This window comes from Eurypyga helias, unplaced genomic scaffold, assembly GCF_000690775.1.
Source record: "Eurypyga helias isolate BGI_N326 unplaced genomic scaffold, ASM69077v1 scaffold12994, whole genome shotgun sequence".
Taxonomy (NCBI): Eukaryota; Metazoa; Chordata; class Aves; order Eurypygiformes; family Eurypygidae; genus Eurypyga; species Eurypyga helias.
This window is the reverse complement of record NW_010246874.1, coordinates 1-62,401: the sequence shown is the minus strand read 5'-3', so window position 1 is coordinate 62,401 and position 62,401 is coordinate 1. Positions and strand designations below refer to the sequence as shown.

General features: G+C 43.1%; 2 protein-coding genes across 2 annotated transcripts; both read right to left on the bottom strand.

The window, feature by feature from the left end:
* Positions 1 to 2,401: 2,401 nt before the first annotated feature.
* On the bottom strand, positions 2,402 to 3,505 carry GPR68 (G protein-coupled receptor 68). The gene has a single exon (XM_010150563.1). The coding sequence runs from the start codon at positions 3,503 to 3,505 to the stop codon at positions 2,402 to 2,404; it is 1,104 nt and encodes a 367-aa protein (XP_010148865.1).
* A 29,255-nt stretch (positions 3,506 to 32,760) lies between these two features.
* On the bottom strand, positions 32,761 to 61,281 carry CCDC88C (coiled-coil domain containing 88C; the record flags this gene model as incomplete). The annotated part of the gene is given in 18 exon segments (XM_010150562.1): positions 32,761 to 33,765; positions 36,221 to 36,522; positions 37,271 to 37,339; positions 38,136 to 38,204; positions 38,613 to 38,795; positions 42,655 to 42,896; positions 43,732 to 43,821; positions 45,198 to 45,343; positions 45,569 to 45,755; positions 47,263 to 47,406; positions 52,327 to 52,604; positions 53,709 to 53,870; positions 54,238 to 54,426; positions 55,000 to 55,141; positions 56,059 to 56,186; positions 58,520 to 59,353; positions 59,386 to 59,625; positions 61,072 to 61,281. Coding segments are annotated over 18 exon segments (4,620 nt in total), but the record flags the coding sequence as incomplete, so codon positions are not given.
* Positions 61,282 to 62,401: the final 1,120 nt, after the last annotated feature.

Sequence of the window (62,401 nt, the reverse complement as noted above, 5' to 3'; positions counted from 1 at the left end):
CCTTCCACTTTGTGAATCTGTGAAAATCCCCTCTCCTGTGCAGCCCCAAGTGCTGTATTTGATTCGATAGCAACGTGTAACATATGTCTAGTAACCATAGGACCCTCGACTATGTTCTGAGATGGAAAGAAAAGCTCTGAGTGCAAGTTACCGTCCTCCCGCATGGGTTACAGATCTGCAGCCCGAGCCTAGCAGTTGCAATACAGAAAGCATTGAGAAAATACTGACTTCAGTGAAAAAAGGGGGGAAAAAAATGCAAAGGAGAAAAAGTTCCCCTTCTCTGGGGGGTTAGCAGGTTAAATGTTGAGAACCGTAGCAGAGCTCTGGACAATTCCACAAGCTTCCATCTGACTTTGCACAGCAACTGACCGAAAGCTGACCACAGCGAAGGACCCTCTGGGGCAGCCTTAATCCCCCGGAGGACAGTTTGCTGTAATACGGCACGCTCTGCGTCCCAGCGGCCTCATTTAAGCAACGTGGCTGGCGGCAAAGAAGCGCGGCAGAAACGGGACAACCAACATGGCGCCCCAGAACAAGCCACGTGCGTGCTAACAGCCTGCCAGGTCACGGGAGCCCAAGCGGGTGGCTCGGCGGCAACCAGCCTGCCAGCAGGGCGTGAGGGCAGCCAGCGGTCCCCGCCGCACCAGCCGGTGGGTACGGAGAGAGGCCAAAGGCTCAGAGGGAGTAAAGCTAAACAGCGCTGACGGTCAAAAGAAAAAATGCAGTGTAAGGTAATCCAGCTTGGCGAGTGGTCTGATTATAAAGAAATGTAAAACATTAAACAAACCAAACGTTAACCTAAGCAAACCTAATCCCCTTCTGGGAGTGGGGACAGGAATCCTTTCTGCCAGAGGAGGGAGGCGAGGATCTGTAGTCGCACAAATGGGAACTGTGGGCCAAAGCCATAAGAGAGTTATTTCAAACGCAGACTGAACAAGTGTAGGACAAATAATATAAAAGCATTCTTTATTAAACACATCCCCTAATTATTTCTGATATTGCACTCCCAAGGGGGTTTCCAGAATTCTGCCCTTCAGAAACGGGTGACAAGCAAGGCCGTTACAGAGCCGTGCTTCAGACACCAGGACTGTGTAGAGAATCTCCGCGAGGAGAATCTTCTGACACTGAAAAAACAAACCAAAATCGATGATAATGCTCCAAGTTACCAGCTTCAGGATGCAGAGGGAGAGGGGTTTTGAGGACAGTTTGAAACCAGAGAAGCAAAAGGACGAGGCAATGTTCCTGGTGTGGTACAAGAAGGTATGATGAGCAGATCACAAAGAAGAACCGTACGGGACTCATTAGTATGCTCGAGAAGAAAACCCAAACTAGAGAGGAGATGTGGTAGAAACCACTCGATATCTCTAACTGCTGTCATCTCCACTTACTCCCGTATTTGGTTTTCTGTCTAAACCAGGAAACGGAGGTTATTTGTACAGCGCATTTCTGATCCTGCAGGACTTACTGCACAATGACCTCAACTATAGTGTCTGAGGGAGAAAGCAGATGAAACATTTTCCCTGACAAATGCACTGACATTCGGCTGCCGCTGTGGTCTGTGCTGCACAAGACACACCCACTGTGAAGGGCACAGCCCAACCCTTAGAGAGGTTTGGTAGAATTCAGACGTAATTTTGCCTTGGGACACAGCGACTCAGAGAGGCGCGGGGGGTTCACAGCACCTCGCGTGCTACCAACCTCCTGTTCTTGACCAGCTCAAGAGAGCAAATGATTTACGCCCATCAGGGCCACGAGATCTCATACCTCTGGAAGGCAATGAGGTTGTGATGAGGTGCAACAGTCTGAGATGCAACAGTCAGTCAACAGACCAAAGGTCTCGGCAGGTGCCGCGCTCCTCGTGCACGTTCTCCCCGAACATCTCATGTTACTGGATTGGTTGCTTTAGGAGGTTGGTTCTGGCACGGTCTCTGCAGGCCTTGAAACTAGGTGAAGGAGAAGTTTTTTCAGAGTTAGGGGAATGTTACACAAATGCCCTTTTTTTTTTCTGTTTAAATCTACATATGAGAGTGTTTAATTTGTTCTGTCTCCAACCCTTTCAACAGAGCAGGACAGCTGGTGGAGAATTATTTTCTTTAGATGCTACAGGGGCAGACAGGGAGCAGTTAAAGACAGCTTCGACAGAACCACACGCCACGAGCACTAGCTTATTCCAGTCCATGCAGTCAGCATGACAACAGGTTTGAGGGGTACCACAGTGACAACAGACACGTGACCGTAACCAAACTGACTTAGCACGTGCTTTCCTCGCTACCGCCAAGGTGCCAGCGCCTCCAGAAATGACCTCATTGTACGGCACTGCTCATCAGCCCTCGGGAGGCACCGCTGTTGTCATACGCGGATGAATTGGGTGGATACACAAACACGGCCACAGCTGCAGGGTTTAGATGAATGTCCTCTTTTGACGAATGCTGTGGGCTCCTGCATTAGTTGTGGAGTAGTCCTTCATTTCTGTACCATCATGTGATCCTTGTAACAACCCTGGCTGTTGCTCATGCTGTGGCCCGTAAGGAGTTTCTGGAGCACCCAGTGGATAGGATTCCTTTGTCTCAGTCCTCAGACACCCTAAACATGTTAAACAAGAGTCTCGCATCTTGGCAAAGTTCTGGTGAGTGCTTTCACTGGAAAAACAGTACAATACTGGATCAGCAACACAGTTAAAAGTAGTCAGCAGGAGAGAAACATGGTAAATATTAAATATTTTCTCAGCGAATGAGCAGCTGTTCTCCAACAAACTGCGAACCACAAGCAGGATGTGGTACGGTCCAAAGCAAACTAAAAAAATTAGGACAGTGCTTGAAACCAGTCGTTTAATTTGGATTTTCTTCTTCATTTGAGTGCCGTGACTCTTGTGCACGACTCGTAAAATCCCACAGTAAGAAAAGGCCAGCAGAAAGAAGGGGAAAAGGAAGCCAGCAGAGAAGCGGTAGTAATTGACGTTGTGCTCCCATTTTTTGATGGGGTAGTGCTCGAAGCACACCACATGGCTCTCGGCATCCATACTGATCTCCCCGTGCGTAAAGACAAAGCAGCATGTCATTATTTCTTTGGTCCAGATAACGACACTCACGATCGCGGCAGCCTTCATTGTCCGAAACCGTTGAAACCGGAAAGGGTGCACGACTGCGAGATAGCGGTCGATGGAAATGCAGCAGAGGAAGCCCACGCTGATGTAGATATTCTCGTACAAGAGGATGCCACAGATTTTGCACAGCAGCTCGTTGTAGGTCCAGTTGTCATGCTGCAAAACATACTGAAGCCAGAAAGGCAAAGAAAATATGTAGAGCAGGTCTGCGACAGTCAAATTGCAAAGGTAGATACCCAATTCATTTTTAGCCTTGATCTGTAAATACCCATAGTACAGGGACAGGCAGTTAGCCGGCAATCCTAATACAAACACAAACACGTATACCACGGGAGATAACGTCTGGTGGATATCGTGATTAATAGTGCAGTTCTCAGTTGCATTCTCTGTCAAGTTCCCCATCTTCTACCTCTCCCTGTGCATCGCTCATCAGGGTCCCGAATGAATAGATGTAAAACGTAATTTCATCCAGATTCCTGTATTGCTTATGTCTTCCACAGACCTTCAGGCTGAAGTGATCACTTGCTGCAGGGTGTTAATGACCTGAAGGTAAAACACAGGAAAATCTTCAGGAGGGATACAATTGTCAAGTATACAGTACGGTTTTCAGTAAGCTGCCTTTGCCTAGCCCTAGGTTTTCCTAGAACCTTTGACAGAAAATAAAGCCTGTCTGGGAAATCAGGATTCATATGAGTACGTCCTAGTACTTACCAGGAAATTTTGTGTCCAAGAATCCCAAAGCCCATCACAAGCATTTGTCACTCTAGCTCTGCAAGTATATAAAAGGTGAAGAAATAAAATCTCTGTTTTGCAGATGAGGCACAAAAGCAGTGATCTGTTTTGTCCACGATGGAAAAAATGTCTCCGGCAAACCAGCACTCCACTCAGACTTCCTTAGAGGATGCAGGGTGCACAAACCAGTTGATTTTTAATTTCCATGTCTTAAATTTCCCTGTAGATACAAGATGCCCTGGAATATGCATTTCAACCCATCAGGGTGAAAAAACAATGACATTTGTAGCAGTCTCTCTTACAGTTACTTGTAAACACAGTCCTGAAAGCAAGCTGTCTCTCTCTGTCAAGGACACTGTAAAAATCTGGTACAGTGTATCCCTGTGGTCTCAATCCTACAGGATATGCTCTTACAGATTCCTTGTTTGCCATCGCCTCAAAACAACCATTCGCTGTTACTGTCTATACCTTTGTATCTTCCCTTTTCATCTGCACTGAATATGAACATCATTGTTTTCACCCAAAGAATCTTCTATAATCCAAGCACATATCTATGCAACCTATTCCTATACTATTCCTATTTGAGATGCCTACAAAAATAATTTCTGACCGCGGGTTAGCACTCAGTTCAACTAGGACAAGCCATCGGCCTTGAGCCAGCTCAGAGTCATTAAACCCTAGACTAAACGATGTATGGCATTCGGCATTTTATCACCTCATGTGGTACCTCCACACTGGCACAAATGCCCAGGCCTGGAAAACAGCAGGACAAACTGTGCCCAGTCTGAAAAGGCTGCATGTTTTGCCTGATGACGCAGAACAGTGAGACTGTAAAGACTTTCAGTCTTTTCCCAGAAAATGTGTGGTTGTAGTGTGTATTTTTGTGTACTCACCCTACGGCTTCAGGTAATATGGATTCAAAAAGAGACAGCACTATCCAGGGCCTACAAGGAAGCTGGGATGGGAATGTTTACAAGGGCCTGTAGTGACAGGACAAGGGGTAACGGGTTTAAATTGAAAGTGGGGAGGTTTAGATTAGATATCAGGAAGAAGTTTTTCTCGGAGAGGGTGGTGAGGCACTGGAACAGGTTGCCCAGAGAAGCTGTGGATGCCCCATCCCTGGAAGTGTTCAAGGCCAGGCTGGATGAGGCTTTGAGCAACCTGGTCTAGTGGAAGGTGGCCCTGCCCATGGCAGGGGGGTTGGAACTTGATGGGTTTTAAGGTCCCTTCCAACCCCAACCATTCTGTGATTCTGTGATCCAAAGACAAAAATCAGGCCTTGTTGCTTTTTCCTGTTTATTAACCTGATTTGTATTTTTGTTATCATCTTCTGTCCTAAGAACATACAATTTTTCCGAGGCAACTTTTACAGAAACATGACCATGCTACAATTAAATTACTGCAGCTGCAGCATTTGAGGATGTTCCTGTCAAACTATTTTTCTTAATAATGTTTCATTAAATAGTGGTGGGCCTCACTCCTGTAGAAATTGGAAAGAAAATCACTTTCTTTGGGCCAGAAAAGAATTGCCTGGCTGAAATAAGTGACCAAACCTGCAAAGACTTTCAGTGTTTAGCTTCAACCAGCAGAGCGGTCCCACAGAAATCACAGCAAACTTAAGGACTCGTGTAAATATTTAAGAGTTAGAATGTGGTTTTCATTCCTTTGCTTTTCCTCTTTTTCTTGCCAACAGACAGAAGGTCAGCCCCGTTTTTGGTGGAAGTATTCATGGGGCAGGGGGAGGGTCTTGGATACCTTCAGTCATGAAACAACAGGCCAACATAAGCTCATCTCTCTTAAATCTTCTAACTTCATTGTCCAGCACAATTTGTGTGGAAGGCTGGTCACGGCTAGCATGATGACAGCCCTGTCCTCCCCCTCTCACTCTCACACAGCTCCTTTGGGGGTTAACAGACTCACCCCTCCCCCCCCACCGTGGGTGGTACAGTGGGTGAATCAAGCACAACGGGAGAAATTCCACCCAGTCACAGACACCCAGGGTTGGGTTTGACGTTTGCTCCAAGGGACTGCCGTAACCTTCCCACAGAGTAACGACGATCAGGTTAGCAGCGCAGGCATGTACAGCAGGACTCAGTCACTGAAGTGATGGACACTTTTCCCAAAGGACTGTTTCTTACGGCCCATCAGCTCTCCTCCAACACTACCCGGTTCCTCAGTGGCTCATAGCCATCATGCAGCTCGTCTGTCTGCAGGAGACCTGGCTCCACACCCGCCAAGACAGAGCACTGGAACTTTGCTGAAGCAAGTTTGATAACCTTCTTACCCCACCCCACCACTTCCAATCCACAGCTCCAGGCCAAGTACAACTCTATTTGAGTTCATACTTGAAACCATTTCATTTCTGTAAAATAATTTGGTGACTTTTACACATAAAGAGAGTGCTTGCACAGGATGACTGCCACACCTACTTACAGTCTAAAATGCCTAAAAATCTGGAATCTTATCATCTAATCTAGCAACTGAAGGTGTCCAGTCATGTCCAGCTCCTGCTGATGAGGCCAAATAGTAATTCAAAAGCTGTTGACAGTTTTGAAAAGTCAGAACGTCAGAACTCTGCATGTCTAGCAGAGTTCAAGAGCGCTGTCCCGTTCAGTGTTACGCAGTGAGTCAGTGTGGATCACAGTACGAGAAAAAGCAGACGTACTCCACAGTTGCACTGGGTTTTGAAAAGGTTTCTTTTCCTCTGACAACTCAAAATGTTTTTATTTAATTATGTTTACGTCACGGAGAGCACGATTGTAAAAATTATTGCTGTTCAGCTTACAAGTCTTGCTAGAGTGCAGAATGCGAAGAGGACAGCAAAAATCTTACTGATATGACATTACACTGATATAATATACACTTACGGTTACAGCGACGTTTCCTGGTCCTGGAGGAAGTGCTGGAGTGGGCCGTTTCAGGGGTCAGGAAGAGGCTGGTTGCTGGAGTGGGCCATTTCAGGGCTGGCTGTTACGAATCTCTTTGCCCACAAACCCTCCGTGCTGTCCAAGACAGGGATGAAAAACGAAGGTCTAGATTCTTGCTTGTGTAAGAGCTGTCTGACACCGCTGTTCTGGTCAGCAGCAGCAGCGATCCAGGAAAACCTTCCCGCGCTTCAGCCTCCTCAGCGCATGGGCTCTGCAATACCTTTGTGCCCTCTGGCCCCTCGTGCCTGGCTAGTGACAGGCTCGGTAGCCACATGGGAAATGTGAAGGTAGTTCACCATCCCCCAGCACCATGTGTACTAAGTAGAGCTCTGCACCAGCCAGGAAGTGGAACTACGCCTTCTCAACAGAGTACTGGCAGTGTCAAACAGATGGGTGTGGAAGAGCCCACCCTCTTATTAAGAACATAACACAATACCTTCCAAGCTGTCCGGAAAAGTGGAAACCAAAGGAAAGGAAATGCAGGGCATGGGAGAGAAAAGCTCTCCATTACTGACTGACCTGGTCTGGATAGGAGGGGAGAAAAAGGAAAATACTTGCTGTATGCAAAACATCTGGGGTGCAGCTAATTGTAAAGCTGAAAGCAGTTACGAGTGGGAACACACAGGCATTCCTTTTGGACAGCTTTAATACGGAAAAAGTGCAGCTGTGGGATTTTTTAGAGCATAGTTTATGTAACACCTTCAGAATCATGAGCCTTCAGAGCTTTCCAGGCAATATTTCTCTCATATCTGCCCACATCTTTTAGATAATACTTATCTAAAACCAAGTCTTGGAAGTCTCTCGCCATCTACATGATCTCTAAACAATTCTCTTGTTCCTGGATCAAAAACAAAGCCTAGGATCCCTGGGCTTCAGCAACCTTCACTTTTTCTTGGTTTAAATGAGACAACTTTCATGATTCACTGGACACGTCCAACAACAGGTTCTTTTCTTTCCAAACTCCTTTGTGCCTTAACTGTTGACAAAAACATGACACTTCATCCCTCTGGTATAGCTGCTTTGGAGACAGAGGAGATTGAGCAGCTCTCTGCCCTGCCTGGTCTCTTGGAGGACCCTTCTGTTGTGGGGTTGCTGAGGGTCGAAGAACAACAGATGCCAATTGCCACTACAGTGGTGCACCATCACACCAACCAAAACTCCCTGATCCCCATCCATAAACTGATTTGTTGACTGGAGAGCCAAGGAATAATCAGCAAGACTCGTTCACCCTTTAACAGCCCCATCTGGCCAGTGCAAAAGTCTAGTGGAGAGCGAAGACTACGAGTTGACTACCGTGGCCTGAATGAAGTCACCCCACCACCGAGTGCTGCCGTGCCGGACATGCTGCAACTTCAGCACGAGCTGGAATAAAAGGCAGCCAAGTGGTATGCCACCACTGACACTGCTAATGCCTTTTTCTCCATTCCTTTGGCAGCAGAGTGCAGGCCACAGTTTGCTTTCACCTGAAGGGAGGTCCAGTACACCTGGAATTGACTGCCCCAGGGGTGGAAACACAGCCCTACCATTTGCCATGGACTGATCCAGACTGCACTGGAACAGGGTGGAGCCCCAGAGCATCTGCAGTACATTGATGACATCATCGTATGGGGCAACACAGCAGAAAAGTCTGTGAGAAATGGAAGAAAATAGTCCAAATCCTTCTGAGAGCCAGTTTTGCCATAAAACCAAGTAAGGGCAAAGAACCCATAGAGGAGATCCGGTTTTTAGGAATAAAATGGCAAGATGGACAATGCCAGATGGCAACGGATGTGATCAACAAAATAACAGCTGTATCTCCACCAACCAGCAAAAAGGAAACACAAGCTTTCTTAGGTGCTGTGGGTTTCTCGAGAACGCATATTCCAAACAACAGTCTGATTGTAAGCCCTCTCTATGAGGAAGAAGAACAATTTCAAATGGGGCCCTGAGCAGCAACAAGCCTTTGAACAGATCAAGCAGGAGACAGTTCGTGCAGTAGCCCTTCAGACAGTCCGGGCAGGGCAAGATGCAAAAAATGTGCTCTACACGGCAGCCGGGGAGAATGGCCTTACCCAGAGCCTCGGGCAGAAAGAACCTGGGGAGACTCGAGGTTGGCCCCTATGATTTTGGAGCCAGGAATGAAAAGGATCCAAGGCCCATTATAATCCAACTGAAAAAGATATTGGCTGCATGTGAAGGGGTTTGAGCTGCTTTGGAAGTGGTTGGAACTGAAGCACAGCTCCTCTTGGCACTCCGACTGCTGATGCTGAGCTGGATGTTCAAAGGGAAGATCATCTCTACACATCATGCAACAGATGCTACGTGGAGTAAGCGGGTGGCACCGATCACACAGAAGGCTAAAATAGGAAACCCCAGTCCCCCAGGAATCTTGGAAGTGATCATGGACTGGCCAGAAGGCAAAGATTTTGGAATGTCACCAGAGGAGGAGGTGACGTGTGCTGAAGAGGCCCCGCTGGATAATAAACTGCCAGAAATTGAGAAGCAGTATGTCCTGTTCACTGATGGGTCCTGTCCTAGTCTGGGAAAGCATCGGAGTTGGAAGGCTGCTGTATGGAGTCCTATATGACAGTCGCAGACACTGCTGAAGGAGAAGGGGAGCAATTGCATTGTGCATCCCTTATTTTATATATTTTTATCATTACTATTATTTCAATTATTAAACTGTCTTCATCTCAACCCAAGAGTTTTCTAACTTTTACTCTTCTGATTCTCTCCCCCATTCCACTGCGGGGAGGGAGCGAGTGGCTGTGTGGTGCTCAGTTGCCAGCTGGGGTAAGTGATACTGACTTGGGAAGGCCGTAACACAAACAGGATTTAAGATAATCTTGGTCTGCAAACAAAAAGGGTCATACCTGGCTATGCAGCAGGATGGATAACAATGCGCTTCACGCTGTTACTGCTGGGCAGAAAAGAACTACAGTGGGATGCAGTACTTAAAGGGCACAAAGTCAGATGTCTCGACTCACCACTGGTGAAGTGTCTGCAACCTTTCGCACTCTAAGAGATACACAGGCAAATTAGAAACAGTCCAAATACTTTGGGCAATCCAACTATATAATCTCCATTTTTCTGTCTTCACAAATGCAAAATTATATTCCCTTCCACACAGGAGCTTCCTGAAGGCAAATTGACAGTGCGTGTGAAGCACCCGCATATCCTGCCATTGGCTGCTGTAGATGAAAGAAACCAAGGAACGATAGGCACATTTAATAGAGGTGGAAACAATTCTAGTGAATATTTGATCCGTGTTCATCACTTGGGATAACACAACATATTACACAGCTACTCTTAGGGGCACAATGCAAACCGTGGAGATGTACTCAAGCTAGCACTGACTGTTATTTCAGGGATCAGAAACAGCAAAGCTGCAGTGGTGTGATATTGCAGATCAAAGAAAAAGGGTGCAGGAAGAAAACCAAGCTAATTCCAGTCTGCTGCGCTGTTTCTACAAGGAAGGCTCTGAGATTTGGTTCAAGCATCTCAGCAGGGCACTGGGTTTTGTTGAGCTCAGAGTACATGTCTCACACTGAGACAGAAGTCAAGTAGAAATAATGATTGTACCAATTAAAGATCATAGCCTGGTTTAAATGTTCAAGTAGACTAAAAATTAGGTTGCAGTGGAGACCTTAAGATTTCTAATTCCTGACCCTAGTGTACTTGACCTTGATGCTCATCTTCTTTTAGTGCAGCTCATTTTATGTGCAATGTATCTTTTAAGGGCATGGGATTAACTTCGCTGCTGACTATATCACTATTTTTTAACTGGATCAGTTTCTAAACCGTTCTCAGTGAGTGCAGAATTAAACATACACCACTTTAAAGACAGGTTCGTGGTCCCTAACAGTATAGATTATAAGTGCAACAGAACGTGCACGTAAATTCTGGTTTTGGCAAGCCCCTGTGTGAAGAGTAGTTGGCTGCAAGGAGTTTTGTTTCTGTCTTCTGCTGGTTTTGTTGTTTGTAAAGCAGAAAGTCTACCTCCCTGCTGTACTTGCTTTCCTTTTTTTTTTTTTATTTTTCCTGTCTGCTTCTTTTGCAGAATAAATTTTACAAGAATAAACTCTGTATGTCTGTCCCTTTGCAAGAGTCTTACCGGAGGCGTACAGTAAAAAGGGGACTGTATCTTTTTAAACCTTATGTAAATTGGGGAAAAAAAGGGCAACAACTCCATTCCTCCTTAAACTGAATTCCCTTCCAAAGTTAATTTGGGTGCAGACACAACCCATTCAGTGTTTGTTAACTTGTGAGTGGAGCCTTAAAACATGAACCTCTGTGTACTATAATTATTACGCCGCATATCTCTTTCAGTGGGAGGAAACCGTAAAAGTATCCCGTAAATTACAAATCATTTGTCATTATTGTATGACTCCATTTATAAACCTATTGTCAAAGAAGGAAGCCAGCAACATTTTTTCAGAACCCACATAAACAAAAGACTAATTAGTCACCGATGTCCAGTTTTCCCTCACACAGACATGCAAGTATTCACAGCATTGGGTAAATCACTCCATTTGCTCAAACTTTGATATCCTGGGAATTTTTCCCAACTTCTTAATTTCTGATTACCAAATTTCTCTGAGGCAAGATAGTTACGTTAAATATTTCATCTCAAAAACTTCAGATGCCATCTGGTCCACAGTGAGGTAGTTGAGGGTTTCACACCCTAACTTGCAAATTTGTCATTCGGGATTGATCATGTGGCTCTGAGTAGCAGGTTCATGTTAAAATACTTGACTCTTGAATCTTTCTTCTCATAGTGAATTCGATGCTTGTTGAAAGCAGTAGATTGTACATCACCATAAACTGAGAAATTCGACCCTGTGCAGCCTAACATAAGCAGTGTGGGCTGATGAATGCAATGCAGCTGGAAGCCAAGGAAGATGGCCCATGTATATTAGCAACATAATTAAGTCAAAGAATTTAATTTAATAACTCTATATCGATGAATGCAATGCAGCTGGAAGCCAAGGAAGATGGCCCATGTATATTAGCAACATAATTAAGTCAAAGAATTTAATGACCTCTATATCTAGTTCCAAAGCTCACTTCCCGTCAGTAATGACAAGTTAATGTAGTTCAATCCTACCAGTGCCCTGGCCCAGAGATCATGAAGGTCTGTCAGGAATAGCTGAATCAGTATGGATCACAAACATAAATGTTCTATATTCAAACCACTTTGTAAGTCAACCAAACAAACTCACAATTAAGCAGGAAGCCACCTAGAAAACAAGCAGCTGAGCCCTTCTGAATGGCAGTAGGATAGCTGAGGTAGCACACACCAGTAACTTGTAATAACACAGTCCCCTGCCATCTACACGGGGAGAGGCCACTGGGAGGACTTGTTGAAACAATATTTACATTCCTGGAAAACATCAATATTTCAGATAAAATGCCCTGAATAACCCAGCAGACTATCATCCTAGGATCACATTTGTCATTCGTATTAGAGTACCTAGTGTCCAGATTCTTTCTTACCTGATGTGCAAAGTGCATGATAGGAGGAGCCAGTAATAAAGCATATCCTATTTTGCAGTAGGAAGACGGGAAAGATGTGGGGGCTCCAGGGGTCACAAACTGAACTGAAGTCAACAGCACACTTTTACAGAACACCCCCCCCATCACATCGGGATGTCTCAGCAGGCTGTAGGTACCACCCCTCCACCCACCCCACAGCTCCTCTGGGACACACTGACTGTGGTCAGGAGAAGTGCAGGGGAAGGGTTAGAGGTCTAGCAAAGCTGAAGATGGAGGGAGGCAGGCTTGTTGAGTCTAAAGAAGACCACACTGAAGGCAAACACAGCAACAACCTTCAAACATGATGAAGATTATTGCAAAGATGAGAGGGGCTGGGTTAAACGCCACGAAAAACTTTACACTAACACAAGCAAGTGGAGTCCTGGGATAGGTGGTGCATGGGGTGTAGGGCTGCCATCACAGAAGGTCTTAAAGTTTAGCAAACACTTTGAGAATGGCTCAGCTGTTGCCCCTTGAAGGCAAAGAAATGTCCGGGGAGCTCTCAGGACCTTCCCATTCTGTTCCCCACTATTGTTTGCTGGTGAGATGACACAATTCATCCCTCTGAGCGACATACAATACTGTGGAAACAAGTCTAACATGAAATAAAATCATTTCCACAAAGGAATTTTGTTTTGAAACAAATCAACATTTTACAATGATTTTTAATGAAATGTTTTTCATTTTGAAATTTGAATTTTTTTTTTCTAGAATTTAAAGCTATGTGGAAGTGACTTCACATGCAGAAAAGCTAGTACAAAAAGATCTGTGTTCTGCTGCTGTACCATTTCATTTCGGCTTTTTATGACTCTGGACTTCTTAGATGAGGCCTCCACACATGAAGGACAACTGGACAGGAAGGATAAGGAAGGCAGGTAGGATAATAGGCACAGTTACTCCAATATCATCTCAGACTGCTACTTACACTTTATCCAGGATTAGGGTCTTCTTACCGAATGCAAGGTCTGAACCCTGGCTGAGCACAGGGAAGTGCAGAAAAGAAACTACCCTTTGGAAAATCCCTAAGTATGGTAGTAAGAAGGTCATATCGTGTATCATTTCAGGCAAGCAGTCCAAGTGGTATCAGGGAGGTGAATCACATAACAGGAATTAGTCATGCCATAGTTGCCTCAAAGCTTTTAAAAATGACTCTCATCTGCCCCCTCCTTCCTGCTGTTAAAGAGCAACCAGGTGGACAACATGACCCTCCAAGTACTTCACCACTGAGCTACTGTGACTATCTCCTACCCACAGGGGACACCTCACTGACACTTCGGGGATGACTTGCTTGAACGCAGGACAGTGGGTGGAGGAAAACACATCATACTTCTGCAGAAACTGTAAACCTCTGTATTCTTCGCAGAACAACTCCAAATCTTCCTTTCCTCTCAACTACAACCTCAGCCAACTCAACCTCCCTCTCCCCCACAATCCTCAGAGACACAGAAGCCAAAGCATTGTCCTGTCTCTGTAGCAAAAGAAGCAGGCAAGTGACAATCGGTCATAGACATCAGGACTGCTTATAATCCTGAATCTGTGTGCTGATCCTCATTTACAGTGACAATGCAAGAAAAGCCAAGATTATGCAGGTCTTGCTGATCAGAAGCCACACAAGCCATGATCAACATACAGTATTACTCGGAAGGAACAAGGACTGGAACAACTGTCTTGTAGCCTGGGGTTGAGAAATAGGATCTTCACCCTTATGAACTAAACGAGTTCTGATTCATCTACAGCCTTGGGGAAAAATAACTCTTCTGATTCATTTTCCCAAACTCTGCGTTACTGCCTCTTTCGATGCCGCAGCCTGCTCCCACACCAGCACTGTGCTCCGCCAGGCAATGCCAGATGTCTTGCCTAGAAATCACCAGTTTCAGGTTTAGGTCACCTCTGTAATGCATTTAAAGGATTTTCGCCTTCCTTGGTTTGCCATGTGCCCCTTGGTCCCCAGCACTACCATACAGACCTTGCTTTGCAGAGCGACTGCCCAAAGGGAGCCGTGGAAGTCACCCCACAGATTTCTCAGCAGCCTGAGCATGGGCCTGCCCACTTACAGCCCATGGGGCACAGCACGCTGCCAGCATCCGGTACTGGCCAGCATGCACACACCCAAGGCCAGGCAGAGCGAGTCAGATCTTCACCCCTGTCTTCGCCCAGATGCTTGTGACCCTATGCAGACACAGCCGACGGGTGCATCGAGAACAACATGCTCTCTGTACCCATATGCTCTCACAGAAAGGGGAAGGGGTGCCAACAACATGCAAGGCAGTCTCTTCTGTTGAGCCTCCCCAGCATCACTCACTGGTTACAAGGGATTTGTTCAAAAACTAAGCTGGAGACCAAAGCAAGGACCAGATTCTCCCTCTGCTTGCATCTTTTATAATGCCACAGCCTCCGTTCAGACCAAGGTGCGGTTAAACCCACACCATGCCCTCCAAACAGAACTATCTTGGTAACTGAAAGTAGTTTGGAAAGCAACCAAACATCCATCTGTACAATTGTTTTTTCCTCCTTTACTGAGAGTTCAGTGAACAGCATGAGTTTGCAGTGCTGCTGACAAGCAGTAGCTTGGGACAACAATAATCAATGTTTGACTAATAACATTTGACAAATAACACAGGCTGTCTGAGAGAAAAATTTTGCTTGTTAGGTTGAACTGAAATGTGGCTGAAACTCTGCCATGTCTGAAGAGACTGAGCACATCTCTTGTTAAAGGAGGAAGTTAACATCTTCATTAGTCCACGCACCAGCAAATAATGATACATTCAATAAAGTCATCTCTCTTTTAAATGCTATTTTCTGCTTATATGATTCAATATATGATTCATTTTGTACAGCAAAAGTTTTAAGACACGTTAAAATGAAAACCTGTTTTCAGTATCTGGAGAGTTTTCCTTTTCTTTCCCTCTAATTTGTCTTTAAATTCATCCCTTTTCTTCTGTTTTATTTTAATCAGAGATGAAATTTGCCACAGGATAGGAGCCCACAGAACTGAAGCCCCTAACACTGAGTGCACTGTCACCATTAAAACTGGAGTAATTCCTTTGTGCCGTTGTACTGTGTTTGTGTTTCTGGTTTACACTGATCCCCATTGTGTGTTTCAAATATGTTTCTGTTCTAGATCCAATCTTTCTAGTCTAGCACACCATCTGCCCTTCCATGCGTTGCTGTTTACCTGTGCTCATTTCCATACTTTTTTATTTCATCCTTGGATCCAGCACTGAAGGGGGGGGGGGGCACATGCATTTGGGGACTTCCAGTAGTCCCCACCTAGCCTGTAGAGACAACTCTTCTGAGCTATGCCTTTCTGAATCCTTTAATGAAGCTTCCTGCTTTTTTGCAGTTTCCCTTTTGGAGATCAACCAAGTTTCCTGTAGTCAGTATTCACATGTAAGGCTTGTTCCCCAAAGCTATTTCTCAGGCTTCTCACGATTGTCCAGCAGCAGCTTGCCTCGCAGAAGCTTTTCCTCTGTGCTCTTTCTCTCACTGCTTTTGCTCCCTAGATGGCTACTGAAAACTTCAGTCCCTACTTTTATTTTTTCGCTTGAGGATACAGGACTCCAAAAACCTAGTTCCCAATGAATAAATCATTCTAAACAAGGTGCTGGCATCTGTTTCTGCAGGCTTGCTTGCATTTTCATTTCCTGAATTTTAATTTCCTCAATTACCTTAATTTTTATTTAAAAAATTATTTTAGTACTCAGATGATTTTAAGTGCTAATGTCTTGCTTTCATTAAGATTTAAACAGTCTGTTCTTCCCTTACCCCTGAGCGCCCTCATTTGCCAGTGTATATGAGCCCGTCTTCCCTCCTTGGTTTTGTCACACCTTGAAACAGCCTCTCTCTGCCTGGCCTTGCCTATGCTGTGGGCAGCCTTCCTCAGCACAGTGCTGCTGAATTCCTCTGCTTCAGCATCCTGACTAAGAGCCTAAATGTTCTTCCCAGCACCTCTCCATTCACTTTTGGATGACACCGACATCCACACAAGCAGTGACTGCCCACTTCCCATGTCAGAGTCCCATCAGGTTTGCCACTTCTATCCTGGGAGACAAATCCCAGCATCCTGCCTGAAGACACAAACTCAGCCATTCATGAGCTTGAAAACCAACCGACCCTTCTGTAGACTTCTTTTAAGAAAATTGGAACAACCTGCCCACAATAATGGTATTAAGCTGTATAAAATAGGTCCGACACAAAAATGAGGAAATAATTGAAGAATCATGAGTTTACAGAAATGAAAAAACACACCTTTTATAGTACCAGAGAAGCAACTTGGAGCAAAAGCAACTGTACGGTTAACACTTCCCAACAGACATCTAACTAGAGAAAAGGGTGACAAGCAAATACTCGTTACAGGGACATTCTGATGAACTCTTGGGTGGGAGGTGGAAAAGCTAACACAGGACGTGTGGGACTCCAAACCTGAGAGCTCTTCAGAAATCCAGGTCTTGCTCTGGGGTGGAGGTGTAAGACCATCTCTGAAATTTGGACACAAGTTCAAAATCCAGATAATAATGTTCTGACATGGTAAGCGAAGAGGTCTCAGTTTAAGCCTCTTGCTACATTAAAAGATAATTCTTATTTTGAAAGCTGAAAATTCTTATTTTGAAAGTTCTTATTCTGATTGCTTAAACATGGAGCATAAAACAGACACATCCTCTAATTGGATATGTGTGGTCACATTATCCATCACAGAGTAGAAATTCTCCTTCCTTTGGCAGATGGAAGGCAAAATGTTTCCAGATATACAATGATTACATTCTAATTATTACTAAAATATTGAGTTATAAGAAAGCCAAACCAAGACATCTTTGTAATATTTCCCTTCCTCTCTAGTGATGTTGCCCATTTTAGCATTTTATTCAGGTGTCATTAAAGTGACTTAAGTTTGATATTTTTTGTTTGCTTTTGTAATGCATCCATTTTTGGTCTCCCCTTCCTCTGTTAGCTTTCTTCAAAGCTCACTACTGTCAACCCATAGCACATGAGAGAAAGGAAGCTTGAAAGCTTGTGGAATAAAGCAGCAGTGTTCAGAAATGAGAGACTCGGCTCATCCTAGCAGCAACAGCTCTCTGTAGCAATTTTTGAGTGGAGGATGGCAGGAGAACCCCTCCCGTGGAGCAGCAGTAACAGCAGCAGAGTGCCTTCTCCACCACCTGTAGACCAGATCAGTTTGGCATTTCTACTCGCCTCTGGCGTGGTGACAGATCTCAGCCTAAGCAACCCCAGATCAAACTCCAAGACAACCCAGCTGGAAACGAATGTGTTGCCACAGAAACAATTTCTGGCAGGAGGGCTCCATGGAGAGGAACAGAGTATACTTTCAGGTGAGCCCATTTCCCAACCTCCCTCTAGCAGAGTGCTTTAAACCTATTATATAGTCTTCTTTTTCAGACAGATTAGCTACGGCTTCCGGATGAAGTGCCTAAAAAGTTCTGCTTTTGCTACCCAGTAAATTAACAGAGTTCAGAGTGTGGTTTCCAGTGGAGAAAAACAAATTGCAGTGAACGCATCCCTCAGAGAATAAACTGCAAAGTTGTTCTTAGCTGCTGATGACTACTAATACCTTTATTTAAAATTATTGGCCAGTTTCATCTAAACATTAAAGCTGTTCTGTGTCTTTTCAAAACCAACTGCCATCAGCTGTCAGGGACAGCAGCTCTGCAAATGTTTCATCTGGCAGAATAATTCATAACAAGCATTAAAAGCCACTCAGAGTAAGCTTTATAGGAAAAACAAACCTCTTAGAGGAGACATTCAGCTAATTATAAGGTAATGAGCCTCACAAGGCCACCATGTCTGGAGTTCTCTTTCCACAGTTCTTTACTTAAAAATAATTAGTAAGTTGCGTAAACAACTTTTTCTTTGGTTATCACCACACTGACACAAGAACAGCCAGTGGGAGTGAAGCCCCAGGGCAGCACAAATGCACCTTCAGGTCAGGTCTAGCAAAACTGGCAGGGAAAAAAATTTTCTTCTCTGGGCGCTTTTCAATGGGATGCCAAGAAAATTTGGAGCTGCAGCGTCAGCTGGCTAATCTGAGCAACAACATCCTAGGGCTGGTTAGGGGAGGAAAACTTACAATAGATGCCCACTCCACTGTACACCTGACCCCGTGCAACTGTGCTCAGCCACAAGAAAAGTTTTCAGTCTGTCCAAGCCCAGGAACCAGCCATCCCCCAGACTCACCCTCTTCAATGACATCTAGTATGATGACACTTAAGTACACCTAGTTTGGTCGTGACTCACTTTTCTCCCTTCTCTCCCATGTCCATGCTCTCTCTCCCCACTGTCTAGGATTGTTTACACTCCTCAGGTCCCAGAACAATGGGAGTCAGTTTTTGTCCTCCAGCCACAAAGTGAAATAAATACATCTCACTGCAGATGTCAAGCGAGATGAGGTTTTTTAATGAGATGGAATTGACACACCTTTCTTCATTGAAAACTGTGATATTCAAGTCCCAGTGCTGTGATGTGGATAGTGCCACCCCCCTCCCCAGAACAACATACTGGTCTGATCCTATAAACCCAACATTTTCTTATGGTCTGCTCCCCAAACCCTGGGAAGACTCCTAAAACTTTGGGGATGTACCTTCTATGTTAACATCTAAACTACAGCTTTACAGCACTGGGCACAAAATGGGCAGGAAACAGCTACTTTCTGCCTCTTCCCTCACGTGACAGAAAGACCTTATAATTGCGTGTGTAGAAGTGGCACGACACGGGGGAACTACAACCTACTAACAATAAGAGAGGGAGGCAGGAAGGATGAGGTGAGGACAGTAGAAAACTTTGTTTTCTCAGAACAGGAATGGTTGAGTGGGTGTTAAATACACAGGATTGACTCAACGTCTCGCTGGCTTCTTGATTAAAGCAAACTTAAAAGAAGAAGTGGTCAGACACCGTACTCTTCTGGAGCCTGTGTGAACACAGGGTGCTAACGTGGAAAAAGTCACGGAGGGAGCTGATTAACAGACTGCTCAGAAAGTCCCGTAATTCTCACAATGACAGGGCCATGTCTTATGAGCCTATGTGTAGCTATTTTTCCTCGCCTCATTGTTAAGTTTCCTTAATTTTTTATTAATAAATATCTGCATGTGTTCTGAACAGAAAAGGACAGGACAACACTGTTATATTCTTCTAAATTCTCTATTTCTCAGCTCCGCACAACACCTGAAGCTGATCTCTCAGTGATCTACTTTCCTTGTTGCTTTACAAAGACTGTCAAGAACCAGAAAAATGTAACACAGGAATCCTACAATAATGAACAAAGGGTTTTAACCCTATTAAGAAAAATAATAAGAGGCGAATAATAGATTAATTTCTGACTAAATGGATTGCTTTTCACTAAACAGACCTTCACATTTCAAGTTTCCCAAGTCAGGTTCTGAACAGCAGCAAGAAAAGTGACTTGCTGTTTGGAAAACAGGGTAATGACATAATTCTGAGATACAAAGAGAAATCTATATAGTTGTACACAGATCACCCACACAACAAGGTATGTAGTTTAGCAGTTTCCTGTTAGGCGTAACTTTTGGCTTGTGTTCTCAGGGGTAATAAGGTATTTATATCTCTTATTAGTCATTCAAAATAGCTTATATCTAGTCAACTTACGCAGCCCTACTGAGTTCTCTGAAAATGACTACTGAAATTTATCTACTGGCTACTGCTCCGATTCCCTGCTGCAAAATGAAACAGTTTCACTTAACACTTCCCTTTCATCAACACAACTTCAACATTCAGCTCTCCTTGCACCTAAGAGGAGCTCAAGAAAGTTTTTTGGAAGAACTTTTATTCAGTGTTCCCACTAATGGTAATTTGCCAAGGAAATTAATTTTGAAGTTGTGATGGTTTTTGGACACGTTGGTTTGGCTGAGTCCTTGGACTGCCTCGTTGTTTTGCTTTCATAACCTAGCCAAAAAAAACCTGTCCTGCCACCTTTCCAGGGGTCATAAGTTTGTATAATCCGGCTCAATGATGGAAAATTAACTTGCTTTTAAGAACGATTAAAAAAAATGACACTCACCTGTACGCAGAGTTTATGCAATGAGGTTTTCCCTGCAGTGTGAAGAGCACTAAACTTCCCTTCTCCCAGTTCCTGCTGCTGTCCTCCTCCCAGCTGTGAGGCTGTCGGTGAAACAGCGTGGGGAGGAGGAGGAGGAGATTGTGTTTCAGCTCCTGTGCTTTTTATGGTTCAATTGCAAAGGAGTCAGCCCAGCCCAGCCCTCTCCTCCCTTACCCACTCATTCATAAACGACAGAGGTGAGAGTGCCAAAAGCAGACACTAAGTACGGAGACAGCAACACACGCAGAGCGATGTTCACACCCGTACCTACCGTCACTGGCACGATCCAGCAGATAACTAACTGCGCTACGAGCACAGCTGCTGGTGAAAAGCACAAATACTGCTGTTTACAGCTTCCCTAAACACACACAGATGTTGCTTCATGCAGGCGTATCACAAATCATAACAAAAGCTGTTACCAGTTCAGGCTCTGAAATGGTACATAACTCACCTGATGTAGTGCCCTGCCACACCGCCGTAGGGACACCGGTGGCCCTGCGCTCAGCGCAGCACCTAACCAGAGTTCCCACCTGCTCACTGGCCTGGGGCGATGGTGCTCCAAGGGCGGCCAGGGACAGTAAGTTTGGAAATAGGAGTCTCATGCTCCGAAACATTTCCCATTTCCAACCTAGCAGAAAGCAGAGTGAACTAAGCACAGAAACAAAATAGAAGAACAGAGAGAGGATACAATGACATTTACAAAACTTGGAAATACTCCAGGAGTGCCCATGGCTAACGTCAGAACTGGCATCGAAAATAGCTCCTCATTACAAACACAGGCAAAGGCTTCTCCAGGTATGACAGGCTACCAGATGGCAGAGCCCTTCCTCTGCTAGGGCTTCCGGCAGATCAGGGATCTAAAATTATCTGCAGGGTTAAGGGACCTCCCTAAGTTTCTTGAGGAGGGATGCAGCAGAAAAAATAGTCAGTTCTTGAACGCAGCCAGAAAAGGCTGCAAAAAGCACAGAATGGTCCTTTGCAGGCTCATTGTGCCACTCGGAGGATGGCAAAGATGCAGGTAGCAAACCTGGCTGAACAGGCAAGGTACAGGCTCCTGGGAGCACAGCCACAGGCTGAACGCCTGGCACAGTATTAAAGAATATGAAGGGTTGGTATCAAATTTATCAGGGCTACTTGGCATGCTCCCTCCTATGATTCATTTTGTTTCTTTAGTGCTAATTCAGTATTTATATGTATTTTTATATACATACATAAGAATATATGTATCAAAAAAAAAAAAATCGCAGACTGGGATCTTTCAGGAATCAAAGTAAAATATTTGTTCCAGTGCCTTTTAATCCACAGCTATGTACTCTGGGTTATCACAGCTCTTTTATTACATTTTAAAAAATTATAAAAGATGATACTAAGAAAACAAAGTGCAGTTAATTCCTTAGTAATATGTGTGCTACTCTTCAATAAGGAGCAACAGGGACTAATTCCCCAAGAGCCCGTCAAGCGCAGAGATCGCTTTGGCATCCAGGTCTCACTGGCGGCTGCAGGGAAAACATTTCCACCTCCTGCAAGGTCCAGGCTGCAGATGGGGAACAAGTCCTAAGAAGACCCACAGACAGCAATTACCCTTTGGGTTCCAGGGAAAGCAGAGACACTGGTGGAAGTAGCACCTAGTTCCCACCCTGGCTGCAATTCCCTGTCTTGCTCAACTGCGAACATGCTCAAAGACGTGTTAGACAAGTGTTAGATATAGGTGCCCAGAATATCCAGAAAGCAGAGCCAAAGCCTTGGTCATCAGACACAATGGATCTCTACCAGAGTGCACTAAGGCAGCATTTGACCAGCTCAGCTGGTCAATTGGACCTTGCAGGTGGAACGGAAAGCATCACTTCCACAATCCTCCTTTTCAAAAAAATCACAGCGCAAAATAAACTCCAGTAAAATCCCAGGTTGCTTTTCTTTCATCCACCCATTCTATTTTACTTGTCTTAGCATGCAGGTGCTGTAAATCAGGTCACAAAAATAAAGGGACCTGGTGTCTTGGGCCACCTCCCCTTCATCACTTTCAAGGGGGCAGAAAAGAGTTGCAGATCACACCCTCCATCACCCACACTCAGCAACCACATGCTGGGGTGTACTCAAAAATCTAAAAATGAAAAGAAATGACAGTTTTTTGTAGCCTTTTATCCCCATGAATTATACAGCAGCTATTAAAGCTGACAAATAGCTATTACTCGGCTCAAGTGGCAATTCTTGCTTTTCGCTCGCTTCGGTCAAATCGTTTTAATGTGTGTGATGATTGAGTAACTCCATCGAACTGAACAGCTTCTGGCTTGCCTGTGTCACAGCCAGAAGCAGCAAGCTTCAAAAGAACGGAGCTAACATGGTGCTATAAATGTCACAGATGCCACAGAACTGCAGCAGGAAGGAGGTCATCTAGACTGTCTCCTTACTCTGAGGCCAATAAGGAAAGCTAGGCTATCTCCTCCAGACCTTCAGCACCTTCTTTGGAATTGCCACTGAGGAAGATTCTGCCTCTCCTCTGGCAGTTTCCATCCCCTGGGTAGGTTTATTCTGAAAAAGCTTGCACTAGTATCAAAACCTTAATCTTCCATGTTTCTAATTCATTTCATTTCTTCTTGTCCTTGTGTGAACAGACATGAAGAGCAGTCTACTGCTACCTTTCTCCATGTTAAACATTTAAATGTCTGAGGGTTAATCATGCTGTCTCCCTCAGACTTTTGTAGACTAAACAACTCTGTTTTTTTCAGTCTTCTTCAGTGACCATGTTTCCCAGGTCTCTGCTCACTCACGTTGGTCTTATTTCCAGCCATCAGCATCCCTCTCTAAGCATATTCCAGCAGAGGCCATTTCATGCAGTATTGGCTCCATTTACTTCCAATTACCTGTACTATGCTTCACCTTTAAGGGCCACCTTTCCTATAAAAGCCTGATTTACAGCCTTTCAACCAACTATTTTTGTGAGGATAGGAGGAAAATAAGTAAGTTCTATTTTGCAATCATAATCCACGCACACATTCCCGTTTTGTGTAGCTGAGAAACAAGGACTTGCTACTGCTCTTCCTTCCATCCTGGTATGGTCCCAAGTACCATGTCTAGAGCCCTTTCAGGTCCAGCTTACACTGCACTGAGGGGTGTCTATGCAAGGCGAGCAACTTGTTTCAGCTGCTGGTACAAGAGGCAACACCACTGCAGATTTCACTGCAACCCAGGCATCTTACTTTATCTGTCTGTCCTCCTGTTTTCTCTCGTTTCTGTTCTTGTCTCAGTCTGCACTGCATCACGTGTTATTTTTCACCTTTTCCACAGGACTCCATTTTCACTCTGCTGGGCACATGCAAAGCCCTCAGAATCTGCACTCCATCTGCTTTGGGAAGATGCATGGACCAATATCCTAGAATTTATGCCCAGAATGTGCTCCAGGTTGTGAGCTTGGCTTTGAGTTCCCAGTGGAAAACACCACTGCCTAACACACATCTCACAAATAAGCTCAATCAGCCAGGCCATCCCTCTACTTCCAGAAGAAACTACAGGTGCTGGCAGCTATTGGGTTAGACCCATTCTCCTCCCTCTCAGTCTCTGACTTCATGGGATTTCTCAGCTTCCCTTCGGAGCTTGCAGGGCTCCTATTCCCCCAGACTCAGCACCAGAGCAGAGGTTCCCCTGCAAGCCGTGGTGAGAGGGCAGGCTGTGCCCTGCAGCCATGGATGGTCACGGGGGAGCACAGACCCCCTGCAGCCCAGGGAGAACCCCATGCCGGAGCAGACAGCTGAGCCCTAAGAAGCCCATGACTCCACGGATAGCCCACACTACAGCAGGCTGCTCCTGAAGGACGGCACACTGTGGGAGGGACCCACACTGGAGCAGTTTGTGAAGAACTGTAGCCCCTGGGAAGGACTCACGTTGGAGTTCATGGAGGACTGTCTCCCATGGGAAGGACCCCACGCTGGAGCAGGGACAGAGTGTGAGGATCCTCCCCTCTGGAGGAAGAAGCAGCAGAGATGACGTGTGATGAACTGACCACAACCCCCATTCCCCATCCCCCTGTGCCGCTGGCAAGGAGGAGGTATCTCTGCAAGCCTTTCCTGATATTTTCTCTTCCTCATCCCACCCAGGGGAAGGAAGAAGTGAGAGAGCAGCTGCGTGGTGCTCTGTTGCCTGCTGGGCCTAAACCACGACACCTGTACCACCTTGCTGCAAAGAATTCATGCTGAAAACAACAGACTGGGGTTACTGAGTCAGTTCACTTTTTGCTTTTCTTTTTCACTTCCAGTTTTAGACTCACTTGTAAGTATACTCTCCTTTTCCTGTGTTAAATAGATACACCCTGCTAGCGTTTAACACACAAAGAGAACATTTAATTTTCAGTTACAAATCTTTATGTGGCTGAAATTTGATCCAATACAGTCTTGTAAGTATCTGTTTTCATTCACATGCCTGATTACATAAGAAGAAAACAAGCACGTGCACGTGTTTGTATAGGACAGGGTGGGAGACTGGAGGGAATTCAGGATCTGCCGAATTGCACTCTGTTACTAGTGATATGGTTTGTTAAATCAACGAGGAAAAGGACCTGTGTTCACAGGAGCTGCATGTGGGTCATAGGACTGGGATTCAGGAATTCAAGCGGTGGTTTTTTTTTTTTCAATTAAAGAAGCCAAAATAAGCAACGAAGGAAATTCTAAAACAATGAAAATGATGTGGAAACTCATATTGTTAAAAGTACTTAAGACTAAATAGAAACAATATTGCATCAATATGCAAAAAGTGATATGGACCTTCTTAAATGCATCTATCATCCTATTATTATTTTTAAGGGCTAAAAAATCATCACAGAACTTGAAACATCAAAGATATCTACTGGTCCTAAGAATGTGTAACATGTTTAGAAATTGTTGTAAGATCTTGCTACAGATAGTAGAAATCTGTATTCACTGTGATGAACAAATGTTTGAAAGACATTTCAGTAAGTAATAAAGTAGATTTTGAAATTTGGAAACAAGACTGGGTCTAGACTTCATGCAAACATGCATCTCCTGCACCACAAATACCCGCAGTGGTTTATAGCCCATGGTGTGTTTCCTGCCTCCAGGCTTCGTCATCACTTGTCACGAACTCAGAGCAAAATGGAGCAACACAAATGAGCTAAAGGAGAAGGCGGAGAAGAGACACAGTGAGAAGACAGCGAGCACAGTGCACACCATGGCGAGGTGTGAAGGAGAAAAGGCCCCTTGAACTGACGGCATTGGTGAATTTGGGCAAAGTGTTCAAGCAGGACAAGCAAGGATGAGGCAAGGGAGCGTGGGGAGTGTTTCAGACAACAGTGGATGAAGAGATAAGGAAGCATCAGAAAGCACTGAGAACAGATGGTGAGATCAGGACTCCAAACTGACGTCAAGACTTCAGAATGTGACTGCGTAACAGAATCTGGCAAGAGCAGAGGAGTTCAAAGAGATGACAACAGCAAGAAAAAGTGGCAGAAAGGTGAAAGCTGCCTGATGGATGACTAAAAACTTTAGCAATGGAAGAGGACATGGAAAGAGTAGAGGAAGCTGAAACTAGATCTGGAGAGAAACAGGGTACAAAAAGTGAACTCAAGGGTAGGAAACAGTTAAAGATAACACTCTGAGTCGAAGAACAGAAAGGTCTCTAGTGCTGAGAAAGATGAAGGAAGGAAATTTGCTGGAGATAAGGCGGGCTTGGCCACAGCGCAGCAGCTGGTTGCACTACCTGAGCTGTAGGACAGGATCTGGTAAGAAGGCTCCTTTGCACAATTCACGCAAAGGGTTTTCCTGCTAACACACCGTATGGTTATTCTTGGAAGAAGCTGTTTTAAAGGCATACCAAAACATTAAAGATATACTGTTCCCCATCAAACATACATTACTCACCTCCTTTAAGCCTTAACTACCGAGAAACAAGACACGACTATGTGGAAACATAAGAGAAAGTAGTAACAGCAGAGAGATCCTTGTGTTAATCAAGGTACCAAAGCTGCATTCTAGACTGTACATACTGATGCCCTCATCAAATGCTGATTTAAACCTTTTGTGGCCCACCTGATCTAAAACTAGTCTACACTGAGGAGGCACAACTTCACCAGATAGCTGGGAGGTCTAATGGAAGTGGAGCACCCAAGTTGTACAGTCCTGCTTACACAAGGCTGGTAATCGAGCTCTCTAAAGCATTCTACCCCTTGATCTCATTTACTTATGGACCAAAAAAGCTGTAGCAAGCTCAAGAGACTGAGGAAATTGAAGGTTATCAACCTTAGCTTTAGTTAAATCCCAACTAAAACAATACAAGGTCTAACCCACACAGCTTGTGCCTGCCTGTTTTCTCCATTTACCTTTTCATAGAATCATAGAACATCAAGTTGGAAGGGACCCGTACTCTGATCCCTGCTTCAGTTGTCCAGCTCCCTGCTTCTCACAGCACTACCTAACTCTAAACCACATGACTAAGAGAGTCGTGCAGATGCTCCTTGAACTCTGACAGGCTTTGGCAATGCTGTGAGCAAGCAATCCTTGTTCAGAGCATTGCAGTTCTAAAGAAGTTCCCAAGATTTTCCCTTCACAGACATTTTCCCTGATTCTCAGTATTTCTTCTTTCACTCACAAATAGCCAAAGGGGTCCTAGAGGAACACTCTCAAATTGGGAGTTTTCCAGATTTGTAGAAGGCTGAGATGCTGCAGCTGAACATCCCCAGGTAACCAGCAGCTCTGAAGCACACATCCATGGATTAGGTGTTTCGTGGGCTCACCGTGCACACACATGCGAATTCCAAGTTTTGGATAACTAGAGAAAACTTGCAAAGGTGCAGGGAAGCATTTTCCATGGCTTTAAAAATGGGATAAATTTGGTCAGTTATTTAAAGCAGCAAGGGAACACAGGCTTCCACATCCCATATCCTTCAAAATACCCTGCCAAATGATAAAACAGTAAGACTAGAAACACTACAAAATGCTCACTTTGGTCCTTTGCAGACATACTTTCCTACTTACTTCTTGCAGAAAACTCCTTCTTCCCTCCGATGCAAGTCTCTAGAGACACTTCAGCAGGCATCTGGGGAGTTGTGCTTCTCTAGCTGGAATATCCTTCTCCAACTCTCATGTTCTCTCTTAGTGTGTTTCCAAACCATGCTTTACTTGCCATTAACGTGTCTCACTTCCAGACAAGCCAACTACTGAAAAAGTGAGAGAGGTGATCTTTTTGACTTGCAAATTTCAGAGATTTTCACATGGAGAACATGCCCACTGTTCCCAGTGTGGTAGCCCAGCTCCATCCTGAATCCGAAGGCAGACAGCACCTGATGTTGGTAAGAAGGGCGAGACTCCTATTTTACTTGATGTTTTCTTAAAGCAGAGGCTGTTAAGCTCTCCCATAAACTATCTCATACCATAAATCAAAAGCATTAAAACACCAATATTAATCTATTTGGTTTCATAAGAACCTGGTGCAATGAGTCTCACCAACAGCTTCCTTTTTCCCTTCCTAAGTAGTCTCTTCCTCTAACATGACTTTCAGATCACATCACAGGGTGTCACTCCCTGAAGAGGGAGCTAGGCTACTGTTTTCCCTTTGTGCAATACAGGCTTTTCACAGGTTAATGCCAAAGCTTAGATCCATCTCTCTTCCTCATTCTAGTACGAAACACACACATTATGTACTTTGGCATGGCCTCACCATCAGAGCTGCATAACCCTGTATTACGATAATCCTTGGTTAAAAACATGCAAGTACTTTAACTAGAGCTGATCAGAACAGCATCTGGGAACTGGAGCAGGCTGACAGTTTCCACGGCATTGTGTGTTTTGTTTGGACATGGTTTAGGTTCCTAGTTTCTGTGGAATAACCACATTTTTATTGCCTTGTTCTCAGTAAAAATCAGTTTCACTCCCTCAGCACTACTCCCCAAAAGAAATCCCAACAGCCAATAAACTCTCCCTTCCATGACTTCAGCAGGGGTAAACACAGGTAGTCTGCCACTGGTATGCCCACTCATCCATGTGTTTAGTGGGATTCTTCAGAATCCTCCAAATTTGAACTAGCCTCAACTTTGTCTCACATTTCACCATCTTTAGGACACAAGTTAGCCTTTTAAAGCCTTTTGAGAAGCTTTTTAACAGCGGCTCTGTTGCCTGCTGTTCTCTTCACAGTTCTGAAGAAATCCTTGTAACTGGAAAACCACCACTGAGTTTTGCAAAACATGACATAACTTCTTCCAGACACTTAAGACTCCTGCCAATACTCTCTCAAACCATAAATTTTTTCACTACTTTCCAGCTGATGCCATTCTCTCTTTTTATGGCAGTTTTTATGGCAGCCTCTAGTATCAGCTTTTAAGACAGACCTTCATGGCCCAGTCTATTCCTTCAGTCTAGCAACGCTTCATAAGAATAACCTGATTTGTTATTTTGATTAAACTGAACTATTTGACTCTGCAGTTAGGTCAGGTTGATTCTGCCTGGTACTGGCAATTTGTAAAAGCAACCAGTGCTGCCAGGATCTGATACTCCACAACTCTGATGAGCAGAGAAGCAACTGACAGGATAAAATTTTCTGGTGAAGTTTACCACAACAGATTCCCCTCACGGCCCCCCCTTCATCCAAAAATGTAAAACCACAATTCAAATGCTCTCAGCACAGCAGGGTTCATGTTTAACCCACCACCTACCCAGAAAAAAAAAAAAAAAAAAGTGTTAGTCTCTTCACATCCATCTAACATCCAGGTCATAGTCATTTCACATGAACTAACAACTGTTCTGTCTCAGTCATCTACCTTTGGCTGAACTTCTTACATGCCCCCAAACATCTGGATCATCAGAAACAGTTTCCTACCACATGGCGTTCTTTCATGCATCATTTTGCCAAGCTAAATACTAGGCATTATTACAATGCACTCAGGACTTCCCTCGTTACAGAAAAAATGTAAATTCTCTTTTTTTTAATTCTTCTTTGGGAGATTTTATGTTCTGAACTGAATTAACTGAAATCAGAAGAATCTGCCCTCTTCATGATCAGCTCCCAAGTTTGAGGAACAGCTGAAGAACGTGAAATAAGAAAAAGGTTTCCATGACAAAGTCTCTCTCTCTAAAGGACAGATTTCAGATTTCTTGGTAAGGAGATACTCTCTCGCTACAGAGTGCACAACTCCCTAAAAGCAATTGTCACAGCAGCCATTTCTTCAAGCAAATACCATCCTCATGCAGTGTGTGCAATTTTAAGCAAAATCTGTTTCCTTACGTTAAAAAGCAACGCTGACTTCTGAACACACAGCAGGGAGAAGGAGTTGCCCAAGGCATAGTCCCTTGGCTCTCTCAGAAACCTATCAGCTATTCCTTGGGATCGGATCCCCTTCAAAAATCTGCCCTTTAACAGAAAACATGATCTAGAGAATTTGAGTCACCTATACAAACTGGCACTCCAGTAGTAAGCAACGTCTCTTGAAGTGGTACATCCAGGACATTCACAGCATTATTTAGCACACCTACGTAGCAATCTTCTGAGAGCACACACTTCCCCACGTCAGGAAACAGCATCCTACAGCCCTTTGCCACACGGAGCTGGGAAAAGCCCGCATGCTGAAGCCCAGGGCTCCTACAGAGGCCCCTTCTCCCCGGAGCTCAACGCGCACCCGTGCACAGCTGGAGCGGGCAGCTCACCAGCTCCCTGCTGGCACGCCGAATGGCCCGGCCCGGCTGCCTGCCCACACACGGTCCGTCCCAGCAGCCTTCAAAGTCGTCCAAATTGAAACAGCCACGATTTCATCGCAATCCCCCTTTTCTTCTTGGAAGGAATCCGGAAGGCCGAGATGGCCTGGCAGCCCTGTGCCCTCACCTCTCCCTCACCGAAAAGCCTCTCCCAGCTGCTCCTGCCACCTCAGGCGAGGCAGCGCCTCACAGCAGCTCCACCTGGGCAGCTCAGCTGGTACTGAGGCGCGAGAGCTGTCCATCACTCTCTCTGAACACAACTGACTTTTCTCCTGTGTTACCTTTGACTAACAGAAATATCCATTTATCCTACAGATGACTGCTCTGGGCACCCCACAGAGGCAAAAAGTAGTAGCACTGTAGCTGTGGGCAGGCCTCATTTCCCTCCCACCTTATTTCTTACCTGATGGTGGCACTTAGCTGGGAGCCACAGAGCCTTACCAAAGAAGAGTTGAAAACAATGAATTGAGTAGATTGAAAAATGACAGCATCTGCCACAGCAGGACAGGCCCCTATACCAAGATTTTCCTTAATATTCTCAGGAAGGCCCAAGTTCCACAGCATCATGTGCTTCAACGGTTGTTCTATGTTATAATGTAGGTACTTAAAACTATCCTACACTTGCAAAGTACTGTGCAAATATTAAGTACATTTTTATTCAAACTCACTAGAACCAAGACAGTAAATAACAGTAAATAACTCAGAAAGTGACCACTAATGTTTAAGTGACTGGGCAGGTATTCATAGCAAAAACCAAATCTCCAGTAACTGCCAACTCACAGACCATTCCTCAGCAGCCCAGCCTGCAGGGCACTCCAGCACAGGCCTTCAAAACAGAGCTGAAAAAGGGAGAAACACCAGTCTTTCATCTTTAGTGATCTGGTCAACTATCAGTGTTGAGAGGGGATTTATGGCAGAAGAATTTCAGTTCACCAAAACCACTCAGTATGTTCTAAAACTTCTATATAGCACATAATTTTGAATTGTTGCAAAACTATGGTTTGCAATTAAAATAGCAGAGAAGGTAGAAAGTTCAAAGATGAATAATTTCTCACTTTTGTACAGTATCCTGAGAGTGAAGCATGAAACAGATTGTACAAAATGCAAGCTTGGTTAAAACCGACAACATAATAGGCACTATCTGAAGTGGTCAGAGAAGCATGAAAATCTAATGGTCTGATTCTACACTGACCTGAAATTCATGTAATTTGCATGATCAATCCTCCTAAAGTCTTCAGTAAGAAGGTTATAATCAAACAGAAAAGATTTCTGATAAATCTTTGGTGGCAACATTATGAAAACAAATGCAACTCTGCCCCACAGAGATGCAAATCAATACTGAGGCTTACACAAAGCTACTGCAAACACATCTCCATCCAGCACCATGAATCATAGTTTGTTGGGTTTCTTTTCAAAGAAAAAAGTAAATCCCCCATCTATTTTATTTTGTTTATTATAAACAATTTTGTAGTTTGCAAAATGGCATTACTACATACTAGATAACAAAAACATCCTCAGCTGAATCAGTTTTAGCTTTTACTAGATTAAATCAGAACCAGAAAAACTTTTTTTTTTTAAAGGATTTAGTCTATTCCAAGAAAAACAGCTTTACAAACAGGAAATAGAATTAAAGATACACATTTGATCATATATACATATGCAGCTGATGACACTCTGGACAGAGGCATACAAGGAACTTCTTTGCACATAAATAGATTTTTTAAAGTATATTTCTTTCACATGTGTACAAAATTATTTTGCATTCTATACTGAGGAAAGTTCTTGGAGACATGAATAAGGATTTCTAAGAGACAAAACCCCACATACCACTTAGGATGTGGGCTGTCACACACACAAGGATGTAATCATACAATTTACACAGCATTCCTATACAACACTCGAGTTTCTTATATACATACTTACAAGCCACTTTTGTACACGAGATGCCACCTTTGCAACTGAAATGACATCTCCCCTGAAAGGCTGCATTAGTTCCAGTGTTTGTATAAAAGGTAAAACAAGTTTCAAAAGGCAGCACCACTTGGCTTGCAGTGTCAAGGATCCACTGAGATGCAGCTATAGTGAAGGCAGTGGGGTAATTACACTGACCTCTCTGTGTTCACACAGTCCCAGTGGGGATGGTTGAGATGTGACCCTTTCAGTCTACACATTACCTCTATAAAATGGGGCTCTGGCAACAAGAACCAATTTTAACAGATCCATGGCTAAAGACACACACTGTTGCTCTTCAGCTTTCTCTCTAAGCTACTTAAGCCAATTACCTGGTTCTGTCTGTGGGGGGAGAAGTGTGGTTTTTACATGACCTTTTCGGTATGGTTATTTATCAGTGGTGTGGCTGGGTTCAGCACAGACACACGACCTGTGAAACTCTTCTTTAATGCAGGCAGAAGGGGTGCAGCAGTGACAGAGGACCCTGCTAAGCTTTTCCTGGATCAGGGAGTGCTCAGCACCTGTGAGAATAAGGTGCCAGGCCTGCTGTGAGATTAGTCAGGCTTCCACTTTGTTTTAGGCACAACAGTGTCAAAAGAAGGGCTGGGTTTTTGCTCCTTGTTTTTCTTAATCATACTTTGTCCGACCAGAAAACAGTCCCCGGAGAATACTCAGAGCAGTGTACGCAGGTGATGCCTTTTAAGACCTGGCCCAGCGTCTAGACAAACATTATGCGGACGTCAGCAATACCAGACACATACTACTAGCTGCATCTGTGGGTTACACACACCCATACTCATACCAAACCGTCTGCTGATCCCCCTGGGGGTCTGGAGACCCGGGAGTGCTGTTTGAGCTGCTTCCTCTCATGTGCTCCTCCACAGCCCCAGTGCTGCCTTCTGGCAGCCTACCCTGGCACTTGGTGAGTAGGGCATCACCTTGTCCTAGGGATGCATTTCCCTCAGTGCTGTTGGAAACAGCTATGGCAGGGGCCACTGTGGCCACCTCCCCTGTACGAGGGGCTGGCTTAGGTTTGACTCTAGAGGGAATGTGCGATGCGGGTGAGTAGTGCTGCCCAGGGTTCACACACTCTTGTTGCACATTCAGATTGCTGGTGGATGCAGTGGGTGAGACAGAGACCTGATGGAAAGAGAGCGGCCTCTCATCTTTTGGTGGGGCCAGGGAAAGGCGTCTCGTGTCAAGCTGCCGGCAGCGGGAATCGACACCTTGCAAAGAACCTGCTGCCTTTGCAGACTGTGGCCTCTCCCTTAAGGTTGCCTGGGAGCTCGTTGGCATAGAAGCCCTAGCAGGCTGACTGATGGCATTCTTGCCCCCACGTAGGTGTGCTACGGACTTCTGAGGGCTCTCCTGCCTGTACGTCTCTGGGCCGGTGGCTCTGAGGAGGTCCGCAGAGGCTAAGCTAAATGCCCTGCTCAGTGACGTACTCCTCCTGCTCGCGGTTCCAGGCTGCTGAGGCTGTGCCATCTGCCGCATCCCACTGGCAGGCTGGTGCTGTGGCGTGTGAGGAAGCTTAAGGGACCCCTGGGAGTTTGCCAGGGGCTCGGGTTCGACTTGTCTGAGGTTTGGCTTCATGTAATTTCCAGGCTTAGCCATTTTTCCTTCTTCGTCGGTGATGGTCATCTTTAGAGTTGGAGCAGCAAGACTCATGGGCGTCTTAGCACCCTCCTTTCTGGATGGCTGAACCAGCAGGTTCCCAGTAGCTGGAGGCTCATTTGCTTTCCTAAAATAATCGCTGAGCAAGTCATCTCTGTTACTGGAGGTGTCCTGGTGTGAGAAAATAGGCACATGCAACATTAATGACTGCATTTTTTATATAAAGAATCATGCAGAGCTTTGTGTTCAGATAATCTTGCTTCCCACTTAAATCAACCCAAACACAGCCTTAGATTTTATATTTAAAGTGGGGAACAGAAGATATAAATGTTTAGAACGGGTATAAATCCAAACCAAAGAGTAACATGCTCATCATGATTAGATCACGACAGCCTTGTTTGCCAGATTAATTGTCACAAATTGGAAAAGTTTCATTTCACTTGCAACCTGAGCAGCAGCTCATCTGCTTCCTTTCACATCAGCCACTGTTACTGCAACATCAACATCATATTAATGGTAACAGTCATGGGTATCAGCAGATATCAAGGATGGTCTGTCATCGTTCAGAGTAAGAGTTCATCTGGATAACACTCTACGGTAACTTCAGGGATACAGCAGGAGAAAACACCCCGGGGAGATGTGCTAGCATTACAAGAAAGTTCCATTGCTTCTCCATCGATTCCCCTCCCCTCTCCCAGTCAACATACCACACATGTTAAAAGCTGCGTGTACAATATAATGAAATGTACCACAATCATTAAAAAAAAAAAAAAGGAGATACGATTGCTTGCCCACAACTAACTTGCAAATTTCAAGTCAGACAATTAACCTGGCAGTAAAGGAAAACATACAATGAATATTTCATGGGGATGGTCCATGCAACAGAAAAATGGTGACGTTTGATCAGGTGCCATTGGACTATTAGTATGAAGCATGCTCAGCGTAGTTAAGGGACATGCTATCTTCATGAAAATACACTGAAACAAGCTCCTGGAATTTGTTTCTTTACTCTTCTCTACAGTTATGTTAAAGCTTAACATATTCATTTCAGTGTTTCAAAAATTTCTTCCAGTCAAAAAACTCATTTGCTAGAAGCAAACACTGTCAAGGGTAATAGTGCTGCAGGAAGATCTCTATGCTCAACTACATGTTAAAGCATTAGGGTTATTTTTAACTTCATTTTAAACTGCTGTTACCCACATTAACATTACAGAATGACTAGTCCTCCGAAAACACGCATGTTTTTGAACAAGAACTGGAAATAATTTCTGAGCAATTAATGCAAGTGATCTGGCAGCCTTTAAAATAACAGCAAAGAGTTACAGTATGCTTCTATAGGTAATAATATGCTAGCAAAAGCTGTGTAAGTTGGGAGCTGTTGCCTTCATAGCAAGAACAACGGATACCCTGGGGATATGCAGTGAAGTAGACCTCCTATTTCCCCTGCCTGTTCTGTGCCTCACGCTGTCAGGACACGAATGGCTGAGGACCGATTCAACTGACTGTGAAGGTTCCCGATGGAGGGAAGGACATAGGGAGTAGCAAGAGGGATACAGTGCATCAGCTTCTAACAGAAATTGGTGCAATGAAATCATTTCACTCCCATTTAAACTGCGACGACGCTGAAAAGGAACAAGGATGACAGAAAGAATGAAAATGGAGACATGGTCAGATAGTTACAGACAAAAAAAATTGAAGTGACACATTTTAAACATCTCTAAAAGCTAAGGATTGTATTTAAGATAACAAAGGAATAGAAAGCATGTTTAAATATTGCTCTGAAAATTCAAGGACCAGAATTTACTGATGCCATGAAATGGTACAGCTCTGTTGATTTCAATACCGTTACTAAGGCATTCATGTAATAAACATATGCTCACTTCCACTACCAATGAATTGTTCCTAAGATATTAACATGCTCGACACCACACCGCCTCACTACTGTACCGCATGTCTGAGCAGTAAAAGACAAATACCACCAAGGAAACAAACATTTAATTTCTGACAAAGCACTTCAGCGTGCAACATATCCTTGCAGTCACTGAACCAACAGCACAGTGACCGTCAGCACACAAACACACAGCATGGTGAAGGCATCGAGAAATTCCTTCGGCAAGATAAGTACTCTCTCTCAAACGCACTGATGGTATTTTCAGATTAGGAAGTGGTTTTAACAGCTGCATATTTTGCACTTCAATTGAAAACTACTGTTAGGTTTCATTTCTAATTACAGATTCAGCAGCTGAAAATTACACAGAAAACCTATCCGTTCACAGATAAAAATACCTAGAGCTGAGAACTGACGATATAATACGAAACCTTGACCACAAGTGTTTGATGTTAAAGAGCCCCAGCAGTCAGACACATACAGTACTTCCAGTGAACTGTCTGACTTGCCATAGCTGAGACCAAAATAAGTTAGCAGAGTGCTATGTGAAAGTTAATCTTGCCTCAGTTGCTGGAACTGTTTCATTCATTTTGCAAGATTCCACAGTTCTCTGCAAGTTCCACACATATGAACAAGGATCTTCTTGCCTTTCCTTGTTTCCCTGTGCCTTCATTCTCCTGAATCAGCTTTGACCAGTTTTTTGACATCTGAGATGGGCATCCATCTCCAATTACTTACACTTGGTGGGGACAGCTTGTTGCTCTCTTCCAAGAACTCTTCCAAAGTTACCATCTCACTGCCTGGTGAGGCAGATCGCTGCCTGCCTGCGTAAGACTGGGATGGAATACACTTCTGAGGCGTATCATAAGAGATCAATTCATTCCTCTGGGAGGAGGACTCACGCCTGCTGCTTGAGCTTAGGAAGGCAGAAGCAGAGTGAAAGGGATAGGCATCTCGGAGTAAGGCTGGTGCATCTCTGCTTGGCACCCTATCTTCACTGCTGAGACTCTCGGTTCTACCATGGATATGATCTAAGGAACCTGAGGAGAAGCATAAATATCATTAAAGACACTGTTCTTCCCTTATTTCAGTACATTTCTCACTAAGGTAGGAATGAGGTGACATTTTTGACCTTACTTTCTTCTCCCACAGGACTCAAGGCAGTGAGAACTTTGAAAAATCAGACCTAGTAAATGTCTTCGCATACATACTTTGAGCCCCTGTCTTAAACAAGCACAACTACTTCTCCAAAGAGGAGGAATAACACAGACAGTGAGGGGGCCTCTTTACCACCTCTGTGCCACTAGAAGACCTCCCAGTCTTGGCTGTGTGTGATCTGAGAGTCAAAACCTGGCAGTGGGAAAGCAGAAAGTGGATCTTCCACAGTGCCAGGTCTCCTGGCATTCTTCAAGGATGCACAATTTCAGCAAAAGCCAGTTTCCAGATCGCACTGATTCCACACACAAGCTGTGTGCGCAGTAAGAACAGCAGAGACCTGTTGTAGAATAAGTCTAAGAGTGGCCTGATACTTCCCACGACATGACGACAGACAGAAGCAAAACTAGACTGCCTGCCTTAAAAGCCACCCCTTGCCAGAATCAATCTCAGAAAAATACTTCTTGCCAGCAGTTTTGATTCCAAAGACAGCAATTGCAATTCCAGATTGCATAATCGTTACAATTTCAAAACAACAGTCTTCAAATTAAATCGGAAGGAAAATGGCATTTTGCACACAGTTTCATGGAATTTGACTACCTGTTTGTCAGAACCGTACTGTAAAAACTTTACCTTTCAAATTGAGAGGTGAACTACTGCTGGAAACGTTTCTACTGCTCTCTAAACTGTTTGGCCTGGACACTGAAAAACACAAAACAAGCATTGAACAAACAGATCTTAAGTTCCTCTGATTCTCTAAGACTTGGCTACAGTCTGCCTTCTAAAAATAGGATGTGTGCAACTAAGTCAGTTTGAAAACACTGAGAACGTAATAAACACAGGATGCCGAAGTCTGGACCCAGCAGAAGCCATTTTCATTTTTCAAGTCAAGTGGCTCAGGATCCATCTTATTTTTCTCACTTATTTTTTGCACAGAGAAGTATGTTCTTGGCTTTGCTTTTACAGCAACTGTAAACAAAGTAATCTAAATACTTAAGAAGTTCAACAATAAGTTGCTGTCTCTTTCTCATTTCGTTTCTTTGGAAGGAGCTGGTAATCAGCCTGCAAACTAAATCTTCCACAAACCTCTAAGCAGGCAGTGCTGCTGCTGCACCAGTGTTTTCACCGAGCATCCACACCCCCCACCCCGCATTTTTTTTATTGCTGATTCCCTCCCTTAGAGAGGGAACTAAACATTGTCCAGAAAAATCATCTGCAAAACTGTAGGACATGCATCAAATGGTCTGTTGTTAGGGCAAGGCAACTTGTCTCAATGTCAGCATTGGTTTTGAAAATTTATTTTGGGAAAACGTCCATTAAAAGCTTCTCAGTAGAAAACCAGAAGTACTTACACCCACATTCCCAAAATGGTGTTGCATTACTACATCTCATTCTACCACGTTAATTTAACTAAAATGCTCCAGGACAGTTCACATGGATGCAATGAAACAAGTCTTACTGTAGAGGCTTAGGGCATTTGACTACGCTACGAGCTTACCGTGCTGTCTGGTGCTTGCAAACTCTACCTCAGGGGACTGTTCACATAGATTATCTTCTGAGTTATAGCCTGAAAAGAACACAAAACGTGGAAGGCAATATTAAACACAGGAAGGTTAACACTTCAGGTCAGTCTCCAACGCATTCTAGCGGTGCAGAAGACTGAGGTGATCAAGAGGCTTTTATAGACCCCATATAGGAAGAGCAGCTGTCATCTCATCACTGCTATGACCCACTGGGCTGGGAACCATGGGCGAACTGACATCCAAATGTGGTCTGTCAAGTTTATGACACTAACAGGGTGAGGAAACCCTGTATCTGATCAGTTAAACCATTAAGCAGATAAAGTAGGAGTGAAAATACTAGTGCTCTGGTTCTGTACTTGAGTGCAGGAAGAAGCCATGTTTCACCCAAGCAGGAACTACGAAGCAGCCAGACTGTCCCAACAGCTGGTGTATCAAATGCACCGGAGACACACCTTTTGGTCGGCTCTGGAGCCTGGGGATGGGGGTGGAAGTGTGCAGATGAATAGCTGAGGTCGAGTAAGTCCTGGGACCCAGCTCCACACAGCAGTGTTTTGCCGCAGAGCCTGCCGAGATTTCAACATTGTCATTGCTGCCTCCGTGATGGGAATTCCTCTTTTGCTTTAGGTCTATTAGCACTGAGGGGGAGAGAGGTAAATAAATACGAGTCAGTTAAAAAATAGCATTAGGGGATTTGTATTTATCTGCCCATACAAACATGACAAGCAGGCACAAAGAAACTGCACGACAGAGGCGCTAGTTTTGCAAGCTTTTCCATAAACAGTTCAGTATTGGATAGGAAAATTCTGCCACCAGTTTTTCAGTCGTGTGTGCTCTCTGTAAAGTGTGGGAGTGACAAGGGCTGCTTAGTGCCAGTGGGAGGCTTGATATTATACATGCAACAATTACCATGAAAGGAGGAAGAAAAGGAGTAAAGACATGAATGCAGAAGAGAAAAAGTGAGGTGTGAAATTCCCATAACATTATTCCTTGCAGGTACATTTTATAAGCACTTACTTCAGTAATAAAATAGATTAAGGGAAGAGTGACAGGAGTCACGCTCTTACTCAAAGAGAAATAATGCTGATTTGGAAATTATCTAGCATGATCCACACACTAAGCGAATTGCTTTCAGGTTTAGATTGTTGCTGTGGGGTAAGAGCTCAGTCTCTACAAGGTTAAAACTGCTGCTCTTATGGTGGTCTTGTGCAATGATTTTTAAGTGGAACTCCTGGGATCTTGGCATGAGAACAACAAAAACTACACGCTAGAACATTATTTAGATTCAGAAAGCTGAAGACATCTTTCCTAATGATTAGGTAGGTTAATTTATTTCTTGTAATGTGAACCTAATGCTTTAAGGCACACAAAATAGAACAAAATGTTAAGAATTTATTATAGGAAACACCTTTAATGAGATGCAAGAGTCTAGTTTTCTGTATATCTCTATGGAGCTCTTAACAAATAGTAACAACATGCTGAAAACCCAGCAGAGAGCAGTGGTCAAAATAAACAACTTGCAGAGACAACGGACACACAGTTAGTTCAAGGCAGAGCAGCAGCAAAGCTGTATTAGAGAAATGGTCCAAGTTACTGTCATCTTGTATGAGTCCTGGAAGCTGACTGCAGCAACAGCATTTTCTCCCACAGTCTGCGTGGGCTCCACAGCAGAGGGCTGGCACTTGCTCTTGGAACTGAAGTTCATGGCATGCCTGTAAGGGCAATTACTGGCTAAAGCTTGGCATGCAAATCTGTATTTCTAATTGACTTTGTTGATGCACATAATGCCTTCCACAGATTGGAAGACTGAATTGTTAACTTCCCTGGAAACAAACCTTCTCTGCAAATCCCAAAATGGGCAGCGACAGGCTGTTGTGCCAGTGCCCCTGGTTGTGCCACAGAGGGACCACTTCTCTGAGTGAGAAGGGGGAGGAGATCTCTTGGCCTCTCCACTGAGCTCCCCATAGCGTATTGCCTGAGTTTCCCTAACACAGAGCGGTGACTGGACCCACACACTCATTTCAGAAGGCACCAGGTTGTGACTACCAAGCTGGAAGAATTCATGGATCCATCGATCCATGATGACGGTTATTCCCAATCTTAAGAGAACATATCTATTTTCTTCTTCCAAAAATATCTGTCAAAACTGAAGCAGCAGAAACTGAAACTTTAGCTCAATTCAAGATGAATTTTCATAGCTAGAAGTGTGAAACCTTGCTAAACAGCACGTTTGAACGCAAACATCAAGACGCTTTGAGGAGAATGATTTTCCCAGTAGCTTCCACTCTGTGTTCGAAGTGAGACTATTTAAAAGCAGACAAAGATGTTAAAATAAATGCCATTTTAGCATTGAGTGGCACAGAATATTGGAAAAATCTTCAGGGTTTGAGACTGCTTATATATTAATTTGTATTTTAGTAGGGCTACAACACTGCAGAAAGCGCAGCGACAGCAAATCAGTTCAACGCTTTAACCGGACACGATGCAAGTATGTGACTGCAAGAAAATAGCGAAGCGTATAGCAACTTCACTCACTTATAACATGCACCACAGCCAATATACATACGCAAACTGTATGCCAAGAGGTCCCCTAAAAATGTGCTGCATTGAAGAAATGATCCACAGTGTGCAACAGTGATTCATCTTCTACAGGAAAACTTAAGTCCGTGTTCGCTAATTTGTGCTTGTATTTAGAGTATTGCAAGGGCATGCTGAGTGTTTCTATCGAGGTGTGTGTTCTTTAAAGGCACATGGGAGTTTGTTTGTTTAAAATATTTTTCAGAAATAAACGAAGATAAATGTTAAAGAAAAGGTGTTAGAAATCTCCCAATTCCGGGAAAGAAAGAGGCTCATTAGGAGAGGATGGCATGTCGGAAGACGACCAGAACCGGAGCCGATTAGAGAGAGACTGATGATTCGGTGGAGACTTAGGAGACTTTTCTTTATCCTTGCTTTTGCTTCTCAAAAAGTGAATCTTTTTGCGCTGAGCAGCTAAATTGTTATCACCCAGGTATCCCAAAAAGAAGAAGAAGAAAAAAGTAAAAAAACCCTTGTAAATAAAACTTACAAGTGTCTTAACACAGATTAAAGACTACACAACCAATAAAACAAGTAAAGCTTAATTACTAACATATATTGGAGGACTGATTAACGTGTAGTTAATTTGACTCAGATTAACACATACATTAACGCATATACGTAAAATATAAACAAGTCCAACAGAAATTACTGTTAGATCACCCAAAATGTTTTCACTTATTCAAATAAAACCAAATAGGTGTGCACGTTACTTGGTGATAGTATACTCAAATGTCCTAGATGTCTTCTAGGCTTTACTACTGATGCTCATCCTCTCAACATAAGCATGCTTCATGTAACACCAAAAACAATGAGGGCCCAGAGACTTTCTGTTATCTCCGGCACTCCACAAGGGCCTCGTTCCATGGAAAAACAAGCCAAATTCCCAAGTTGAAGTTTGGATGCACGTTAAACACAACATCTGGAGTCACATGGATGATCTAAGACATGCATTTTTATTTTAAGTGAATCAACAACCTCGAAGAATTAGAATGAAGAAAGGGAACTATGAAACCCAATCAAAGATAAAACTGCAGCCAGACACTTGCAGTAGTTTATACCAACAGTTCTACCCTCTGAGCTGCTCCCCTTCTGTTTCCCACACTCCCCAGTGGGAAGACAGGAATTATTATTTAAGATTAATTTAAACTGCTTCTTGAAAAGTATTCCTGGAGGACAATAATCTATACATCAAAGCTGAAAGAAGTGATCTCAACAGCATAAGCAAAGCTTGGGATATAGATTACCTTTAATAAAGACCACAGAGTATTTATTTTGAGGAATTCTTTTAAATTTCCCATAACCAGGAACACCTGTTACTGTATGAACTAACTGAACAGAAAAACCAATCATTCCATCTTCCTCACCTTCGCCTTACAGTTCAAAAAACCAATTTCATCATTTTACATTAAGAATTTCTGAATTTGATTTTAAGTCAGAACACAGTATTGTCCTCCAAAATAATTAGATTACAAAAAATTAGCATTTTCTAGATTATTTCTTTTGCACGTGCGCCATCTCCTGGCGGTGGCTGTAAACCCAGCTATTACTCATCTGAAGAACAGTTGCTCATGAATCATATTACATGGTCCAACTTTAAATTGCTTTGTTGCAAAACCCCAGCAAATGAAGTATTTCCACCCTCTTATTCAGTAACATGTAACAAAAAAACCCAAGAAACTATACACAAAAGCTGAAGGGAGAAGTAGTAGATAAAAGGAACAAACCAAACTAAAACCAGAACACCACCACACCTTTTAGTTCACTCAGCTTTTTAAGTTAAGGGGTTTTTTGCTTAGTAAAACGTTTAGTTTACTAAAAAAAGGAACATAAAACAGAATGTGGAGTATTAACATATCCTGTATACTAAATCTTTTAAAAGTATTTCTGAAATCTTTTCCAAACAATACTGTTCCTTACCTTTGTTTGAAGAATCCCCAGGGTTCTCTCTCTCTTCCATAGAGTTTGACCCTTGAGAGGTATTATCCTGAGTCTCTTGCTGATGTTTCAATTTTTGGGAGGCAGATGGAGACTTTATCATCTCTGGGGGTTCAGAATGCCATGGAGAGCTTTCTGCTGCTGGTTTCAACCGCTCCCTTGTAGTCTCCTTCTTTGGCTTGATTAGTTTGACTAAGGCTCTGGCTCCAATCCAGTGGTTTTTCCTGATAAAGCAGGTTTTGTGAATGGGATTCATCAAACACCACAAGAAACACTCCCAAGCAAGCGTACAGCTGTGCTAGATCCATCAAGCCATCCTACATTCTTGTTTGTTGACTGTCATGAATTGGTTGGAAAGATGCAGCAAGAATTTCACAGAGCCTGAGATCTATTTCTCTCCCAACGTCAAACTTATTTTACAGAAATATTTCTTCAGCATGAGGAATGTGAGAAAGACAACCATTCCCTCTGCTAGAAATCTAAACTACACATATGGACCCACAGAAGACATTTTAAGAGTGTGAAAAGCTCTACTACAGAACAGACTGAGAAGAAATGAAAACTGCTCTAAAGATGAATCCCTCTCTTTGCTCAGGCAGTCAGAACTATGTGTTGTGGAACTGGCTTAGCTCTTTGTTTTTTTTTTTTAATATAATTTTAAGTCCTTTCTCTCCGATGGGCTGCTTACCCCCTCTGAAACAGCAACTCTGGAGCTCCTAATGCTGCTTTAGCCGGGGGAGGGCTCCCTATTAATATTGGGGCTGGCTAGGGACAAGATGATGACTTCATCAGGGCAATGCGGCTCTTTTTCAATTAATACTGTTTCAGATTCCAGTATCAAAACAGGGGGTCCCATGTGAGGTACTGTGCTCTCTATTAACACAACCTGCTGTAACACAACCTGCTGCTTCAGGGAATGGCTTGTGGAGCGAGTGAAGAGAGAAATGGAGATGACACGGTCCTTCTTTCAGATGAAATTTCTGTTATCCCCAGTTATAGAGAGCCTCACCCTCAGAAATATGTACAACAGCAGCAGAACTAAATGCACATGGGACTTACTTTTTCGGAGTAGGATCATAAAACTTGTACTGATCCATTATCTTCTCTTCAAGTTTTTCCTTGTGTCTCCTTAAGGCATTCAATTTATCACTGTGAGAGGGAAAAGCACATTCTGACCATCTGTATGAAATTAAGCATAATCAAAACACTGAGGACCAAAAGCCACCAAGAGAGGAAAGAGACTGAAATATCTTCCTACCACATAACCTTTAGAATCCTACTGAGCTCACTCACTGTCTGTTTAGAGAGGGCAAATGCAAAAGCCAAAAGCCTACCAAACTTGCTGATGGATGATTTTTGTCCAATAAGCACAAAAGGTGAAAGAACAACAGCAGAATGGTGCTAAATTACTCACTAATAACTCAGGCAGAGTTTGTTTGGTGGGTGTTAAGATGAATCTTATACTGCTTTTCTGAAAATTGATTTGCTGATTGTTCAAGTCTTATTCACAGATCACTGAATATTACTCAAGGGTCAAGATCCTTGCATAGTTCGAACTTCTTGTCTACATAACTGGATATTCTATTCCTGTTCTGCTTACTCTGTTGTAACTAGAGAAACAAATAATGTGTGGTCTTTTTAAGGCTACTTTGGTCTCCTGCGAGCAGTGTCAAAGCACTTTCAGCTGTGCCACGTAAATCTTACTATATTTTTACGCATTATCCCGCACAGTCAATGTTACCAAATGTTTTCATTCAAATAGTAGGTCTAATGTACCTCCATCACAGACCTGTAAGACAGCTGGATAAATATACCAAGAGTACATTTGAACAAATTTCAAACTACTTCTAAAGTTTTAGTCATATAATCCAGTACTGAAATAAAACTCAATCAGTAACTCCCACATCATCCTAAGGTGCTAGACTAAAATTCTTGGGATTACGAACACTTTTCTTCCTTCTTTCATATCTGTAAGAGAAATTCACTGCAGTGAAAACAAGATTCTTTGTAGATGCAGAATGTTTAAACAGGGTATCTCACTTACGCATGTTACCTTGTGCATGGGAGATGCAGCAATGTATGCTGACACCTGCACCCTTAAAAACAACATCAAAGCAAGTATTTCTTCTAATACAAATGACAAAAACTAGGAGTATGAATATTTGCTGTTCTTCACGAATCTAAAAATAAAATTACTCTCATAAGTCTAAATTTTTGCTGCAACCACTGAGTTTAGCATTCCATCTTCTGTAACTATGTTTTCCACATGGGTTCACCTATATTATTTGAAAAGAGCTGTGCTTGCCCAGGTGTCTCCCCACCATCCCTTTACCGTAAGGCAATGCAAAGAAATTTTGTAGCTTTCCCCCATTACACAGATCTCCTCCTGAACCCCCTTTTTCTAGCAGGTATCAAGCAGACCTATCACTCCCCTGCCTGTCCTTCTACTCCTGATAGATGATTTGTATTCTGTGTCTGTCTTGATGACTTTTCACATTTCACAATTCCAATCTCTAGTTTCTTACATGTACTGTTTCTGTTCTTCATGATACTGCTCCTTGTTCTCCATGTTCTGCTCCAGTAACATCTGATTCTGCTGGTTCAGCATCTGAATCTGACTCAGGAGATGATGGTTCTCTTCTTCCAGATTTCCCTTTAGACGGGACAGCAGCTATTGAACAAGACAGATTAATCTCTCCTTTGCGTCTGGCTTCCCTGAAAGTGCATTGTAATCAAGCTAACATGATAGCATAGCAAACTAGGATATGGAAATATACAGGGCTGTTATTATGACCACATTGCTTGACCTTCTGTGTGTCATGGGCCAAAAGCTTCACACCATGAATGCTAGCACTCTAACAGGAACCCAGCAGTACACCCACCTACAGCTACCCACCTCACAGTGGTTATCCAGCTTGGTCAGAGAAATATCCATGGACTGGTGCTGTTCCTTCAGCTCATCATAGCGAGCCTGCCAACGATTCAGCTCCAGCTGAGAGTTGTTCAAGGCAGTTTTCAGCTCTTTAGTGTGTGAATGCAGCCCTTCATACTCTGCCTTTAGTTGGCTGTGCAAGAAATTCACCCTGAACACGAAGAAGCCAGCAGGATTATTAAGGACACTTCAGAGAAAGTACCTCACATTCGAAGACCACATCAATGTGCAGCTGTCACTAAATCAAATGTTAAGTTCCAAAGAGTAACTCTTAAAGACAGTTGTATTCTAAGCATAATACTTTTTTTTTTGTAGGAATAGCATTATAAAATGTTTCAGGTCTACAAAGGAATTAAAATAAAACTAGATGAACCATAAAACTGCTATTTCCTCAATGTGCAAGAAACAGACCACAAATTTCTGAGGCACAATGTATTTAAGAGCATCTGGATATAAAGGCAGCTCTATTTGGCACAAATGAAGAACACTCGCAGAATTATTTTCCTGATGCATGAAGTATAAGCATTAAAGCATCCTAAATGATGAGACATTGTAATGTTTTAAGATGATACTGTGACATTCTTTTATAGCTTTGGTAAATACAAATATATCTACAAATCATTAAGCATAAAATTAAATAAAGGATAAATAAGAAGTATGTAAGTTCTGAATCTGCCGCCAGATCAGCTAAGCCTTGCTCTCTGCCAGCTACAATCAACATTTTGCACCATTCTTCCTTTGTCCCTAGAGAACCTGAGTTGAAAATAGCAGGCTTGAAGAAACCTCCTTTGCGGAGCTCTGCAGTCTTCTGAAGCACATCACAACTTGGCTCAGCATATGAAAACTTTCATGACTGAACTTGTGATTTTTTTAAATATGATCCATTCTGATATTGCTTTAACTCGATATGACCTTGGCCCCTTATTTGTACCAAACTATTTCTCCAAGCTCTTCTGTAGTATGAACAGTGGCACTGAAGTGGTTATAAGGAGAGCCCCAGTAGGCATGCAGGCTGGGGGAGGAGGGTACATTTTACTGCTGCGTTATGCGAAGTTCAGATGCTAGCTCACAAATGGGTTTTGACACGAGTTAACAGTTACCCAGTGATCCTCCAAATCACTGAGCCCACTTTTAATAACAAGAATCAAGTCTCTTTTGAGTATTAACAAATGGCAGCTTGCTTTGGGCAGCAGAAAATAAACGGCAATAGTAACTCCCAGAACTACATTATGTTGTGTAAAAAACATACCCAATTCCTCCTTAAGGGAAAGAAACTGGGTAGGAACCATTTCACACCACTTTAGATATTAATGGATGTTTTGAGTATTTGTAGTTCTACTTCAAGCCAAGCGCTTGGAAATAACTCATTACAGAAACACTGGTGAACTGAACCACACATGGAAGCTTAATTTGAATGAGCAAAAGTCCCAGGATCAGACCATCTCTGAAGCACTGAATAACAGTATTTGTTGACAGCATCCTAAGTGAGTTAAACACAATGATCAAATTAACAAGACAGAAATTGAAAAGAAAATTTAACGGACACATTAGTGAAGGTATTCTGGAGCTACAGTTAAAACAACACAGCAAAACAATGCTGTGTTTTGCATAATTGACTTTATAATTACGTATACAAGAATTTAGCAAGACAACCATACCTGTCCAGTTCCTCCCTCAGCTTCTGATTTTCCCCAGTAGTTATTGCATTTGATCTCCTCTCTTGTTGCAAAACCTCTCTCTCAGTTTTTAAAACTATTTCCAACTCTTCCAATTCTGCCTTGTGTTTCATTAAACTGTTGTATCTGCAAGAAGAGGAGGGGCATACTCTCAGCGTTCATTTAAACATTTTTCTTCCTGTAGTTTAAGATTTTAATAGGTAATAGCACAAAGACCAGAAAGGACTTTTTTTTTTTTGCCTGCTTATTTTCATACACATTTGTGTGGTTAAACATCCACCACGGCTGAAGAATTCCACACTATGCATGGAAATTCAGCTTAGTCTGTAAGTCAACGGGGAGGCTTTGAGAAAAAGAAAAAATAAAATGCATTTTTAAAGCAAACTGGAATGTACTTGCCAGAACTTTATTTCAATTCCAGATTCTGATCATTTGGTAAAAAGCATACAAGTTTACAGGGCGAGTGGAAACTGCACCATTAAACTGGAATCCCATTCACAAATAGGTGTCAGTGGCATGTTCCAAAAAACCTTGCCAAACAGCAGAAAGCATTAGGCAAAAAGCAACAAGTAGCACTGGAATGAGGAGTAAGAGTTTTATTAGGTAACCACCTAATGCATACGAGGATATATGCAAGGCAACAGTCTCGTGCATCTTCCAGACAGACGCTGAGGCTCGGATCCGTGAGCTGACACCAAAACACCTTTAAGCAGGGGCTGACCCACCTGCTTGAGCAGCTCTACTTGTTCGCAACTGGGAAACCCCAGAGCAGCACTGGTGTTCACATCCAGGTGTTACTTGGTTTACACAATTTGTGAATACATCATTCAGGGTGGGGAGACAGTCAGAGACAGAGGGCAGATGCCCTCTTTAATTTCCATCCCTGGAATGCTAAAATAACAGGTGTGGAACACCACCCCTGATACTTGGCACAGGCATCGATCAGGCAGGCTCAGCCTCCTGAGCTGCTACACCACCTGCATTCGGAAAACACTGCAAGGAATGAGGTGGCTTGACACCACTTCACAAAACAGCAAACTGTTCTCAGAAGATGTCTTTCCTTCTGGTGGCCTCTGTCAGCACCCGTACCCATACACACATACCAGCAGGAAGAAGCCACTGGGGAGACAGGCACAGTGAATGTAAAAAGTCATCAGCACAGTGTTCTGTGACAGTGATAAAAGGATATTGCCCCGAAATATCCCTGGGCAGATATGGAAATACATCCTTCTAACCAATTTTAAAACGGCAACTAGGTGGAAGATGCAACACTGCTTGGAAAAACTAGAGAGGAAAAGCATCATCTATCTGCAAGACTCATCCCAGCAGAGATGAATGCAGAGCACAGTTACTCTGCAGTCACAAAAACTTCCAAACAAAAGCAGCAGACAGCACCAAGTACACTGACTCCTGCCAACTTGTTCTTTCTTTCAGGCTACCATCCCCTTCATCCCAGGGTCAAATTACAGCCTGTCCCAAATTCCAGCCCATTGAAGGGCCACACAGAAAAGTACCTGTCTCGCAGACAAAAGCTGCTTTTCGCTATTCATTCCCAGGAGCAGCAGAGGAGTTTAATTAACCTTATTTATTTGTTTTCTTCCTCCATTCAGCTCCAGAACATTTCAAACTCAATGTCTGTACAACAAATGGAAGAACCTGAAAGCAGAGGAAGGTTTCACATCCAGCTCCAAAAAGGATTTAAGACAGACTGCATGCCAACCCAGAGTCTGAGAAGACAAACCCCACAGTCAGGCCCTTGGCAGAGATTACCATGGCTGCCTCTGCAGCAACTGTGCTGTGAATTCTTCTGCCATTTCTGTAGGATAGGGCTAACCTCCTTCGTGTTTAGCCAAGCCCTCTATTTTTTAAAGAGGGAAGCAGTACACTGGTCCAGTCTTACCAGCTTGGCCCAGCTTCACATGCTGCCTTTGAGCATGAAAACTCCTGAGGTAGACCACAGCTGCTCCTTCAGATATTAGGTGAAAGGTATGAAAGAAGAGACTGTCTGCAAAAATGTAAATGATTCTGCCTCTGTAAAGCACAAATTAAATCCCCAGGCAAAAATCTTCTTGTAGTCCAGATCTAGCATGGAGCATACCAATTGAGCCGGATGTGTACAACCTGACAAGCTCTACCATGGGGGCAAGATTACCCATCCTGTAGGCTGTCCAACACTCTGATCACTCCACTTCTTTTAGTATCAGGAACTTGGACAGAAGGGTTTTAAAAAGATTTTCTTCTACATGCAAATAAAATCTATTTTGGCTCTGACACAATCCGTTCCTGGGACTGAACCGCCATATTCCTCTTTACTCCTTTTGGCTTTCATTCCTTCTGCTGCTTTGTTACATGAAATACTGTGGATGTGTATTTGGGACTGAGAGAACTTTAAAAATGCTCAGGTATGATAAAAAGCATGTGGCAAAAGAAATCCAGAAAAATAATTACCAGCCAGTCTTGGTAACACAATAATACAAGTCCCTGTAATATGTAACCCTCCACAGCAGGGATTCTGTTTTACCAGTAAGATGAATTTTTTCCACTGTCTCTGCAGGATTCGTCTTCTCCAGAGTAAGCAACAAAGAAATGCTCAAGGATCTGCTATCAAATGTAGCTAGTAAGTTATTATCTCCCCTTAGTAATGTGCAATATGTAAAGCAATTTTAAAAATGCAGCAAAAGAGTCCAGCCTTTCTGTGTCCATGGAGACGGGCAGCCAAACACCACAGAGTCAAGACACTGCTATTAATGGCTAACGATCCTAACATACTAACACTCCTCCTCTCGCTAACTCAAACCCATGTGTCTGTGGTTTGCTGGGCTGTGACAGGCCATTTCACTGCAGTTACACACAACCCATTATTACACTGCGATGCTAATATGGTGCAGATAGAGCCGAGGGAGGTTTACTGAAGTTTGCTGAGGTGCAGAAAATACTCTCTGTTTAGAACTCAGAGTGAACTACAAACCTTGGGGACCTTGGGTGTACACGGTGTTAGGAGTGCCCGAGCTAAAGTGCTGTGGATTTTCCTAGGTGAGCTGCAGTCACAGGTTTGCACAGGAGTGCAACCCTGCCTTAAGCAACAGAACTCCGATTACAGGGCTGTCACCAACTGAGAAAAGCAAACTACCTTGGAGTTGGGACAAGCAAAACCTGTCTCTCAGACACTGCACAAGCAGAATTCTTGGCTGCACTGAGCTGCTCCGGGAAAACTTACAAGGTGGTGCATTCTAGCTGCAGTTCAAAGTGAGCTATTTCATCCTAGTAGGAAAATGCCTCAGACTGGCAGAGGAAAACAGTTTTCCTACAGCTGCTTCTCTAACTTTCTCCCACTCTCTCCTCTCTGCTCCCTCAGCCAGCTGAACTGCACATAGCAGATGACAGAGAAAACAAGACATACACACAAAGTGACTTGTCTCTTTTCTGACAGCCAAATGGAGACACAGGTTGCCCTTGGACAAATCATAGAATCATAGAATGGTTTAGGTTGGAAGGGACCTTAAAGATCATCTAGTTCCAACCCCCAGTTCCCTGCCCATGGGCAGGGACACCTTGCACTAGACCAGGTTGCTCAAAGCCTCATCCAGCCTGGCCTTGAACACTTCCAGGGATGGGGCATCCGCAGCTTCTCTGGGCAACCTGTTCCAGTGCCTCACCACCTTGAGAAGTATCTTTTGACACTGATCGGCTTAAGAGGACACTGCACTCAAAACTGACAAAATCACCTGGTTTGAGTATAGAAAAAGGCTACCATCTGCTCCCCTGTAACATCTCTCGCTGGCAGCCACATCTCAGTAACGGACAATCCAAATCATTAACGTTTACAGTGGTGATCTGAGCACATACCACTAGAAATATCCTGTTTTTAGAAAACCACTTTTTCCTCGTTAGACTGTTTAATAATTGGTACTCATCAAGAAAAGAAAGAACCCAGCAAACTGCCCCAACACACCACAGTGTGATAATCTCAAGCAAAGCCTGAATCGATGAGAACCATTAATCAGTCTGAGAGAGACCTGGTAAGCAGACACAGTGGCTGTGTAATTGCTCACAGCTCATTCAGCTGGCAGCCTAGCAGCTGTCCTGTCACATGGTCCTGGTGAACACTAATCACAACAGGTTTATTTCTGTATTTTATCAAAATCTATCACACATTGTACTGCCAACTCCTTAGTCTTTGGGAAAGAAAAATTTAGCACTAGCTTGTAGGCCACATTCAAAGATCACCATTGAGTTGCTTTAAACCCAACTCATAGTCTTGCACAGAAACTGAACCTAAACACAGGTATTTTGAGGAAAATCACTTGATTGTATGAGAAAAGTTTTGAAGGGGAGGCAGAATGTTATTTATGTAATAGTACATTATATATATATATATTGTTTGATCTACATACAATTGTCAGAAAATGCCTGTGACTAGAGACTAAACAATGAGGAGAGAATTCTGATTTCACAGTTCAACTGATTCAAGAGCCTGAAGCAAAAGCCTTAGGTTGTAAGAATTAGAAGAAAATAAAGAATAGAACACTATCTCATAGCTAGCCCAATACAGCTTCCTTCAGAAAGCCTCCCTTTGACATGAAGTTGATGCCACGCATGATCTGCAGTGACTTAAGTTTCTCACGATACATACTACTCACACATAGGTAATTACCTAGGTGACTTGCAGACCTTACTGCATGACTAGAAAAGATACTCCACACAGTAGAACTGGGAGAAGCATTTAAGGCTACATGCTTTTATAGCGCAGATCCTTAAATGCAGTAAAGGTATTTAAGCTACTTCTGACAAAGCATCCCCAAGACCCAACTGACGTCTGCTTAGTATCAGCAGTCATCTGTGGTTTGCCACCTTCATAGGTCTAAAATCTAGAGCTTTGCAAATATTTTCATCTAATCTCCTAATGATAACAAGAATGAGAAGATACTTTTTCAGGAGAATAACTTATTCAGTAGTTTCCATTTGTAATTGGAGACCGACATTTAAGGTTAAGATTGTAACACAGGCACGTTCCGGCTACACTACACCCCCGAGCAGTGAGCATACCTCTCACCCAGACCTTTGTGCTCCAGATCCAGGTTTTTGTGCAATGTTTTCAGGCAGCTGTGCTGGTTTATTAGCATTTCATATTCTGTAGACTGCCGTTCATGCAGTGAAGCCAGGTGTTCGTGGTCCTGAAGCAATGACTCATACTCAGCTTTCAGCTGCTCCTTCTGTTTCAGTAGATTTTCATTCTCGTTCTCCTTGGCTGTCTGCTGAGTTTGGAGTAAAGCATTCTGGGCCATCAGTGAAGCACTCTGGGAGCTGAGGGTTGAATTTTCTACCTAAAGTTTCTCAAATAAAAAGCAAGCACTAGTTATTTACACCTACTGGTATATACAACAAACATGTAGCAGCATCTTATACCTGTACAGAGTTAAGTCTACAAAGAAATAGATGCATTCTTGATTAAGACATTTATGGACAATTTGGCATCATTTTGGAATTGCTGGCAGAATGCATCATATAAAGCCATGCTATCAATGGTCTGAAAAGCATCAGGATAACCTCCAAACTGAAACTGTTTTACTAGCAGAAGCTCTTGAGCCTGAAGACCAAGATAAGCTGGAATACTCGGAACTCAACTACATCCCTAACAATCATGTACAAAGCCAAAGTTACCCCATGTTTATGTATGAGCAGTGAAAATTTAAGTTCACCCAAACTCATCAAAATTAACTGCACCACTGTGCATGGGCACAGCATGCCTAATGAGCCTGATTTCAGCACACAGGTAGTGCACTGATTTTATATGTTGCTTCTATATTGCAATTGCAGCTGAGAAACAAGCACAGAAAAAAAATAAGATCTGTGAACATATGAGAGGAAAAACTTGAAAAGGGGAATTCCCATCAAAAAAAACAGAGCTAATCCAATGCTGTCTTTTAAAACTGTTCTCTTTCTGAAGTGAAGTTTATTTTTTCAAAATTAAAGTAAACTTTAAGAGTATCTGTTTTCCACTGACAACTTTGACATTTTGTCTGAACCCACTGTTACAATGCCTCTTGGGAGCTGAATTGTGTCCTCTTCCCATTTCTTCCAAGCTCTTTCACAGGCTTGGCATTAACAGAAAAAAGAGCAAAGATCTTTTATTTCAGAAGTGCAGCTTCTGGAATAACACATCTGGATTTTGCTGTATTGATTTTATAAATGTCTCTCTAAGTAACTACCTTCTTAATGAAAACAGCTACCAGACATTAGCTACAGAGCCACTTTCCTTCCCAGCCTGCAGAAGTTAAGACCTCAAACTAAGCTCCACCTTACATGCCTCATCTTTACATCACTACCCTGGCCTACTAATACAAACATTTTCTTATTAGCTGTCGTCTTCTCCACACCACTACAATTAAAGACAGTCTTCTTACACAGAGGTGTAAGGCTGTCCTGACCTGTAGTTTGGCCGTCTGCGTCTGCAGGGTAGTATTGTGTTCCTGAAGAAAGACGTTTTGCTTCTGTAGTGTCAGGATCTGATTGTTGAAGGAGACATTCTGTGTTTCCAAATGCTTCAGCTGTTCTTTAAGCAGCTGCTTCTCAGTATGCAGGGCTGCATTCTGAAAGAGAGATGGCATTGATGGGGTGACAGGAAGAAATGAAACTGTCCCGGGCATTTGGAGTCCTACCAAAGATGAAAACCAATTAGTGATGGTCATCCTGCAACAACAAATGTGCAAAAGCAAACTCTTCCCAACATTAAATGAAGGTGGGACAGATGTTATGCACAGGATTAATCCCTGCAATGGTGTGATACAGGACATATAGTGTCCCATGAAGTCCTAAGAGACATCTGAGGAATTTGGCAGACCTAAGTGATCCAGAAAACGCACTAGATTCCTAAAAAGCTCAAAAATCCAGTTCCCAGCAACCCACTCATGATCACAACGAAGTCTGAGGGATAACAGGAAACAGTAGGCAGCTTACATTCCTTTCCAGTTCAATTGCCCTGTCCTTCAATTTCAGCAGCTCCATGGTAGCTTCTCGGTGTCCCATTTCCAATTTCTCATTCATCTGGTGGTTGGGAATGAGTTTCTCTACAGAATACCTCAGTGACTTCTGAGCATACTGCCCATCTTGGTGAGTCTGCTTAAGTGCATCGAAGTCCTTCTTCACCTGCAAAGACGACAAGCAGCAACCTTCAACACTGATTCAACAGTGGGACATTATATTCACAATGATGGGATGTGTAGTTCCTGTCTTGCACTGTAGAGACTTCAAGGGATTCAAGAACCATTACCCTCACTTCAGACAGCGAAGCTGAGACACAGGTGGAGGAATCCATGTCTCAGCTTCCAGTCTGGTGCCCTTTGACTCAAGCTCACTGTCACGTAACGAACAGACTGTTCTTAGGTGAGATGTTTCAGCCACAGTTTCCCTCGGACTATGCTTTCATTAAACAAGGCAGAAAACCATGGCAATGAAAAAACACATGGGAAAACAGAGATTGCAAATAGTGGTTATGTAAAAATATGTCCTGCCATGCTCCCAGCCTGACAGTTTCGCTGAAATTGGTGCCATTATATAGAAAGGGACAAGAGAAAGCAGTCAAGGCAAAAAAGGGTTTTGGGAAGTTTGTGTACAGGAGTAGAGAAAACTTGCTCTTGCTAAGTAAAAAAAAAAAAAACCCACCACGTGTGAACATGCAGAACCACATCATCAACCATTAAAACTCAGTTAACCTCTTACCATATTTAGATCATTCTGTAACTGCTGGTTCAAGTTCAGAGAGTCTTTCACTTGAGCTTCCAGCATTGCAATCTTCTCCTCTTTCATAGCTAGTGTTGTTTTTAGTGCCGATTCAGTTTTGCTCTCCAGTATCTTGTATTTTCTGAAAGACAAGAGAACAGCTTTCCAACATCTGCCACTAGGACACGAACCACCATTTATACAGGAGACTTCACCCAGTCCAAATGGTACATGTTACATTACATGTGTTTCCTTCTTCAGGAAAATTATTTCCCCTACTGTTGCAGATTGCTACTGATATATTATAGCTGGGGAAGCTGCTTTTGGAAACTCTAATCTATTTTAATAGGGGTAAGGCCAGCACAGTTCTACAGGAATATGTAAGAGCTACATAACTTAAAAGAAAGTAAGTTTTTTTTCTAATTTTCCCTTAATTACACTACAAAAATTTCTTCTCATGGCTTGTTTGTACATTCTTGACAAGGAGAAAAATTTGCAGTAGATTCCAAAGATTCCTACAAGATGGGTAAGTTTCTCTAATTAGGTCTTACCAAGAGGCCTATATAGACGTGGGCTGTGGGGGTTTCTTTGCTCATAACTACAGGATTTGCAAAAGAATTCCTTGCCATCAGGAATTTCTTGGGCAACATCTGTGTTTATATTAACAGGTGGTTGGGTCACCAATTGCATGGAGCAATGACAGACACTGTCTAATAGACACTATTCTTACTTGTAACAAAAACACGAGGAGGAACACACACTGAAATAGCTACCCAACTACTCTGCTGGGAGTAGAGGGGGACTGTACTAACATTGGCTACTGCCCAGCATGGAGAGACAGAATCACATTTCTTCCTTCCATCCGTCCAAGAAAAAGTTTTGCAAAACTGGCAGTATACTGCTAAGCTTACCACAGAAAAATATGCTTTATGTCCAGAATTGGTAAGGATAATTAGAGTGAGACAAACAAGTACCAAAAGAAAAGCAAAGTGCTTGAGACAGGCTGAGGAAATGCCTGCAGAGTCAAAAAAAATTATTACGAGAGCTCAGTTTCCTTACGTGTCGTCATTGCCGTTATCATCCTGTAGCAGCAGCTCTTTATTCAATCCTATCTTCTCCAGTTCCTGGCTCAGTTTGTCCAGCTCACTAGACAGCTGTTGACTCTTCAGCTTCTCCAGGACCAAATCCTGTAACAGCACAAACATGAGTAGTTGCAGTGCAAAGGGTAGTGATAGTTATCCAGCACTACAGGTTTTTTTAAATAGTGCTGAAAAAGTCACTGGATAACATCCGAGTTCCAAGAAGGTCAGCTAAAATTCTTCAGCAGTGACAGCTGAGTGCAGAATTAAACTGATTGCTTTTATTTATAGATTTCTTGGAATAAATCTGAAGAATGCTTCTCTTGGCCTTTGTCTCACTCACTGTGCTGAATTACTTCGCCAACACTTGCACGCTGTCTGCCGGTCAAAAGAGGGAACGTGTGCAGGCCAGGAAACATCCCGCCCTTGTGCCACACAAGGGATGTTTGCGGGTCAGGGGACACCGGCACAGGAGTTCCCACCTCTCTCCAAAAAGCCCCGCTGAGGAGCCCAGCCAACACTGGCAGGCACAGAGAGGAAGGACAAGACTTCAGCATGAAGGTTTCCTGAGATGTTTTAGTGCATTTTTCACTACTGACTCTGAGTTTCTGACATAAGGAAAATTACTGCCAGAATTAAGCAAGCATAATTGGATTGTCATGTAAGAGACAGGACAGCTTTGAAGACTACATAGCTTGGTCACTTATTATGGTATCTACTAGCCCATTCTGCTTCCATTTAGGTTCCTTTAAGTTCTAAGATACTGAAGCAGAACCAGACAAGGAAGTCATACGAGGAGGACATTTGATGGAGTTGTACCAGAAGGTATATGGGACAATGCTCTGCTGTTATGCCAGTGAAGTGTTCTGCATGGAAATGGCCTGAGAAGACATAATACCAGCCTGCATATTTAAAAAGGACAAATCATTTTTGGTCCATAGCCAAGTTCAAAGATTCCTACCATTCAAAATTCTCTGAAATGCAAATGTACCATAAAGAACTATATTGCTTATGTGTCTGCCCAAAAGTTTTCTTAAACAAGGCATGAGGAAAGAACAAAGTTACTGAGGCATTCAAGTAAGAAAAAACTTATTACGCATATCAAACAGAAGAAAGGATAAAAGTAAAAATTAAAACAAAACAAAACTGTGTTAAACAAACTGTAGGTATTCAACAGTCCTCTGATATCACAAATTTAGCCACATATTCACATAGAGAGGGGAAAAAAGGTCAGGTTAAGGTCAGTGTCAGTCCATGTTCTGTGAATAGGTCCATTCAATATCCATGAATTCCTGTAGAATCTATAGAAAGAAACCAAGGAAAACAATATACACTTCTATATGGGTCTGCATCTCCAGAAATTTGCCTAAGTCTCAGAAGGGAAAGATTTAAAAGGATCGTTCTCAGAAATGCTCTTATTTTATTTATTTTTAAGGAAATTTGGATAAAAACAGAACTTAGGACTGTCCAAAATGTTTCTGATAAATTCCTTTTCCTCCTCAAAATTACACTAATGCTTTACACACACACGCCCCAAAAATAAAACTAAATCCTCAAACAATTAATTGCTTACTGCATTAGTCTTGCTAAACTCTTATTTCTGTGAGCTACCGCAGCAATGACAGTTTTCCTCGGAATGCTCTTTCACAGGAAATTTGTGTTACCAGCAGGACAACAGCAGCTGGGGCAGGCAACGAGAGCAAGTTGCCATAACCTGAATCTGCTCACGCACCACTTGCAAGAGCATCAGGTTCTGCCACACCGATCTTTCGTCTGCCAGTGTCCTAATGCTAAGCGTGCATTTTTAAAAGATGACTACAAGGAGAAGTGCAGTTACTGCACTGTGCAGTGGAAAGGGGTGTTGGAAGAGATCGCTGCTGCTGAACAACAGAGCTGCTCAGCACGCTCTCACTCGGCATGGAAGCTTTTGGGAAACAATGCTGGAGGTAACTGTACAGCAGAAACTTGGTGCAGCTGCTTTTTAAAGGGTTAGGTTGGTCATCTGGGATGGTTCTTGTCGTAGCTAAGTGTGTTTTAGAATGGGGATGTTACTGTGTCCTCAACAAGTTCTCTAATTTCTAGGTTTAAGAGTCAATCTCCCCTACTGAAGCTCTCAGCAAGCGATTTTGTGGTTACAGGGTTAGGGAAAGTATCAGTCTTTGGTTTACAGCTGCCAGGTGGGAGCGGCGTTAAAACCCTACTCTGCATGAAAAAAGATGTAATTTGGAGGAATTTTGTTTGTGGACACAAGTGGTACATTGCAGCTTTTGACAAGTTCCACTTTCCAAGGCAACACTACACCGTGATGGCTGTTAAGACTGTGAAGATCTCCTAGCTCATGTATTAAACAGTCACGGGACAGCTGTCTCTCATTGGTACTTCACAGAGCTGAAAAAACCCCAAAAGCACCATTTTGAAATCAGTAGTATTATTTTGCTTACCTCTCTCAATGTAGCTAGTGTTCTTTTATCAATTGTAACTTGCTTTATGAGATCTTTATTGTCCTTTTCAAATTCTTTCAGCTTATTAGATGAATCTCTGAATCGAGCAATTTCCCTTTCAAGGGTCTTGTTTTCTTTCTCAGCAGCTGCCAACTTCGCTGTGCTATCATCCAAAATAGCATCTTTCAGCTCCACTTGCTGCCAAAGCCGTTTGGTTTCTTTCTCTAGCATTTTTTTGTCTTTCTCAAGCTGAGATATTTCTTGTTCTAGGGCTTTGTTCTCCTTTTCTAACCTTTCTAGCTTTTTGGCAGAAATCTTTAGCTCCTCAAGGTTTCTCTGGAGGACCCGGTTTTCACTTCCCATTCCCTGTATTTCTTTTTCTAGCTCCTGGATCTTTTTGCTGCTGTTCTCCAAGATCTGCTGAAGCCTCTGGTTTTCAGAGTTGACGCTCTGATAGCTTAACTCCAGCCTCTCCGATTTCTTGCTCATTGCTTTTAACATTTCCACACTCTTCCTCAAGTCCTCTTTCTCCCTCTCCAAATCTTTATTTTCTGCTTCTATTTGTGCCATTTTTGTTCTGGTAAATCGCATTGTCTCCACCACTCTCCTAAGCTCCAGGTTTTCTTCATCCAACTGCTTGTTGTCCCTTTCCAGATCCCCTAGCCGGATGGAAATACTCTGCAATGTGTCCAGGGATTTTCTCAGCTCCCTGTTTTCCACTTCCAGATCCCCATTCTCCTGCTCAAGAACTTCAACTTTCTCTGTCACTATTTTCATTGCTGCTGCTTTCTTTGTGAGCTGTTCATTCTCCCTCTCCAGACGATTTCTCTGTCACTATTTTCATTGCTGCTGCTTTCTTTGTGAGCTGTTCATTCTCCCTCTCCACTTTCCACTTTTTCTTTAACCTGGTCAAAATCCTTCTGCAATTGTTTCTTCTCAAATTCCAGCTTGCTCAGTTTGCTACTAGTCTCTGTAACTGTTTCATGAAGGATCTTGTTCTCTTTTTCAATATCTTTTATTCTTGCCTCGCTGCTCACTTGAGATCTTTGTCTCAGGGATAAGACCACTTGATTAAGGTGATCATTTTCTTGTTTAAGGTCCTTTATCTAGGTAAACAATAAAAAAATTGTGCAAATGTTACGTCATCCATCTTACAATGTGCTGTACAAATTGGTCCTGAAGCAGACAGGACAAAACCATGTCCATTTAATCCAAGACAAATACCTCAACAGTTTTCTCTGAGTAAAACCAAAACCATAAATATATGAAAAAAACATAATTACCTCTGGTAACACGGGATTCTAACAAATGAAAAATGGCGTTATATTCCTCCTACCAGCTAAGAAGGTTGAGGCAGAGGGAGAAAGTGGACAAATGACCTTCAGAGAACAGCCTGGAGAGGATGCTTTCTTAAGAACCATTCCTAAACCCTAATAAAGCGTATCTTTTTGTCTAGTCTTACATTCACATCTTTGGGATCTGAAGAAACATGTTCTCCCTGATAAAGTGTCAGAAACCACAAAAGGTTTGAAAATTTCTATCAGCTAGAGATGTCATTAGTGACATCTGTAAAAACAGTACACTTACCACGCTGGCCAAATTTCAGCTGAATAACTGTGATGTAAACAGCAATTTTCATTTGATTCTTATCTAGACAACATCCAGAAAAATCAAAAAGGACCTATACCTCAAAAAATCAGAATCTCCCCTTTTCTGATGACTGAGGATACTTCTGGTTTTACATTCTGCCCAGCTTATGAAGTATTCCTTAATTCTTACCACAGAGAATCCGTATGTGTTCTAACTGAAATGTAGGACTTTGGTGGTAAAGTGCCGTTTCCCAGGCAGAAGTCTGGATAAGAATCATCCAAAATATAAAGCACTACACAAGTAAGACATTTTGTTATTAATCTTCACCCCACAAATCTTGGAGTAAATTTTAATACACAGTGAAATTATATAGACCAGCCTCCAGTGGTCTGTGTGTGTATTTTCTTCACTAGTCAGATTAATACAGATGGTACCCTGCATGACACTGTAATAGGATAGTTTCAACGCACTGCACACGAACTGCAGCACAGTAGTACAAGCTGAAGGACGTTTTCAATATCAGTCCAAAAGACAAATGCTTTCTCAGCACCTTTTTAAAACAGAGAAAAAAAAGGTTGGTTGTCTTAAAATCCAACCCAACCCATCAAGACATAAAGCTGGCAGAAGACCAATCTTCAGCAATAATATGGGGTTTCATTTGCACATCCTAAAAACAGCTGGCATCCCATTTAGTAAGATCCAGGGCTGTTTTCCCCCGGAGAAGCAAGGTCTGTCTTTACAATAGCTTGAAGGTCCCCCTGTGGGTACAGGAGCAGTAGCTACCAAAACATACTGGGCTTTTTTCTTCCAAGAAAACTTTTACCTACACTTAAACAAGTTCAACCTGCACCTAATAGTTCTCAAATTGCCCTAAATCTCTGAGAGAGCCAGATGCCTAAACAGCATCAGTAAATTACCATTACTGAGCATATACTTTTATATTACACTTGAAAAGTTTGCACCTGTCTGTCTTTGTCAGCTTTCAGCGTCTCCACAACAACTTGTAGATGTTCTTTGTCTTTTATCAGCTCCTCGCTCAAGGTCTCCAGATCTTGGTTACTCTGCTTCTCTTTTTCGATTTCATTCTGCAACTTCTCAATCTGTGTGGAGAGAACACACCAGAACACATCAGCCACAGCTTGACACGATGGCTCTTCGCATTTCAAGCTACTCTGAAGACCAGAGAGAAGTGAGATGGCGACTATGGCTGAAAGATACAATCCTTCCCTTCTGCAGCCTGCCAGTCTCAGAGACGGAAACTGGCTGTTCTGTCTTCCTCAGTGCCAAGGACCGCCTTCATGCCTATTAAGATCAGAGTATGTAAGGAACAGCAGTAAGGAATGCTTCACCTGCCTGCCTGAATGCTGTTGTGTTCCTGTCACCTGTGACTAAGGTTCTGCTACTCACCTTTCTGAGGGACTTGCCTCCTCCTACCCTCTCCATCACTGATGGCCTTAATCTACCAGTGAATGCAGAGAAAGTTACTAAGATAATTCAGTGAGCAACAAAATAAACAAGAACAAAGGAAAAGCACTGGAGTTTCCAAGTTTACATTCTCTCTCACTGCACTCTTTTGGCCCTGTTTTCTGCCACAGTTGACAATACTTGATTTGAAAGATTTGTAAATAAGGTCCCAGCCCTACAATGAATGATGTCTTCTTAGTCCCTCCTTTTGAAAGCTGCACTCATAATGCACTAAGCACTGAAAAGCAATACCTATTCAGAAGCAGGAGGTTCAGAGAGCTAGACTCCCCAAGTTGGGAAATAATCCTTTTTACATATGTACAGTACTGTGACCACCTAGAGCTCTGCACAAGTATCAACTCATTTTTTGTGTTGGTATTATGAACTGTGCCAGCAGTGAAAATGTCAATGAAAAAAGGTATTAATAATTCTTACAAGTGGGAAATAGCTGGAAGCTGGGCTCTGCTTATGTCAACATGTGCCTCATTACAGGAAATGTTTAAACAAGCAGGGGCTGCCCAGATTGGAGATAAGAAGGGCTTAACAGTTGGAAACGTAACCATGGTAAGGTTCATTGGTCTCAAAGGAGCTGTTCAAAGACAGCTACAACATAATCTCAGTAACTCAACAAGAGCTGGTCTTCATTAGCACCCCCCAGAAAACTGGAGGCAAGTAAAAAACTACCATTTACAGCTTGTTTCAGTCCAAGAAGTCAGGAATGCAGAGTAAACATGGCTACTTTTCAGAAGTTGTAGTGCACTAAGCTTTGGTTTGAATTTTTGAATGAGTAACATCTGACTTCAGTAGAAAATATAACTAGGAACGGGG

Bases quoted from the DNA above. Each gene is read 5' to 3' on its own strand.
- GPR68 (XM_010150563.1), bottom strand. From the start codon at position 3,505: ATGGGGAACTTGACAGAGAATGCAACTGAGAACTGCACTATTAATCAC.